The sequence below is a fragment of the Bufo bufo genome, chromosome 2 (assembly GCF_905171765.1).
Source record: "Bufo bufo chromosome 2, aBufBuf1.1, whole genome shotgun sequence".
Lineage (NCBI taxonomy): Eukaryota > Metazoa > Chordata > Amphibia > Anura > Bufonidae > Bufo > Bufo bufo.
In genome coordinates, this window is record NC_053390.1 from 839835126 (window position 1) to 839907214 (window position 72089).

General features: G+C 46.0%; 1 protein-coding gene across 1 annotated transcript; it reads left to right on the forward strand.

The window, feature by feature from the left end:
- Window positions 1-35369: 35369 nt before the first annotated feature.
- On the forward strand, window positions 35370-47628 carry LOC120991111 (kazal-type serine protease inhibitor domain-containing protein 1-like). The gene is made up of 4 exons (XM_040420000.1): window positions 35370-35829; window positions 45739-45899; window positions 46892-47039; window positions 47182-47628. Exons 1-4 carry the CDS (start codon window positions 35370-35372, stop codon window positions 47286-47288), a joined length of 876 nt encoding a protein of 291 aa, XP_040275934.1. The 3' UTR covers window positions 47289-47628.
- Window positions 47629-72089: the final 24461 nt, after the last annotated feature.

Below are 72089 nucleotides of genomic sequence, written 5' to 3' on the forward strand. Positions count from 1 at the left end.
GGTGGTCAGGGAGGAAGACGTGTCAGGAGGGTCTATGCATACAGATAAGGTGGATAAGTGTGTCATCAAGGGTCTGGGGTGGTCAGGGACAGATGTGTCAGGAGGGTCTACCTGTATATATAGAGCAGATAAGCGTGTCATCAAAGACCTGGTGGGGGGGGGGGGGGGGGGGGCAGAGACGGACGTGTCAGAAGGGTCTACCTGTACATTTGTTCTGCCTGTGCTCAGTTCTGCTGACACCTATCTCTCCTGACTCCCTCATACACATACATGCTCAGTTCTGCTGACACCTATCTCTCCTGACTCCCCCATACACATACATGCTCAGTTCTGCTGACACCTATCTCTCCTGACTCCCCCATACACATACATGCTCGGTTCTGCTGACTGGTATCTCTCCTGACTCCCCCATACACATACATGCTTGGTTCTGCTGACACCTATCTCTCCTGACTCCCCCATACACATACATGCTCGGTTCTGCTGACAGCGATCTCTCCTGACTCCCTCATACACATACATGCTCAGTTCTGCTGACACCTATCTCTCCTGACTCCCCCATACACATACATGCTTGGTTCTGCTGACACCTATCTCTCCTGACTCCCCCATACACATACATGCTCGGTTCTGCTGACAGCTATCTCTCCTGACTCCCCCATACACATACATGCTCGGTTCTGCTGACACCTATCTCTCCTGACACCCCCATACACATACATGCTCGGTTCTGCTGACAGCTATCTCTCCTGACTCCCCCATACACATACATGCTCGGTTCTGCTGACAGCGATCTCTCCTGACTCCCCCATACACATACATGCTCAGTTCTGCTGACAGCTATCTCTCCTGACTCCCCCATACACATACATGCTCGGTTCTGCTGACACCTATCTCTCCTGACTCCCCCATACACATACATGCTCGGTTCTGCTGACATGTATCTCTCCTGACACCCCCATACACATACATGCTCGGTTCTGCTGACTGTTATCTCTCCTGACTCCCTCATACACATACATGCTCGGTTCTGCTGACACCTATCTCCCCTGACACCCTCATACACATACATGCTCGGTTCTGCTGACTGGTATCTCTCCTGACTCCCCCATACACATACATGCTCGGTTCTGCTGACAGCTATCTCTCCTGACACCCTCATACACATACATGCTCGGTTCTGCTGACTGGTATCTCTCCTGACTCCCTCATACACATACATGCTTGGTTCTGCTGACACCTATCTCTCCTGACTCCCCCATACACATACATGCTCGGTTCTGCTGACTGGTATCTCTCCTGACTCCCCCATACACATACATGCTCGGTTCTGCTGACAGCTATCTCTCCTGACACCCTCATACACATACATGCTCGGTTCTGCTGACTGGTATCTCTCCTGACACCCTCATACACATACATGCTCAGTTCTGCTGACAGCTATCTCTCCTGACTCCCCCATACACATACATGCTTGGTTCTGCTGACACCTATCTCTCCTGACACCCTCATACACATACATGCTCGGTTCTGCTGACAGCTATCTCTCCTGACTCCCCCATACACATACATGCTCGGTTCTGCTGACAGCTATCTCTCCTGACTCCCCCATACACATACATGCTCGGTTCTGCTGACAGTGATCTCTCCTGACTCCCCCATACACATACATGCTCGGTTCTGCTGACAGCTATCTCTCCTGACTCCCCCATACACATACATGCTCGGTTCTGCTGACACCTATCTCTCCTGACTCCCCCATACACATACATGCTCGGTTCTGCTGACACCTATCTCTCCTGACTCCCCCATACACATACATGCTCGGTTCTGCTGACACCTATCTCTCCTGACTCCCCCATACACATACATGCTCGGTTCTGCTGACAGGTATCTCTCCTGACTCCCCCATACACATACATGCTCGGTTCTGCTGACAGTGATCTCTCCTGACTCCCCCATACACATACATGCTCGGTTCTGCTGACAGCTATCTCTCCTGACACCCCCATACACATACATGCTCGGTTCTGCTGACAGCTATCTCTCCTGACTCCCCCATACACATACATGCTCGGTTCTGCTGATAGGTATCTCTCCTGACTCCCCCATACACATACATGCTCGGTTCTGCTGACAGGTATCTCTCCTGACACCCTAATACACATACATGCTCGGTTCTGCTGACACCTATCTCTCCTGACTCCCCCATACACATACATGCTCGGTTCTGCTGACACCTATCTCTCCTGACTCCCTCATACACATACATGCTCGGTTCCGCTGACACCTATCTCTCCTGACTCCCCCATACACATACAGTCATGTGAAAAAATTAGGACACCCTTTGAAAGCATGTGGTTTTTTGTAACATTTTTAATAAATGATTATTTCATCTCCGTTTCAACAATACAGAGAGATTAAAGTAATCCAACTAAACAAAGAAAACTGAAGAAAAGTCTTTTCAAGATCTTCTGTAAATGTCATTCTACAAAAATGCCTATTCTAACTGAGGAAAAAGATAGGACACCCTCACATGTATTCCCTCTTAAATTGGCTCAGATCTCACACAGGTATATTACACCAGGTGCACATAATTAGTAGATCGTTACTCTGCATGTTGAATGAGGCTTGCCCTATTTAAACCTCAGACATTTAGTTTGGTGTGCTCCTGACTGTTGAAGTGAGAGTGAGCACCATGGTGAGAGCAAAAGAGCTGTCAGAGGACTTCAGAAAAAAGATTGTAGCAGCCTATGAGTCTGGGAAGGGATTTAAAAAGATCTCAAAAGACTTTGAAATCAGCCATTCCACTGTCCGGAAGATAGTCTACAAGTGGAGGGCTTTCAAAACAACTGCCAACATGCCCAGGACTGGTCGCCCCAGCAAGTTCACCCCAAGAGCAGACCGCAAGATGCTAAAAGAGGTATCCAAAAACCCTAAAGTGTCATCTCGAGAACTACAGCAGGCTCTGGCTACTGTTGATGTAGAAGTACATGCCTCTACAATCAGAAAGAGACTGTACAAGTTTAACTTGCATGGGAGGTGTGCAAGGAGGAAACCTTTGCTTTCCAAGAGAAACATCGAGGCCAGACTGACATTTGCCAGCGATAAAGTTGACAAAGACCAGGACTTCTGGAATAATGTTCTTTGGACAGATGAGTCCAAAATTGAATTATTTGGACACAACAGCAGAGGACATGTTTGGCGTAAACCAAACACAGCATTCCAAGAAAAGAACCTCATACCAACTGTGAAGCATGGAGGTGGAAGTGTCATGGTTTGGGGCTGCTTTGCTGCAGCAGGACCTGGTCAGCTCACCATCATAGAATCCACGATGAATTCTACTGTGTATCAGAAGGTGCTTGAAGAACATGTGAGACCATCAGTTAGAAAATTAAAGCTGAAGCGGAACTGGACCATGCAACATGACAATGACCCAAAACATACTAGTAAATCAACCAAAGATTGGCTGAAAAAGAAGAAATGGAGAGTCCTGGAATGGCCAAGTCAAAGTCCAGATTTGAATCCCATTGAGATGCTGTGGGGTGACTTGAAAAGGGCTGTACGTGCAAGAAACCCCTCAAACATCTCACAGCTGAAAAAGTTCTGCATTGAGGAGTGGGGTAAAATTTCCTCAGACCGATGTCGAAGACTGGTAGATGGCTACAAGAACCGTCTCACTGCAGTTATTTCAGCCAAAGGAGGTAACACTCGCTATTAGGGGCAAGGGTGTCCTATCTTTTTCCTCAGTTAGAATAGGCATTTTTGTAGAATGACATTTACAGAAGATCTTGAAAAGACTTTTCTTCAGTTTTCTTTGTTTAGTCGGATTACTTTAATCTCTCTGTATTGTTGAAACGGAGATGAAATAACCATTTATTAAAAATGTTACAAAAAACCACATGCTTTCAAAGGGTGTCCTAATTTTTTCACATGACTGTACATGCTCGGTTCTGCTGACAGTGATCTCTCCTGACTCCCCCATACACATACATGCTCGGTTCTGCTGACAGCTATCTCTCCTGACTCCCCCATACACATACATGCTCGGTTCTGCTGACACCTATCTCTCCTGACTCCCCCATACACATACATTCTCGGTTCTGCTGACATGTATCTCTCCTGACTCCCCCATACACATACAAGCTCGGTTCTGCTGACACCTATCTCTCCTGACACCCTCATACACATACAAGCTCAGTTCTGCTGACAGCTATCTCTCCTGACTCCCCCATACACATACATGCTCGGTTCTGCTGACACCTATCTCTCCTGACTCCCCCATACACATACATGCTCAGTTCTGCTGACACCTATCTCTCCTGACTCCCCCATACACATACATGCTCGGTTCTGCTGACAGTGATCTCTCCTGACTCCCCCATACACATACATGCTCGGTTCTGCTGATAGGTATCTCTCCTGACTCCTCCATACACATACATGCTCGGTTCTGCTGACAGGTATCTCTCCTGACACCCTAATACACATACATGCTCGGTTCTGCTGACACCTATCCCTCCTGACTCCCCCATACACATACATGCTCGGTTCTGCTGACAGGTATCTCTCCTGACTCCCCCATACACATACATGCTCGGTTCTGCTGACAGTGATCTCTCCTGACTCCCCCATACACATACATGCTCGGTTCTGCTGACAGCTATCTCTCCTGACTCCCCCATACACATACATGCTTGGTTCTGCTGACACCTATCTCTCCTGACTCCCCCATACACATACAAGCTCGGTTCTGCTGACTGGAATCTCTCCTGACACCCTCATACACATACATGCTCAGTTCTGCTGACACCTATCTCTCCTGACACCCTCATACACATACAAGCTCGGTTCTGCTGACTGGTATCTCTCCTGACACCCTCATACACATAGAAGCTCGGTTCTGCTGACTGGTATCTCCTGACACCCTCATACACATACAAGCTCGGTTCTGCTGACTGGTATCTCTCCTGACACCCTCATACACATAGAAGCTCGGTTCTGCTGACTGGTATCTCCTGACACCCTCATACACATACATGCTCAGTTCTGCTCACACCTATCTCTCCTGACACCCTCATACACATACATGCTCGGTTCTGCTGACAGCGATCTCTCCTGACTCCCCCATACACATACATGCTCGGTTCTGCTGACAGCTATCTCTCCTGACTCCCCCATACACATACATGCTCGGTTCTGCTGACACCTATCTCTCCTGACTCCCTCATACACATACATGCTCAGTTCTGCTGACACCTATCTCTCCTGACTCCCTCATACACATACATGCTCGGTTCTGCTGACAGCTATCTCTCCTGACTCCCCCATACACATACATGCTCGGTTCTGCTGACAGCTATCTCTCCTGACTCCCCCATACACATACATGCTCGGTTCTGCTGACTGGTATCTCTCCTGACTCCCCCATACACATACAAGCTCGGTTCTGCTGACAGCTATCTCTCCTGACTCCCCCATACACATACATGCTCGGTTCTGCTGACACCTATCTCTCCTGACTCCCCCATACACATACATGCTCGGTTCTGCTGACAGCTATCTCTCCTGACTCCCCCATACACATACATGCTTGGTTCTGCTGACACCTATCTCTCCTGACTCCCCCATACACATACATGCTCGGTTCTGCTGACTGGTATCTCTCCTGACTCCCCCATACACATACATGCTCGGTTCTGCTGACAGCTATCTCTCCTGACACCCTCATACACATACATGCTCGGTTCTGCTGACTGGTATCTCTCCTGACACCCTCATACACATACATGCTCAGTTCTGCTGACAGCTATCTCTCCTGACTCCCCCATACACATACATGCTTGGTTCTGCTGACACCTATCTCTCCTGACACCCTCATACACATACATGCTCGGTTCTGCTGACAGCTATCTCTCCTGACTCCCCCATACACATACATGCTCGGTTCTGCTGACAGCTATCTCTCCTGACTCCCCCATACACATACATGCTCGGTTCTGCTGACTGGTATCTCTCCTGACTCCCTCATACACATACATGCTCGGTTCTACTGACAGTGATCTCTCCTGACTCCCCCATACACATACATGCTCGGTTCTGCTGACACCTATCTCTCCTGACTCCCCCATACACATACATGCTCGGTTCTGCTGACACCTATCTCTCCTGACACCCCCATACACATACATGCTCGGTTCTGCTGACAGCTATCTCTCCTGACTCCCCCATACACATACATGCTCGGTTCTGCTGATAGGTATCTCTCCTGACTCCTCCATACACATACATGCTCGGTTCTGCTGACAGGTATCTCTCCTGACACCCTAATACACATACATGCTCGGTTCTGCTGACACCTATCTCTCCTGACTCCCCCATACACATACATGCTCGGTTCTGCTGACACCTATCTCTCCTGACTCCCTCATACACATACATGCTCGGTTCCGCTGACACCTATCTCTCCTGACTCCCCCATACACATACATGCTCGGTTCTGCTGACAGTGATCTCTCCTGACTCCCCCATACACATACATGCTCGGTTCTGCTGACAGCTATCTCTCCTGACTCCCCCATACACATACATGCTCGGTTCTGCTGACACCTATCTCTCCTGACTCCCCCATACACATACATTCTCGGTTCTGCTGACATGTATCTCTCCTGACTCCCCCATACACATACAAGCTCGGTTCTGCTGACACCTATCTCTCCTGACACCCTCATACACATACAAGCTCAGTTCTGCTGACAGCTATCTCTCCTGACTCCCCCATACACATACATGCTCGGTTCTGCTGACACCTATCTCTCCTGACTCCCCCATACACATACATGCTCAGTTCTGCTGACACCTATCTCTCCTGACTCCCCCATACACATACATGCTCGGTTCTGCTGACAGTGATCTCTCCTGACTCCCCCATACACATACATGCTCGGTTCTGCTGATAGGTATCTCTCCTGACTCCTCCATACACATACATGCTCGGTTCTGCTGACAGGTATCTCTCCTGACACCCTAATACACATACATGCTCGGTTCTGCTGACACCTATCCCTCCTGACTCCCCCATACACATACATGCTCGGTTCTGCTGACAGGTATCTCTCCTGACTCCCCCATACACATACATGCTCGGTTCTGCTGACAGTGATCTCTCCTGACTCCCCCATACACATACATGCTCGGTTCTGCTGACAGCTATCTCTCCTGACTCCCCCATACACATACATGCTTGGTTCTGCTGACACCTATCTCTCCTGACTCCCCCATACACATACAAGCTCGGTTCTGCTGACACCTATCTCTCCTGACTCCCTCATACACATACATGCTCGGTTCTGCTGACACCTATCTCTCCGGACACCCTTATACACATACAAGCTCGGTTCTGCTGACTGGAATCTCTCCTGACACCCTCATACACATACATGCTCAGTTCTGCTGACACCTATCTCTCCTGACACCCTCATACACATACAAGCTCGGTTCTGCTGACTGGTATCTCTCCTGACACCCTCATACACATAGAAGCTCGGTTCTGCTGACTGGTATCTCCTGACACCCTCATACACATACAAGCTCGGTTCTGCTGACTGGTATCTCTCCTGACACCCTCATACACATAGAAGCTCGGTTCTGCTGACTGGTATCTCCTGACACCCTCATACACATACATGCTCAGTTCTGCTCACACCTATCTCTCCTGACACCCTCATACACATACAAGCTCGGTTCTGCTGACTGGAATCTCTCCTGACACCCTCATACACATACATGCTCAGTTCTGCTGACACCTATCTCTCCTGACACCCTCATATACATACAAGCTCGGTTCTGCTGACTGGTATGTCTCCTGACTCCCTCATACACATACAAGCTCGGTTCTGCTGACTGGAATCTCTCCTGACACCCTCATACACATACATGCTCAGTTCTGCTGACACCTATCTCTCCTGACACCCTCATATACATACAAGCTCGGTTCTGCTGACTGGTATCTCTCCTGACTCCCCCATACACATAGAAGCTCGGTTCTGCTGACTGGTATCTCTCCTGACTCCCACATACAAGCTCGGTTCTGCTGACTGGTATCTCCTGACACCCTCATACACATACATGCTCGGTTCTGCTCACACCTATCTCTCCTGACACCCTCATACACATACATGCTCAGTTCTGCTCACACCTATCTCTCCTGACACCCTCATACACATACAAGCTCGGTTCTGCTGACTGGAATCTCTCCTGACACCCTCATACACATACATGCTCAGTTCTGCTGACACCTATCTCTCCTGACACCCTCATATACATACAAGCTCGGTTCTGCTGACTGGTATCTCTCCTGACTCCCCCATACACATAGAAGCTCGGTTCTGCTGACTGGTATCTCTCCTGACTCCCACATACAAGCTCGGTTCTGCTGACTGGTATCTCCTGACACCCTCATACACATACATGCTCGGTTCTGCTCACACCTATCTCTCCTGACACCCTCATACACATACATGCTCAGTTCTGCTCACACCTATCTCTCCTGACACCCTCATACACATACAAGCTCGGTTCTGCTGACTGGAATCTCTCCTGACACCCTCATACACATACATGCTCAGTTCTGCTGACACCTATCTCTCCTGACACCCTCATATACATACAAGCTCGGTTCTGCTGACTGGTATCTCTCCTGACTCCCACATACAAGCTCGGTTCTGCTGACAGCTATCTCTCCTGACTCCCCCATACACATACATGCTCGGTTCTGCTGACTGGTATCTCCTGACACCCTCATACACATACATGCTCGGTTCTGCTGACACCTATCTCTCCTGACACCCTCATACAAATACATGCTCGGTTCTGCTGACAGGTATCTCTCCTGACACCCTCATACACATACAAGCTCGGTTCTGCTGACACCTATCTCTCCTGACACCCTCATACACATACATGCTCGGTTCTGCTGACTGGTATCTCTCCTGACACCCTCATACACATACAAGCTCGGTTCTGCTGACACCTATCTCTCCTGACACCCTCATACACATACATGCTCGGTTCTGCTGACTGGTATCTCTCCTGACACCCTCATACACATACATGCTCAGTTCTACTGACTGGAATCTCTCCTGACACCCTCATACACATACATGCTCGGTTCTGCTGACTGGTATCTCTCCTGACACCCTCATACACATACATGCTCAGTTCTACTGACTGGAATCTCTCCTGACACCCTCATACACATACATGCTCGGTTCTGCTAACAGTTGACAGTTATCTCTCCTGACTCCTCCAGACTTATACATGCTTTGTTCATGCAAGTCGCACTGACAGTCCTGTTACCCTGGGACATTTGGGAGCGTGACACATGTTGTGCCCAAAATTGCGGTGTAGTCATACACTAGGAAGAGATGCAAATGAGCTCTCAACAAGTCATTTGCATCCCTTTTTTCCAAGAAATCAAGAGGAGCATGGTTGTAAGTCTCCTCACACCTACTAAGGCGCTCTCTCCCCAAGGAAAGATAGTACACCCCAAGTCATTCCCTCTGACATCGACTGAACGTTATCATACAGCTGAGGTGGATCTGCTGTAGGAGGATAGGTGTGATAGGTCTCAGGGGGATTAAAGGTTGAATACGGGGAAGTTATATCTGGTGGTATCAAGGCTTGAGGACAGGGCAGTTAAAGTGGTGAAATATTGCAGGTCTGGAGAAGATCTGGCTTGATCTATCAGTCATCTCAAGGTTGGCGATAAGACTTTAGGACACTAGAGCTAAAGCTACGGAGATGCAGGCTTGAGATTGGAGAAGTTAACCCAGGTCTGATATAGACTAGGAGTTCAGTATGACAAGTATGGACTGTAGGAGGACATGATAAGGTATCACAGGAACGGGACATGGTAAAAGGCTGCTGACTTGGTTTAATCAGAGAATAAGGCCGGAGGTCTCTGGAGGTGGAGAGGAGGATGTTGCTTTCTGCTCCGGCTGTAGAGCTGGTCTCCGTCAGGTTGGAGCCTGCATAATGGCTCTCAATGTCATTACGAAGGAAAGGGAGACTGTGCAGAGAGATCATTAGAAGCAACATCTCATTACTGCCCTAATTACAGTCTAATAGCTCGTTATACTCCACAAGTGATGCCTGGGGAGTTTGATAGCACTTAATGCAGTCTGTTAACCTCTTCCTAACCACACAAACTGAGAAATATCTGGATTGCACGTGTTAAGGGATTGTTGCTAAATAGACCTCTGATCCCCCACTGATCCGTCCAGTGACCTGTACTAGATTTCATGCAGAAGCAGTCACATCATGGAATGAGTACTGGCACTGACCTCTTCATGTGATGGCCCAAAATAGAGAGGATTCAAAGTTGGGGGACCCAAGCTGGGAGATACCTTTAGAGAGCTAAACAACTGGTCTGGTTCAAGGGCAGGTTTTGCTTCAGCGGCTTTAGATCAGAATTTCTTCAGCCCTGTTGTGTTGTGGCTTTTATGTAATGGTCCATTATTGAGTTTCATGATCCAATGCCTGACATTCTGCTGCAGATGGAAGTTGTCCGATCACCATTAATTCAAGAGGTCATTATTCTGTAGGGTCACATATTTTCAGTAATGACTTCAGACTACTTTTGGTGAATGAGGAGGTAGCGCTGAAGAGATGGCCATAAAGTAGAACTGTTACATCCAGATTTACCTCAAGAGATGAGAGATACTATCAGTGTGACCAACCTGATATGTTACCTCTAGAAATTAGGTCCATCACCATGCCCAGACTGTAGAGATGAGGGCCATCACTGTACCTAGCCTGATATCTTACCTCTAGAGATGAGGTGCCATCACATTGCCTAGTCTGATATCTTACCTCTAGAGATGAGGTGCCATCACATTGCCTAGTCTGATATCTTACCTTTAGAGATGAGGGGCCTTCACCATGCCTAGTCTGACATCTTACCTCTAGAGATGAGGTGCCATCACCATGCCCAGTCTGATATCTTACCTTTAGAGATGAGGTGCCTTCACCATGCCTAGTCCGACATCTTACCTCTAGAGATGAGGTGCCATCACCATGCCTAGTCTAATATCTTACCTTTAGAGATGAGGTGCCATCACCATGCCCAGTCTGATATCTTACCTCTGGACATGAGAGGTGCCATCACTATGTCCAGTCTGATATCTTACCTATAGAGATGAAAGGTGCCATCACCATGCCCAGTCTGATATCTTACCTCTAGAGATGAGGTGTCATCACCATGCCCAGTCTGATATCTTACCTCTAGAGATGAGGTGTCATCACCATGCCCAGTCTAATATCTTACCTCTAGAGATGAAAGGTGCCATCACCATGCCCAGTCTGATATCTTACCTCTAGAGATGAAAGGTGCCATCACCATGCCCAGTCTGATATCTTACCTCTAGAGATGAGAGGTGCTATCTGATGAGGTGATGAGGTGTCATCACCATGCCCAGTCTGATATCTTACCTCTAGAGATGAAAGGTGCCATCACCATGCCCAGTCTGATATCTTACCTCTAGAGATGAGGTGTCATGCCCATGCCCAGTCTGATATCTTACCTTTAGAGATGAGAGGTGCCATCACCTTGCCTAGTCTGATATCTTACCTCTAGAGATGAGGTGCCATCACCTTGCCTAGTCTGATATCTTACCTCTAGAGATGAGAGGTGCTATAACTATGCCCAGTCTGATATCTTACCTCTGGACATGAGGTGCCATCACTATGCCCAGTCTGATATCTTACCTCTAGAGATGAGGTGCCATCACCATGCCCAGTCTGATATCTTACCTCCGGACATGAGAGGTGCCATCACCATGCCCAGTCTGATATCTTACCTCTAGAGATAAGGTGTCATCACCTTGCCCAGTCTGATGGTGATGTCAATGGCATCATTTCTAGTATCAGAATGTATATACGGTGATCTCAGATAACTCTCCTCATCTTTAATGTCATAGTCTTATATACAGTCATCTGTAGTGACCCTCATCGTCTGCTGCCGATTGTCCGATGAATCGTGCTCGATCCTTGTGCAATACAAATCCTTTGACATATTAAAAAATGATTGTTTGCGTGAAACCACTATACAGCGTGGGGACATGCGGTGGCAAAGCAGTGGTCTCCTCCGCTGGTCAGCAGGAACATTGAGCTGTGTAATTCAGCCTTCAGGTGAGGAGTTGATGGTGGCATTGTTGTGTGCACTGCGCTCTAATTGTGTATTCATGAGATAATTGTAATCTCATCATGGAGGTGGCGAGATGATCCCAGCGGGGGTCCCATTACCATATTCCACACCTCACACTCCTCTGAATGAGCCTCATTTGTGTCTCAATGTAGTCAGATGTACCCCCCACCTCCACCATGCTTACCTTCAGACAATGTGATTGAGGAGGAATAGGATTTTTCTGAGCAGTGTCTGGACACAGAAGGGCCTGAGCTGAGGAGCGGGAGAATTATCGAGGTTGTCCTAGGTGCCGCTGACCACCCGATGAATGAGCGGCTTTTCACGGAGGACCTAAAATCATTATTTGTGGACATCACATCGCCCTGTGTAAACATGGGTGAGCTGCCCCCAAAATGATCTGTACTGGGATGAATGATCTCAGTAGTGATCATTCATCCCCATATAGAGAGGATGATTGCTTCATGTAAATACAGGGATGGCAGGTTATGATTGGGCAGTGACCGGCCCATGTAAAAGGGTCCTAAGGCTACATTCACACCACTGTTTGGGGTGGGGTTTTCACGTGGCCGTAACAGCCAGGGAATAGCGGCCGCCAGAAAATAAAACCTGTTCTATTTTGAGCGTTTTCATGGCAGACGAACCCCATCGAAATCCATAAAACCATTTTTAATGAACATTAGCCAGGAGTGCATGCACCCGAACAATGGTTACAAATGGGTACGCCAGTGCAAAACAGCCTTTTAGGGGTTAACAATACATTACCATCCTCATCCACTTGCACACGCAGAGGCAGTCGCTCCTCTCTTGATGCTGAAGGACCTGCGCTCAAGCGTGATGACATCATCATGTTGGGGGTGCATCTTAACATCATCACGCTGGGGGTGCATGGTGACATCATCATGTTGGGGGTGCATCTTGACATCATCACGCTGGGGGTGCATGGTGACATCACGCCATCATGCTGGGGGTGCATGGTGACATCATCATGCTGGAGGTGCATGGTGACATCATCACACCATCATGCTGGGGGTGCATCGTGACATCATTACACCATCATGCTGTGGGTGCATGGTGACACCATCATGCTGGGGGTGCATGGTGACATCATCATGCTGGGGGTGCATGGTGACATCATCATGCTGGTGACATCATCATGCTGGGAGTGCATGGTGACATCATCACGCCATCATGCTGGGGGTGCATGGTGACATCATCACGCCATCATGCTGGGAGTGCATGGTGACATCATCACGCCATCATGCTGGGGGTGCATGGTGACATCATCACGCCATCATGCTGGGAGTGCATGGTGACATCATCACGCCATCATGCTGGGGGTGCATGGTGACATCATCACGCCATCATGCTGGGGGGTGCATGGTGACATCACGCCATCATCCTGGGAGTGCATGGTGACATCATCACGCTTGAGCACAAGTCCTTCAGTATGAAGAGAGGAGCAACTGCCTCTGTGCATGCAACTGGAGGAGGTCGTTTTTTTAGGGCTTTAAAAAAAAAAGATTATTACTGCTGGGGGGCACTATGGGGGACATTAGAGGCCAGTATGGGGGACATTAGAGGCCAGTATGGGGGACATTATTAATGCTGAGAATTACTATGGGTACATTAGAGGCCACTATGGGGGACACTATTACTTCTGGGGGGCTACTATGGAGACATTAGAGGCTAGTATAGGGGACATTATTACAGCTGGGGGGCTAATATGGAGACATTAGAGGTCAGTATGGACATTATTACTGCTGATGATCACTATGGGGGACATTAGAGGCCAATATGGCAGACATTAGAGGCCAGTAAGGGGGACATTAGAGGCCAGTATAGGGGACATTATTACTGCTGAGGATCACTATGGGGGACATTAGAGGCCAGTATGGGGGACATTAGAGGCTAGTATGGGGAACATTATTACTGCTGAGGATCACTATGGGGGACATTAGAGGCCAATATGGCAGACATTAGAGGCCAGTAAGGGGGACATTAGAGGCCAGTATAGGGGACATTAGAGGTCAGTATGGGGGACATTATTACTGCTGGGGGGCCACTATTGGGGACATTAGAGGCCAGTATGGGGGACAATATTACAGCTGAGGATGACTATGGGGGACATTAGAGGCCAGTATAGGGGACATTATTACTGCTGAGTATCACTATGGGGGACATTAGAGGATAGTATGGGGGACATTAGAGGATAGTATGGGGGACATTATTACTGCTGGGGGGCTACTATGGAGACATTAGAGACCATTATGGGAGACATTAGAGGCCACTATGGGGGACATTAGAGGCTAGTATAGGGGACATTATTACAGCTGGGGGGCTAATATGGAGACATTAGAGGTCAGTATGGAGGACATTATTACTGCTCAGGATCACTATGGGGACATTAGAGGCCAGTATGGCGGACATTAGAGGTCAGTAAGGGAGACATTAGTGGCCAGTATGGGGACATTATTACTGCTCAGGATCACTATGGGGACATTAGAGGCCAGTATGGCGGACATTAGAGGTCAGTAAGGGAGACATTAGAGGCCAGTATGAGGACATTAGAGGTCAGTAAGGGAGACATTAGAGGCCAGTATGGGGACATTAGAGGCCAGTATGGGGGACATTATTACTGCTGGGGTGGCCACTATTGGGGACATTTGAGGCCATTAAGGGGACAATATTACAGTTGAGGATGACTATGGGGGAATTAGAGGCCAGTATGGGGGACATTATTACTGCTGAGGATCACTATGACATTAGAGGCCACAATTGTGGACATTAGATGCCAGTATGGGGGACATTATTACAGCTGGGGGCCAGTATTGGGGACATTAGAGATCAGTATGGGGGACATTATTACTGCTGGGGGGCCACTATGGGGGACATTAGAGATCAGTATGGGGGACATTATTACTGCTGGGGGGCCACTATGGGGGACATTAGATGCCAGTATGGGGGACATTATTACTGCTGGGGGGCCACTATGGGTGACATTAGAAGCCAGTATGGGGGACATTATTACTGTTGAGGATCATTATGGGGGACAATAGAGGCCACTAAGGGGGCATTATTACTTTGGGGGCCACTATGGAAGATGTTACTGCTGGGGCCGCTATGGGGGCCATTATGGGAGACATTACTGCTGGGGCCACTATGGGGGCATTATTACTGCTTGGGAGTCACTATGGGAGACATTACTGCTGGGGCCACAATGGGGGCATTATTACTGCTGGGGCCACTATGGGGGCATTATTACTTTGAGGGCCACTATGGGAGACATTACTGCTGGGGCCACTATGTATATTGCAGGAGTTGGGACCCAGTTAATAACACGTATGATCCATGGCAATGGCCGTTTTTAACTGATGTAAAACTGGTTGACAAATGGCAATGAAAACCTGAAAGTGTGAGCGACTGTGCGATGGGGAGGAACGTGGCCGCCTGACAGTGTGAGCGACTGTGTGATGGGAGGAACGTGGCCGCCTGACAGTGTGAGCGACTGTGTGATGGGAGGAACGTGACAGCCTGACAGTGTGAGTGACTGTGTGATGGGGGAACGTTACCTCCTGACAATGTGAGGGACTGTGTGATGGGGTGAACGTGACCGCCTGACAGTGTGAGCGACTGTGTTATGGGGGGACGGGGACGTGGCCGCCTGACAGTGTGAGCGACTGTGTGATGGGGAGGAACGTGACCACCTGACAGTGTGAGCGACTGTGTGATGGGAGGAACGTGACAGCCTGACAGTGGGAGCGACTGTGTGATGGGGGGAACGTGACCGCCTGACATTGTGAGCGACTGTGTTATTGGGGGGGGGGGGGGGGGACGTGGCCGCCTGACAGTGTGAGCGACTGTGTAATGGGAGGAACGTGACAGCCTGACAGTGGGAGCGACTGTGTGATGGGGGGAACGTGACCGCCTGACATTGTGAGCGACTGTGTTATTGGGGGGGGGGGGGGGCGTGGCCGCCTGACAGTGTGAGCGACTGTGTGATGGGGGGAACGTTACCACCTGACAGTGTGAGCGACTGTGTGATGGGGGGGGAAATATGACCGCTTGACAGTGTGATCGGGGGGAACGTGACCGCCTGACAGTGTGAGCGACTGTGTGATGGGGGAGAACGTGACCGCCTGACAGTGTGATCGGGGGGAACGTGACCGCCTGACAGTGTGAGCGACTGTGTGATGGGGGGAATGTGAGTGACTGTGTGATGGGGGGAACGTGACCGCCTGACAGTGTGAGCGACTGTGTGATCGGGGGAAAAGTGACCGCCTGACAGTGTGAGCTACTGTGATGGGGGAAACATGACCGCCTGACAGTGTGAGCGACTGTGGGATGTGGGGAACGTGACTGCCTGACAGTGTGAGCGACTGTGTGATGGGGAGGAATGTGACCGCCTGACAGTGTGAGCGACTGTGTGATGGGGGGGAACGTGACCGCCTGACGGTGTGAGTGACTGTGTGATGGGGGGGATGTGACCGCCTGACAGTGTGAGCGACTGTGTGATGGGGGGGAACGTGACCGCCTGACATTGTGAGCGACTGTGTTATTGGGGGGGGGACGGGACGTGGCCGCCTGACAGTGTGAGCGACTGTGTGATGAGGGGAACGTTACCACCTGACAGTGTGAGCGACTGTGTGATGGGGGGGAAATATGACCGCTTGACAGTGTGATCGGGGGGAACGTGACCGCCTGACAGTGTGAGCGACTGTGTGATGGGGGAGAACGTGACCGCCTGACAGTGTGATCGGGGGGAACGTGACTGCCTGACAGTGTGAGCGACTGTGTGATGGGGGAGAACGTGACCGCCTGACAGTGTGATGGGGGGGAACGTGACCGCCTGACAGTGTGAGCGACTGTGTGATGGGGGAGAACGTGACCGCCTGACAGTGTGATCGGGGGGAACGTGACCGCCTGACAGTGTGAGCGACTGTGATGGGGGAATGTGAGTGACTGTGTGATGGGGGGAACGTGACCGCCTGACAGTGTGAGCGACTGTGTGATCGGGGGAAACGTGACCGCCTGACAGTGTGAGCTACTGTGATGGGGGAAACATGACCGCCTGACAGTGTGAGCGACTGTGGGATGTGGGGAACGTGACTGCCTGACAGTGTGAGCGACTGTGTGATGGGGAGGAATGTGACCGCCTGACAGTGTGAGCGACTGTGTGATGGGGGGGAACGTGACCGCCTGACGGTGTGAGTGACTGTGTGATGGGGGGGATGTGACCGCCTGACAGTGTGAGCGACTGTGTGATGGGGGGAACGTGACCGCCTGACATTGTGAGCGACTGTGTTATTGGGGGGGGGGGGGACGTGGCCGCCTGACAGTGTGAGCGACTGTGTGATGGGGGGAACGTTACCACCTGACAGTGTGAGCGACTGTGTGATGGGGGGGGAATATGACCGCTTGACAGTGTGATCGGGGGGAACGTGACCGCCTGACAGTGTGAGCGACTGTGTGATGGGGGAGAACGTGACCACCTGACAGTGTGATCGGGGGGAACGTGACCGCCTGACAGTGTGAGCGACTGTGTGATGGGGGAGAACGTGACCGCCTGACAGTGTGATCGGGGGGAACGTGACCGCCTGACAGTGTGAGCGACTGTGTGATGGGGGGAATGTGAGTGACTGTGTGATGGGGGGAACGTGACCGCCTGACAGTGTGAGCGACTGTGTGATCGGGGGAAACGTGACCGCCTGACAGTGTGAGCTACTGTGATGGGGGAAACATGACCGCCTGACAGTGTGAGCGACTGTGGGATGTGGGGAACGTGACTGCCTGACAGTGTGAGCGACTGTGTGATGGGGAGGAATGTGACCGCCTGACAGTGTGAGCGACTGTGTGATGGGGAACGTGACCGCCTGACGGTGTGAGTGACTGTGTGATGGGGGGGATGTGACCGCCTGACAGTGTGAGCGACTGTGTGATGGGGGGGAACGTGACCACCTGACAGTGTGAGCGACTGTGTGATGGGGGGGGGGGCCGTGATGAGTGCAGTAGATCCTAGGAGACCTGGTACCAGCTCAGACTTGAGTACAGTAGATCCTAGAAGATCTTGGCAGATCCCAGGAGACCTGGTTCACAGCCTGGACATGAGTACAGTAGATCCCAGGAGACCTTGCACCAGCTCAGACTTGAGTACAGTAGATCCTAGAAGATCTTGGCCGATTCCAGGAGACCAGGTTCACAGCCTGGGCATGAGTACAGTAGATCCCAGGAGACCTGGCACCAGCTTAGACTTGAGTACAGTAGAACCCAGAAGATCTTGGCAGATAACAGGAGACCTGGTTCATGGCCCAGTCATGATGAGTAGGTAAGACCTGGTACCTGCATTGGGTCTGACTATCTAACTGGACTTCTCTATTAGTTCTAAGTAGTGAAATGTCTCCAAGTTTTTAATCCAGTCTGACAGCCCCTAAGTCAACGTGTCCACTCCACACGGACATGATCTCACAGCACCTGCAGGGATCGGTTGGTACATGTCGGCACCACAGAGCATTACTTGCGGATCATACTGTTGGGGTGACCGAGAGGCATGGACAGGACTTGTTTGGAGCACAATTTTTAGACCGGGCATGAGATGCATGGCGTGATAATGAGCCACTGTCTGTGGAGTAGCAGTCCCGGCATGGTACACCACGCCATCATCACATGGCTGTCCATGTGTAGAGTGCACAGGCCCAGCAATCTGTATGACCTATGAGTCACAATAGAGGAGCGGCCCCCAGGGTTATGACTGCAGTGTCATGGCTCCCGGGCATTGTTCGGGTCCCCTCGTTATACAGATAACGGTATTCATTGCCCTCATTACACTGACCCATTGTAGCACAGTTTACCCTTATAACAGAAGGAGCTCCTCTGGGATTGTAAAAACATCACGTCCTTTCCACAGCAATGGCCTCTGTGTGCGGAATGCAAATATCTTCCTTTATTATGGAGGCCGGGGCTCGTGAAGGGTCATCCAGGCCTCTTTGTCCCTTCTCCCCCACCCCCCATGGAGCGTTTATTACCATTGTGTTCAATGTACAGAACTTCACTGTAAACACAAAGGTGTCCACAAACACAATACAGGTCCGGACAGGCTCCACCAGGCAGTGGCACAATGCCCTGGGATGTGTGGACACATCAGACCTCGCTCCATGATGTACACATGTAGGCTCTCCAGCCAGGTCTACCATATCAGACCCAATCCCTCTGACATATACCACCACCTAGTGCCAAGGGCATCACTCACATCACAAGGCCTAGTCAAGGAGACAACATGAAGACTCCTAGGTGAACAACGGTCATTGTAGTACAAGATGATCACTCATCATCATCATCATACAGAGCCAGATACCCACCATTATGCCATAAGTGGTCAGTTTTTCCTCCATTATGTCCCCCATATAGGTCCTCATACCCACCATTATGGCTGAAGTGGTCATTATGTCCCCCATATAGGTCCTCATACCCACCATTATGCCATAAGTGGTCAGTTTATTCTCCATATAGGTCCCCATACCCACCATTATGTCCCCCATATAGGTCCTCATACCCACCATTATGTCCCCCATATAGGTCCTCATACCCACCATTATGTCCCCCATATAGGTCCTCATACCCACCATTATGTCCCCCATATAGGTCCTCATACCCACCATTATGTCCCCCATATAGGTCCTCATACCCACCATTATGTCCCCCATATAGGTCCTCATACCCACCATTATGCCAGATGTAGTCAATTTGCCCCCATACCCACCATTATGTCAGAATAATAATAATGAAATGTATTTATCTAGCGCCACCATATTCCGCAGCGCTTTACAAGTTCTTAGGGTTCATGTACGAAACAAAACTAACTGGCTAATATGCAACTGAAACACTAGGAGTCAGGGCCCTGCTCGCAAGAGCTTACAATCTATGAGGAATTGGGGGTGACACATCAGGTAGTTGATTGTGATAAGTAGGATTTGAGCCATTATTGAACTGAGAGGAGCGGTGCCGGCCGATCTGCTTCGGGTTTGGGACTACTAGAGGATCGAGTTCAGGCCGGAGGAGTTGGTGGGGGAGAGGTTTAGTCGGGGAATAGTCAGTTTAGGAAGCTTGATAAGCCTGTCTGAAATGATGTGTTTATAAGGCACATTTGAAGGTGGAGAAGTTGTGCATTGACCTAGTATTCCGGGGCAGAGTATTCCAGAGAGTAGGTGCAGCTCGAGAAAAGCCTTGAAGACGGGAGTGAGAGGTACAAATTATGGAGGTTATTTTTTTCTTAAAACTGTTTTTATTAAGTTTTCAATCAAAGAAAATTTAACATACAGACAAAAAAGAAGGCAGAAAATAGTTCACATAGGATATTACTCCATTACTCGACCTATGCCAGCTAAGTAAGTCCCTTGATATGCAGCGATGGTGGACCATAAAGAGTTTCGGATGTTCTGTTGTACAGATAGTGACTAATAGAAGGCACTGTAGTGCTTAGAATTGTCCAATGCCTGACATCTGTTTAATGAATCACGGTTTTACCTGCAAAACCAACTGAGCTAACTCCACAGAGTAGACTAATAGCAATCCTGTGAAGAGCTGTTACACCGAGGACTCGTGTGATCCACCAAGAATAATTTTCATGGTTGTCCTATTATATTGCCTCTGTGGAAGCTTGCATCACAATTTAAGAAAGAACAACAGAAAATCAATGTAAAACAAACGAAACAAAAATCCAAAAGTGCTCGGCAATATCTGGGCGTTACCCCCCCCCCCCCCGCTCCGGCTCAAGACAATAGAACTGGTGCTTCACCGCCTGTTCCAGGAACCAAGTTGTCCCCGAAAAGCATTCGTGTTTGGCCTTGCCGGTTTGTAACGGCAGTATGTTAATAAAACTTTCCCACACCCGAAAGAAGTGCTCCACCTTTTTATCTTTGATGTGAAGCCTCCACCCAGTCCATACGCATAATGTAGGATAATTTTCCCAGGAATAATTTAAAAGGGGGGGGGGGGGCCGAAGGTTGTGACCAAACTTGTAAGATTGCCTTGGTGCCCGCTGCAGTTTCCTACACTCCAGAGTACAGTTGTATGTGTCTTTGTCCAGGTAACCGAACTAGGCCCAGAGCGGGTCACATGGGGTAAAATTGGTTAGGTGTGAGTTAGTGAAAGCAATGATTTTGCTCCAGAACTCTCTTATCCTTTGACAATCCCATAAACAATGATAAAGTCCCACGTCCGGGGCCCCGCATTTGAAACAGCTAGTAGAATCGTAAATACCCATCCAAAACCCCCTCCTTGGAGTCGGATATGACCTATGACAAATTTGTAAGACCATCTCTACATATCTGGCCACCGGTAAGTGTTTGTAGGCGAACTCCAATGCCCTGAGTATCACAGATGGGGTGGCTTGTGGCACCTCTGCTGTCCACTTAGTCATAGGGGCGTTTGATACGGTATAATCGATAGGGATGTGTAGGAAGTACGGACTCCACTCCGCATCCGGCAAAGTGGCAGTCACTCTGTCATGTAGCTTTTTGGCTGCAGATATGGAAAAAATAGGAAGGTTATGTCCAGGTATTCCTTCTGCAAGTCTTGGAGCTTTTTGACCGACCGCGTTTGCACATTGATGAGTTTACCTACAGTACAGACCAAAAGTTTGGACGCACCTTCTCATTCAAAGAGTTTTCTTTATTTTCATGACTATGAAGGCATCAAAACTATGAATTAACAGATGTGGAATTATATACATAACAAACAAGTGTGAAACAACTGAAAATATGTCATATTCTAGGTTCTTCACAGTAGCCACCTTTTGCTTTGATTACTGCTTTGCACACTCTTGGCATTCTCTTGATGAGCTTCAAGAGGTAGTCCCCTGAAATGGTCTTCCAACAGTCTTGAAGGAGTTCCCAGAGATGCTTAGCACTTGTTGGCCCTTTTGCCTTCACTCTGCGGTCCAGCTCACCCCAAACTATCTCGATTGGGTTCAGGTCCAGTGACTGTGGAGGTCAGGTCATCTGGCACAGCACCCCATCACTCTCCTTCATGGTCAAATAGCCCTTACTTTCAAAGTTTTCCCAATTTTCTGGCTGACTGACTGACCTTCATTTCTTAAAGTAATGATGGCCACTCGGTTTTTCTTTACTTAGCTGCTTTTTTCTTGCCATAATACAAATTCTAACAGTCTATTCCAGTGGTGGCGAACCTATGGCACGGGTGCCAGAGGTGGCACTCAGAGCCCTCTCTGTGGGCACCCGCACCCTGGAAAAAGTCTATGGTGTACCAATATGCCTTAGACTTTTCCTGCCATTCATCAGTGCAGGGCGCAGTATATATGGCACAGGCAGTGCATTGAATGCAGGCAGGCTATTATAGCTAAATGATAAAGTACATGGAAGATATACTGTATTGGACTGTAGTATTCAGGATAAATTGCAGTGTTGGCACTTTGCGACAAATAAGTGGGTTTTTGGTTGCAGTTTGGGCACTCGGTCTGTAAAAGGTTCACCATCCCTGGTCTATTCAGTAGGACTATCAGCTGTGTATCCACCTGACTTCTTCTCAACGCCACTAATGGTCCCAACCCCATTTATAAGGCAAGAAATCCCCCTTATTAAACCTGACAGGGCACACCTGTGAAGTGAAGACCATTTCAGGGGACTACCTCTTGAAGCTCATCAAGAGAATGCCAAGAATGCTGCTCCTGATGAAGGGGACTCACTCTGTGCCCCGAAACGCGTAGAGCTCTTTGTTCCTGCTGTTTTATAAATAAAAGGAATTTGCAAGACGTACCGAGTTTGGAACTGCTGCCTCTTCCTAAGACCATTGAAGCGATCCAGGATTGGGAGGAAACTTTTTTGGGTGTCTTGAGCTTTATCCCTCAAAATTTCCTCCCCGTGAAGTGAGTGGAGTATACTATCATTTTTATTGATTTTAATGAGTATATGCAATTTTATTAATTATATACTGCTCTATCCACCTATATGTATAGGACCCTACCGGTCCAAAACCTGGTAGCACCAGTTTATACCTGCACTTCCTGTTTTCAGTGCAAGATATTCACTCAGGATCTGAGTGTTTAGGGTGTTATTCCACTATATACCCTATTTACTGTTATTACCACGATCCAGTAAACAAAAAACTGGTCCTGATACCTCTAGACTTCAAGTGCAACTTCTATTTTATACTGATCCGCAAGGGTTGAATATATTTATCTCACAAATATAGCTATTGTCTTCTTTTCCTTTTGACTGGCGCCGAATATTGTGGTTCTTTCAGTCTTTTTTTCTTCTATATTTCAAGAGTGTGCAAAGCAGTAATCAAAGCAAAAGGTGGCTACTTTGAAGAACCTAGAATATGACATATTTACATATACATCAGTTGTTTCACACTTGTTTGTTATGTATATAATTCCACATGTGTTAATTCATAGTTTTGATGCCTTCATAGTCATGAAAATAAAGAAAACTCTTTGAATGAGAAGGTGTGTCCAAACTTTTGGTCTGTACTGTATATTGGTTATACCCAGAGATTGCCAGCGTGTAAAAAATGGGTGTGAACGGCCATTTTGAAAGGAGGGGTTCCTCACCAGGGTCCGTTGTGTCGAGTATGATGGGTGCATTTTGCACAACCTCCGTGACCTACACCATGCGGTCATGAGGAGAGGGTTCGCTCTCACTAGTTGGGGGAGACTCCCGTATGGGACATGAAGTAGGTTTGGTAATGCTATATATGGTATGAAGGCCTGGTCCAGGGAGATTGAGGTATATCGAGATGAGGAGTGTAGCCAGTCCCTCACCACCCTCATCAGGGCCGCAATGTTATACAGCTTAACATCGGGAAAGTCCCCATTTAATTTTTGTTTTTGTAGTATATGCCAAGCTATTCTGGGGCATTTCCCATTCCAGATAAACGTCCGATATAAATAGTTAATTCTCTTTTCGTCCTTAGGTTTAAGGTATATGGGTAACATTTGAAGTATATATAATAATTTGGGAAACTCAGTCATTTTAAGAAGGTTCACCCTTCCTACGTAGAATAGTGTGAAATGTTTCCAACTCTGGAGGGTAGATTCTAGAGGCGATAAGTAAGGGCCTACATTGCCATTATATAATTGGGATGGTCGTTTAGGGATTGAGACCCCCAGATAAGTTATGGACCTATCTTTCCACAAAAAAGGGAATGCCCTTGTCCGAGTCGGTCTCCAGGTCCCGCTAAGTAACGCCTCTGTTTTGTCCAAGTTAATGGTGTATCTTGATAAGGAGCCCACATCCTGGAGTTCAGTTAGCAGTTTATCTAGAGAATTTTTGGGGCCAGAAACCATCAGCAGCACGTTGTCCGCAAACGCAGCTGTTCTGATTTCTACATTGCCCACCTTCACCCCACAGAAACCTTGTGTGTATTGAAGGTGATACAAGAGCGGGTGCAGGGACAGATTGAACAAGATTGGGGATAAAGGACATCCCTGTCTCGTCCCCCTAAAGAGGTCAATTACCCCAGAGTTCTTCCCATTTATGGTAATTTTAGTTGTCACATCCGTGTATATATTAATGATGAATTGCTTGAATCCGTCCCCAAAACCGCGAGTGGCTAGGAGGGTGTGTAGGAAAGGCCAGGACACTGCGTCGAAGGCCTTCTCGGCATCTAGGCATCTTGGGCTGCGACTGTGGAAGCTATCGCCCGCCGGACATTGGTGACCACATGTCTTCCCTGTGTGAAGCCCATTTGAGTGAGGTGAATTAAGGCCGGGAGAAAGGTTTGCAGTCTGTTAGCAAGGAATTTAGAATCCTGGTTCATATGGTTATGGGCCTATAAGACTGCGGTAAAACAGGGTATTTGTTTGGCTTAGGGAGAACAATCACCCGTCCACTGCCACGCCGTCCCTATATATTTGTGTGTACAAGGTTGCCAGAGTGGGGATGATCTCTGGGGCCAATAATTTATAATATTCTGCCGTAAGACCCGTCCGGTCCTGGGGTTTGGCGGTTATATGACCTAAAAATAGCCTGTTTTACCTCCATCTCAGTAATATCAGCGTCGAGGTACGCTCTCTGTTCCTCGGAAAGGGAGGGCATGGACAGGGAGTCCAAACAAGACTGAATCCTTCCCTGATCTATGGGGGGAGGCCCGATAAAGATCTTTGTAATAGTTAGAGAAAACCTCTGTTATTTCATCAGTCGTGGAGAAGCGGTCAGTGTCTGGACATTTAATGTGCGGTATTGGCTTCAGATTTTTATAGGGTTTAGTGAGAGAGGCAAGAAAAGTACCTGCTCTGTTGCCCCACCGAAAGTATTTGTTCTGTATGCACCGGGTAAACCAATGAGCTTGTCCCTGGACAAACGTGTCCAATAACAATTTAGCATCCAAGAATGCTTGTTTTGTGTGGGGCGTGGGGGTCTCTGAGTGAGATTTTTGGGCGGTTAGGAGGTTAGAAGGTAATATTTAAAAATGTTCACTAGTCCGCCCCGCATGACCGCCTTGGAGGTTGCCCACAAAAGCGGGGTATCCTCCAGGTGAACATCATTGTCGTCCAGATAGTTAGTCCAGTGGACCTTAAGATATATCCCAAAGTCCTCCGACTCTGCAAGATATGTGGGTAACCTCCTAATGATTCGCTTAAAATGAAGTCAGGCATTAATGCTGCCCAAACCCCTGATGACGCCAGATTAGCTGGTGAAACATGTCGGGGGCAGTCTTAGGTTTTAGTTTGCTGACCTCTTATGTTTGTGTGCCTTCAAGTGTTGATTAATGCACAGATAGGTGCTATGCTATAAGCCATCAGTGTGTGCCAGTGCACACTTCTATCAGAGTGGTGGTGTGGGGAAGTGCACTCCCAGCCACCGTCTAAAAACCAAGCCATTCAATAACATAGTGATCTGGCGCTAATAATGAGCATCAGCCAGTTTTAACCCACCACAGTGTTTAGAGCTCACGTATAATAGTTAATAGATAACCACAAGAAGTCTGAACTCTTATTATGTAACTCCCCACCATCCCTTCAATCCTCACTTTCACAAAACTTTCCTTTTTCTCAGTTAGCCACCCATATCCAGTACTTGGGTACCTCAATACCTGCGAAATTGTCCATGACATACAAACTCAATTACCTTCCACTTTACCGCAGGATTAGGGAAGATTACAAAATTTGGAGCTCACTACCAGTCTCATGGATTGGGAGAATACATATAGTCAGGATGGTGGTTTTACCCCGCATCCTTTATTTATTTCGGACCCTCCCGGTTCAAGTCCCTATCAAAGATCTTCGAATCTTACAGGCAGATACTATGAAATTTATATGGGCCGGCAAACGGGCCAGAATCTCCAGGTCCACAATGTGTAAACACAAATCTCAGGGAGGTCTATCTGTACCAGATTTCACCAAGTACTATAAGGCAGCAGGTTTGGCTCAATTATTCTTTACCCACTTAAAACCAGAGGCCTCCCCCTTGTGGGTATCCCTGGAACAAACTCTTTGTGCGCCCTGGACCTGGAGATCCTTGCTCTGGAACACCACTTCCTTACCATCAACCATTCGAGCAACTTCACCATTGTCACATCACTCTCTGATTCTGTGGCGGTCTGTTAGATTTAAAGCGGGTTTCCAATCCAAATATTCCCCACTCTTTCACTTATTTGGCAACCCAGTGTTCCCCCCTGGTCTACAGATGGGGTCATTTAGGTGGTGGACTTCCAATAACTTTACCACCCTTTATAGGTTTCTGACTAGAGGGAAACTTATGTCCCTAGCTGACTTTAAGGATAAATACGATCTCCCAGATAGTGAGTCTTTTAATGCTTTGCGAATCTTCTCATGTCTCCACTCCCTGAAGATAAGTAATATGACATTGGATTTTACACCCTTTGAGAGATTTATCGCTTATTCATTGTATAAACAGGGGTTACTTTCCAGGATCTATGGTTTGTTAAATACTATGCCGGAGGGAACTAAATTGCCCTATATGTTAGAGTGGGAGAAGGACATCCAGGAAGATCTCTCTATAGCTAAATGGCATCAATGTTCACAGACCTTGACTAAGACCTCTTGGCAAATTACTCTAGCTGAGACTTCAATCAAGGTTCTTCATAGGACATATTTAGTCCCATATAGATTGCACCGCATTTATCCGGAGGTTTCTCCTTTATGTTTCAGGGGGTGCGGGGTGGATGGCACGGTCTACCACATTTGGTGGTCCTGTTCAATAGTACAAAGATTTTGGAGTGGGATTCGTGACTTGATCTCCTCTGTGCTGGATTGTGCCTTCCCACTATCACCTATCTTATGCCTTCTTGGTGACAAATCTACAAAACTATCATATTCCAAGTTTAAATTGTCCCAACACATGTTATTAGCTGCCAGGATTCATATAGCTTATAAATGGAGAACGGCGGAACTTAGTTTTCAAGCAGTAGTGGATAGAATTAACAAAATATATCTTTATGAGAGACTTACTGCTATCCGCCAGGATACCTATGAAGCCTTTGAGAAGCTGTGGGAGCCTTGGGTGTCCTCCTCATATTCAGTGAATGTGCAGTGTGGAAAGACCTATTAGAAATTACGATTTTTAGATTACGCTCTTTGGAAATTCTTATTTAAGGGTACTTGTGTGCTTATTAAGTAATTGTAGGTACTAAACATGCTAACCTTTACTTTTTGACAAGATCTCCGCATGTTAATTTTATTTTATTTTATTTTTTGCTTTATTCGTTATTTATGTTCTATTGTATTTCTTATGGAAATAATGATACTCACCCTACATGTACGAACTGATTTGTATGAAGCATAATACTTTTGTACCATGTATATGATCTTTATCATTATAAATAAATAAAACACTTTGAAACATAATAGTTAATAGATGTGCTGACTCCATTATATCTGGGACAAGAAAGGAAATTAGCCTGTAGCTATGTGATTGTGAGCCTCCATAGGCGGGATCTTATTTGTGGATGTAATAGGTGCATGATCCGATATTGATATGGGGTGAATGGTGGTATCCCTCAGATTGTCCACCAAGGCAATGGAGGTCAGTATTAAGTTTCAGCCCTTGATTGGCACCAGAATCCATTGAATTGAGTGCGGTTCTCCACTTCATCACATAATACTTGAGTTTTGGAATAACAACTGTACTTCCGGGTGTCATCATGGAGCGTTCGCCAAATATCACATAAGTGGAACCTGTCCACTAGCTGCAGTAGCTCACGGGAAGCCGGCGAGGGCTGCGATCTATGATAAGATCTGTCCAGTTGTGGATCCAGAGTGGTATTAAAGTCTCCTGCCACTATTAATTTGCACGACGATCGACCGGAGAGAATCTCCGATATTTTAACAAAAAATGCCGGGTTTGTAGAGTTAGGGGCGTATATATTTAATAGGGTGTATGGTACTTGCTCTATCAAAACATCCAGTAGGATATAACGTCCCCCTGGGTCTACCAAAGAGTCTTGTATCTCATATGCCAGACTGCACCTAAACAATGGTGCACTCCCCTGGATTTAGTGGTGTGCGCGGCCCTGAGTGAGGACTGGGAGGACGCCTTCCAATGTGTTTCTTGAAGAAACATAATGTCTGGCTTAAATCTCTTGAGGTGTGTTATTGCTTTTCTTCTCTTAGTCAGGGTATTTAACCCTTCCACATTCCATGTGAGCAGTTTTAAAAGCGGTGAGGTGTGGTATGTAGGCACAATGCCCTCAGGTGTGGTACTCATCTGGCCAGGGTTGAGTACGGTAGCCATCAGACAGGTCAATCACTTGAAGATCCACTCCCACTCGTCCCAGCGGGCAAGTAAGAGTGGTTCTGCACCATGGAGAGGGAGTCCCAGATCTCGAGCTTTGTAGTTAACAGCCTGAAACATAAAACATAGTTTCAAATAGACAAAATGGAACATCAGTGAACATCAAGTGGCAGCCCCGTCCCAGGGCAATCGAATTTGAATCTAGAACAAAGAGGTTATATTTCAACTTCGGGGCGAGGGTTCACTCCCCCAACTCTAACGTCCAGTCACCCCGCATCTTGTTGGCCAAAGAATCTCCTAGCATCTCCTGGGTCATCAAATAGGTGAGTACGGCCCTCATGTTGCACCCGCCGACTAGCCGGGTACAGTAGTTGGAAGCGGATATTTTGCGATCATGGAGAAAGCAGCAAATGCCCACGAAGGCCTTTCTTTTCTGTGTCACCATTGCGGAAAAGTCCTGAAATAGAAGTCTTTTCTGACCGTCCACTACCAGCTGTCGTTGATTGCGGTATGCTTACAGGATTTTCTCCTTGGTGGCCCAGTGGACATATTTAGCAATAGTGGGCCTGGGGCTGTCCCCCCCCCCTGTCCCTGGGTGGACCTATCCTATGTGCCCTATGATTATAGGGTCTACTGGCAAATCAAGATGTAGGGCTTGTGGGATTTTAGTCGCCAGATACGTCGTCAGCGCCTCTCTTGTCACTGATTCTGGAATTCCCACAAATCGAAGGTTATTCCTCCTATCTCTGTTTTCTAGATCCTCCAGTTTTTCTCTAAGCAACGCTTCCGCAGGTTGGCACTGCCTCAGTGCGGCCAGCACCGTTTACATTTGTGTTTCTTCAGTTACCAGCCTGCTCTCTAGATCCGCAATTTTTTGCGCATTAGTGGTGATCTGTGCCATTGCTGAGTTGATGGAGTCTTGTAAAGTATCAAGCCTTTTGTCAAAGAGTGGCAATAGTAAACAAGTGACTTCCTGCGCCACAGCCGCGGCCTGGGTGCTGTCAGCAGGCGAGTGATGAGACGGGCTGTGTGGAGGCGAGAGGTTTGGGGGTGTGATATCCTCTGAAATCGTCTCTTGTGAGGAGAGTGACGACTCCGGAGCCCAGTCATCCATCCGCGTCGACGAGGGTATCTGCTTGTTCCTCAGCACAGGTTTGTTAAGAGTTTTGGACGACTGAGATTTGGAAGCCATGTGGCTCTGTTGCGGTTTACGTTGCTGCCTTTGTGGTTGAGGTCCCATAAGGAACTTGTCCATTCCTAAGCCCTTGTCAGAGAGAAATAAGGCTATTAGTTGAGGGGGGCCTGAAAAGAGTCTGTTTTTGCTTACATTGGGAAGTGGAACCAAGCCGGACAGAGCTACTTCAGCATGTGCTTACAGGATAAGCTCAGACAGAGGGAATTCACTCCAATATCAGTCGTGTTACATCCGTCAGGAGCTGGCACGGCCGCAAGAACATTACAGAAATAATGTCCCTGGAAGGTGGCGTGCAGAGCTCTCACAGGCAGGGTAGTTATATTGCGGGCTCTGCTGTCCTCTGTCCCCAAGTTGGAAGACAACTGTGGCTAGTCAGGCCGCTGAGGTTTAGAAATGGGGGGGGGGGGGGGGGGGGGCACAGACTTACTTTGCAGAAAATGGCAGCAGGTCCAATCTATGTCCCTTCCCCAGCTTATAAGTGCCAAGGCTTTGGGATATATCTGTGCAGGGCCCCCTTTAGCAGGAGTATGATGAATCCTCTTGTGTCTGGGCGTTGGACCCTGAGGCCGACACTTGTCCGATGCGGGCCCAACTCTGGTGAGTCTGGGGGGAGGGTGAGACCACAGCCGCAGGCACCCTTACCCTGTCTGCGGAGTCATCAGGCAACTGACAAGAGGCGCGCTTCTCCAGTTGGGTCTCTTCACGGGACGGACGGTCCTCCAAGAAATACCTGGGCGCCCGGGGTCTATGTGCGATCTTTCTGGCGGCACAGAGCGGGCCCTGACTCCGCTAGTAAGTTCCGCGGTCGGCGAGTGAGGGGTCTGGGGTCCCGGCGAGCAGGCCCTGCTCAGCCGCACAGCATGGCCAGTCACCCCCGCTTTCACAAAGGGGGCTGCTTGTTGCAGGCACGGACTCCGGGGCTTCAAGTTGGGGCGCTCCCCAAGCTGTCAGGGAGGGATGAGTACCCCGATAAAGGCAGATTCCCCGAGTCACAGGGAGAGCGCTACTAAAACGCGGCCATGCTGGATGCCCCGCCCCCGGAAGTCAAATTATGGAGGTTATTAATCTTAGGTCGCTAACAGAACAGTAGCAGGAGTAGGGTGGTAGAGAGAGCAGGAGTAGGGTGGTAGACGGAGATGAGGGAGGAGATGTATGGAGGTGCAGCGCTGTGGAGAGCAGGAGTAGGGTGGTAGATGGAGATGAGGGAGGAGATGTAGGGGGTGCAGCACTGTGGAGAGCAGGAGTAGGGTGGTAGATGGAGATGAGGGAGGAGATGTATGGAGGTGCAGCACTGTGGAGAGCAGGAGTAGGGTGGTAGATGGAGATGAGGAGGAGATGTATGGAGGTGCAGCACTATGGAGAGCAGGAGTAGGGTGGTAGATGGAGATAAGGGAGGAGATGTATGGAGGTGCAGCACTGTGGAGAGCAGGAGTAGGGTGGTAGATGGAGATGAGGGAGGAGATGTATGGAGGTGCAGCACTGTGGAGAGCAGGAGTAGGGTGGTAGATGGAGATGAGGGAGGAGATGTATGGAGGTGCAGCACTGTGGAGAGCAGGAGTAGGGTGGTAGATGGAGATGTATGGAGGTGCAGCACTGTGGAGAGCAGGAGTAGGGTGGTAGATGGAGATGTATGGAGGTGCAGCACTGTGGAGAGCAGGAGTAGGGTGGTAGATGGAGGTGCAGCACTGTGGAGAGCAGGAGTAGGGTGGTAGATGGAGATGAGGGTTTGTGGGTGAGAAGTTTGAACTGTATTCTGTGGTGGATGGGCAACCAGTCAAGTGACTGGCACAGGCTAGTAGCATCAGTGTAGCGGTTGGATGGATAGATTATCCTGGCTGCAGCATTTAGAACAGACTGAAGGGGGGAGAGTTTAGTGAGAGGGAGACAAGAGTTTTTGTAGTTTCCACCGTAAGAAAAGTGCGGATTCTGTTGATATTCTTGAGGTGCAGACGACAAGAGCGTGTAACTGATTGAATATGGGAAACAAAAGAAAGATCAGAGTCAAATGTGGCCCGAAGACAGCGAGCATGTTGCACAGGAGTTATGATAGTGCTGCAGACCGAAATTGAAATATCAAGTTTAGGTGAGTTAGTAAATGGGGAAAGACTAGAAGTTCAGTTTTTGAGAGGTTCAGTTTTAGATACAGAGAGGACATGATGTTCGAGACAGCTGCCAGATAATTACTGGTGTTTTGGAGTAAAGCAGGGGTGATGTCAGGGGATGAAGTGTATAGTTGGGTGTCGTCAGCATAGAGATGGTATCGAAAGCCAAATCTACTGATAGTCTGTCCAATGGGGGCTGTATAGAGGGAGAAGAGTAGAGGACCTAGTACTGAGGAACGCCGACATCAAGAGGAAGAGGAGAAGAAGAGCCAGCGAATGATACACTAAAGAAGCGGCCAGAGAGATGGGAAGAGAATCAAGAGAGAGCAGTGTCCTTAAGGCCAATTGAGTGGAGCATGGTGAAGAGGAGTTTATGGTCTACTACGGTATCAAACGCTGCAGAGAGATCCAGCAGAATCAGTAGAGAATAGTCACCATTTCTTTTTGCTGTTGTGGTCATTATGTCCCCCATATAGGTCCTCATACCCACTATTATGCCTGAAGTGGTCATTTTGTCCCCCATATAGGTCTCCATACCCACTATTATGCCCAAAGTGGTCATTTTGTCCCCCATATAGGTCTCCATACCCACTATTATGCCCAAAGTGGTCATTTTGTCTCCCATATAGGTCTCCATAGCCACTATTATGCCAAAAGTTGTTCCCCATATAGGTCTCCATACCCACTATTATGCCCGAAGTGGTCATTATGTCTCAATATAGGTCTCCATACACACCATTATGCCCGAAGTGGTCATTATGTCCCCCATATAGATCTCCATACCCACTATTATGCCCGAAGTGGTCATTATGTTCCTCATAGAGCCCCATACCCACCATTATGTCAGAAGTGGTCATTATGTCCCCCATATAGGTCTCCATACACACCATTATGCCCAAAGCAGTCATTGTGTTCCTCATATAGAGCCCCATACCCACCATTATGTCAGGAGTGGACATTATGTCCCCCATATAGGTCCTCATGCCCACCATTATGCCCGAAGTAGTCCTTTTGTCCCCCATATAGGTCCCCATACCCACCATTATGCCCAAAGTCTTCATTATTTCACCAATATAGGTCCCCATCCCCACCATTATGCCAGAAGTGGTCATTATGTTCCCCATACCAACCAATCTGTCACATGTAGCCTTTATCTCTACCATACTTAGCCCCATACCCACCTTTAATGTAGAAGTGGTCATATGTCCCCCATACATAGCCACATTCCCTTATTTTAGAAGTGATTATTGTGTCCACCACCCATACATAGCCCCATACTGCTGTCAAAAGTGGTAATTTTGTCCCCGTACATAGCTCCAAACCCAACCTTATGTCAGAAGTGGTCATTAGGTCCCCCATACATAGCCCCAAACCTACCAGCTGTCAGATGTGGTCATTGTGTCCCTCATACATACCCCCCCCCCCCCCCCCCCCCATTTTTTCATCAGCTGGGGGTGGGGCACTGTAATATCGTGTGCATATCTCCCAACTTTTTAAGCAATTAAAGAGGAACATTTATGGTTCATTGTGTGAGAGATCCATTTTCCTATTTAAAGATCTATACACTTTCATAGTCTTCTCTTACAAAATGGCGCAAAAATAATCTGAATATAGACATTTCTAAAATCCCAACTGCATCAAATAATGGAAAAATATACAAAATGGGGTCAAATATACAGAGAGGAGCCAGAGAAACACTCTGTGGGTCAATATTGTGAATGTAATAATGCAAATCTATACCTCAGATCAAAAAGAGGGACATTTAAGTCTGGGCGTGATGAGAAATAGCTGGAGCCACTTATCTCTCAGGAGTAAACAAGTAATAGGAGGAGAAGCCAAGTATAGAAAGCCGCCCTGCAGAGCTAAGGTGACATCACTGTGACGCTGCTGACATCACTGCTGTGTATGACCAGGATCACACAGCCTTACAGAATTGGAGGGTGGACCTCAGTGATTTCAGGGCGTCTGTGTCTCCTCACAACTGTGGTTGTGATAAAGCAGTGTAGATAAGTTCTTGTTTGGTGGAGGAGTCCTGTCTAGTTGTGACCTGTCATCCCCCAACATTCCCATCATGTGGAAATCTCATCAGCCATTGTGCTCATCTCTATGCAGTGATTCAATTAACAGACTGATAAGACTGTCCTCCACGGATTTGTGTCATCTCCTGGTGGCTTCACGTGAGGATAATTACTGAGTCTGGTCACCGTCTGTTCACACCAAAACATGGACATTCCTGAGGAGAGTGGCAGCCATGTCTAATACTGAGAAGTGGTCACCCTCTTCCATTTACAGTACATGAAGTGGCCAGCCTCTCACCATAAACCATCATCTTCCCACCCTCCCATCATCTCCTCGCCTTGGCTGTTCCACCGTCATCCACATGAAGTGATTGTCGTGAAGGTCACTAGTTCATGTTTTTATTTTCACCATTAATCTCGTGAGTGGTCATGTGGGGCAGGATGGGAGATAAATCCATGGAATTAGCAGAAGGACAAATGTCGGACTAACCAAGAATGTGACATCTACTAAAAACCCTCCAAACCCTGGGCCAGAGGTGACCTTGCAGGATGTGGACAGTGGGCTGATTGAACTAGTTCAGACATGATCCAGCAGTAACCCAGTTCCCCCATTCTTCAGCGCACCCACTTGGTGACAAAAGAACCTAGGCCTGGACTGCTGTTCTTGAGTCTCGTTAGAGTTCTTCATTTGCATGAAAAGGACAAGTGGCCATAATGAAGAGATCAGCGTCACCTGATACACCAGTCCATGGAGTAGAACAGGTAAATCTCAACCTCAAATCTATCTGATTACCAGTATATTCCACTGGTGCAAACTGGGAAAACTCAAATCAGGCGAAACAGTTCTGGTTCCATCTTATGTAGTGGTTATTAGGACATGTTTCTTTGTGGAGCAGTGTGAGGTATTTGGGTGTCACCTCTTCTTTGTGCATCCCTCCTCCACCATAAACCTTGTGCAAATGAGCAGTCCACACATAACAAGCCTGAGGGGGCACAATAGAGGGTGGGGGGCAGGGAAGGTCACATGAAAGCCTACATGCCCTATAATGCTCAGACCCAGGTGGGATAGAGCTCTTGTTACGCCCCTGACCTCTATAAAACCCCCTGTAGATGACCAGCCTCTCTCACACCTCACTGACCACCATGTCCTCCATCCAGTCCATGTTACTAGCCTCATGTCTCCTATGCTTCCCCTCTCCAGCCTTGCTTTGGGTTTTGCCCCACACAGGTTGGTCCAATGAGGTGGAGGGTAAGGAGAACTGCCCACCGTGCCAGGAGTACAGCTGCCCCTCAGTGCCCCAGCGCTGCCCGGCTGGCAAGGTAAAGGATCCTTGTGGCTGCTGCTGGGAGTGTGCCAATGTGGAGGGGCAGCTGTGTGACCTGCCATGGCAGTGGCACCGTTATGGCACCTGTGGAGAGGAGCTGCAATGCCAGGTGATGTCCGGCGGACACAGTGCTGAGCCCCAGTGCGTCTGCTCAACTCAGGAGAGCGTGTGCGGAACAGACCGCAGGACCTACAAAAACATCTGCCGTCTACAGGAGGCCGCACGCACCCGCAGGAGGATAGTCCTCAGCCTGGCACATACTGGCCCATGCCAAGAAGGTGAGTCCATACCAAATCCATGTCACACAGGTGAAGCTGAGATATGGGGAGATGTTTGTAGAGTCTCACATTATACAGTGGCTGTAGCTGCCATGATGTCTGTGTATTAGGAGAGGTCAGTGTCCTGATGTCTGTGTATTAGGAGAGGTCAGTGTCCTGATGTCTGTGTATTAGGAGGAGAGGTCGGCGTCCTGATGTCTGTGTATTAGGAGAGGTCAGTGTCCTGATGTCTGTGTATTAGGAGGAGAGGTCAGTGTCCTGATGTCTGTGTATTAGGAGAGGTCAGTGTCCTGATGTCTGTGTATTAGGAGAGGTCGGCGTCCTGTCGTCTGTGTATTAGGAGGAGAGGTCGGCGTCCTGACGTCTGTGTATTAGGAGAGGTCGGCGTCCTGATGTCTGTGTATTAGGAGGAGAGGTCGGCGTCCTTATGTCTGTGTATTAGGAGAGGTCGGCGTCCTGATGTCTGTGTATTAGGAGGAGAGGTCAGTGTCCTGATGTCTGTGTATTAGGAGGAGAGGTCAGTGTCCTGATGTCTGTGTATTAGGAGAGGTCAGTGTCCTGATGTCTGTGTATTAGGAGAGGTCGGCGTCCTGATGTCTGTGTATTAGGAGAGGTCGGCGTCCTGATGTCTGTGTATTAGGAGAGGTCAGTGTCCTGATGTCTGTGTATTAGGAGGAGAGGTCAGTGTCCTGATGTCTGTGTATTAGGAGGAGAGGTCAGTGTCCTGATGTCTGTGTATTAGGAGAGGTCGGCGTCCTGTCGTCTGTGTATTAGGAGGAGAGGTCGGCGTCCTGACGTCTGTGTATTAGGAGAGGTCGGCGTCCTGATGTCTGTGTATTAGGAGGAGAGGTCGGCGTCCTTATGTCTGTGTATTAGGAGAGGTCGGCGTCCTGATGTCTGTGTATTAGGAGAGGTCGGTGTCCTGATGTCTGTGTATTAGGAGAGGTCAGTGTCCTGATGTCTGTGTATTAGGAGAGGTCGGCGTCCTGATGTCTGTGTATTAGGAGGAGAGGTCAGTGTCCTGATGTCTGTGTATTAGGAGAGGTCGGCGTCCTGATGTCTGTGTATTAGGAGAGGTCGGTGTCCTGATGTCTGTGTATTAGGAGAGGTCAGTGTCCTGATGTCTGTGTATTAGGAGGAGAGGTCGGTGTCCTGATGTCTGTGTATTAGGAGAGGTCAGTGTCCTGATGTCTGTATTAGGAGGAGAGGTCAGTGTCCTGATGTCTGTGTATTAGGAGAGGTCAGTGTCCTGATGTCTGTGTATTAGGAGGAGAGGTCAGTGTCCTGATGTCTGTGTATTAGGAGAGGTCAGTGTCCTGATGTCTGTGTATTAGGAGGAGAGGTCAGTGTCCTGATGTCTGTGTATTAGGGGGAGAGGTCAGTGTCCTGATGTCTGTGTATTAGGAGAGGTCAGTGTCCTGATGTCTGTATTAGGAGGAGAGGTCAGTGTCCTGATGTCTGTGTATTAGGAGAGGTCAGTGTCCTGATGTCTGTGTATTAGGAGGAGCGGTCAGTGTCCTGATGTCTGTGTATTAGGAGAGGTCAGTGTCCTGATGTCTGTGTATTAGGAGGAGAGGTCAGTGTCCTGATGTCTGTGTATTAGGAGGAGAGGTCAGTGTCCTGATGTCTGTGTATTAGGAGGAGAGGTCGGTGTCCTGATGTCTGTGTATTAGGAGAGGTCAGTGTCCTGATGTCTGTATTAGGAGGAGAGGTCAGTGTCCTGATGTCTGTGTATTAGGAGAGGTCAGTGTCCTGATGTCTGTGTATTAGGAGGAGAGGTCAGTGTCCTGATGTCTGTGTATTAGGAGAGGTCAGTGTCCTGATGTCTGTGTATTAGGAGGAGAGGTCAGTGTCCTGATGTCTGTGTATTAGGGGGAGAGGTCAGTGTCCTGATGTCTGTGTATTAGGAGAGGTCAGTGTCCTGATGTCTGTGTATTAGGAGAGGTCAGTGTCCTGATGTCTGTATTAGGAGGAGAGGTCAGTGTCCTGATGTCTGTGTATTAGGAGAGGTCAGTGTCCTGATGTCTGTGTATTAGGAGGAGAGGTCAGTGTCCTGATGTCTGTGTATTAGGAGAGGTCAGTGTCCTGATGTCTGTGTATTAGGAGAAGAGGTCAGTGTCCTGATGTCTGTGTATTAGGAGAGGTCAGTGTCCTGATGTCTGTGTATTAGGAGAGGTCAGTGTCCTGATGTCTGTGTATTAGGAGGAGAGGTCAGTGTCCTGATGTCTGTGTATTAGGAGGAGAGGTCAGTGTCCTGATGTCTGTGTATTAGGAGAGGTCAGAGTCCTGATGTCTGTGTATTAGGAGAGGTCAGTGTCCTGATGTCTGTGTATTAGGAGGAGAGGTCAGTGTCCTGATGTCTGTGTATTAGGAGGAGAGGTCAGTGTCCTGATGTCTGTGTATTAGGAGAGGTGAGTGTCCTGATGTCTGTGTATTAGGAGAGGTCAGTGTCCTGATGTCTGTGTATTAGGAGAGGTCAGTGTCCTGATGTCTGTGTATTAGGAGGAGAGGTCAGTGTCCTGATGTCTGTGTATTAGGAGGAGAGGTCGGCGTCCTGATGTCTGTGTATTAGGAGGAGAGGTCAGTGTCCTGATGTCTGTGTATTAGGAGAGGTCAGCGTCCTGATGTCTGTGTATTAGGAGAGGTCAGTGTCCTGATGTCTGTGTATTAGGAGGAGAGGTCAGTGTCCTGATGTCTGTGTATTAGGAGAGGTCAGTGTCCTGATGTCTGTGTATTAGGGGGAGAGGTCAGTGTCCTGATGTCTGTGTATTAGGAGGAGAGGTCAGTGTCCTGATGTCTGTGTATTAGGAGAGGTCAGTGTCCTGATGTCTGTGTATTAGGAGGAGAGGTCAGTGTCCTGATGTCTGTGTATTAGGAGGAGAGGTCAGTGTCCTGATGTCTGTGTATTAGGAGAGGTCAGTGTCCTGATGTCTGTGTATTAGGAGAGGTCAGTGTCCTGATGTCTGTGTATTAGGAGGAGAGGTCAGTGTCCTGATGTCTGTGTATTAGGAGAGGTCGGTGTCCTGATGTCTGTGTATTAGGAGGAGAGGTCAGTGTCCTGATGTCTGTGTATTAGGAGAGGTCGGCGTCCTGATGTCTGTGTATTAGGGGGAGAGGTCAGCGTCCTGATGTCTGTGTATTAGGGGGAGAGGTCAGTGTCCTGATGTCTGTGTATTAGGAGGAGAGGTCAGAGTCCTGATGTCTGTGTATTAGGAGAGGTCAGTGTCCTGATGTCTGTGTATTAGGAGGAGAGGTCAGTGTCCTGATGTCTGTGTATTAGGAGGAGAGGTCAGTGTCCTGATGTCTGTGTATTAGGAGAGGTCAGTGTCCTGATGTCTGTGTATTAGGAGAAGAGGTCAGTGTCCTGATGTCTGTGTATTAGGAGAGGTCAGTGTCCTGATGTCTGTGTATTAGGAGAGGTCAGTGTCCTGATGTCTGTGTATTAGGAGAGGTCAGTGTCCTGATGTCTGTGTATTAGGAGAAGAGGTCAGTGTCCTGATGTCTGTGTATTAGGAGAGGTCAGTGTCCTGATGTCTGTGTATTAGGAGGAGAGGTCAGAGTCCTGATGTCTGTGTATTAGGAGAGGTCAGTGTCCTGATGTCTGTGTATTAGGAGAGGTCAGCGTCCTGATGTCTGTGTATTAGGAGAGGTCAGTGTCCTGATGTCTGTGTATTAGGAGGAGAGGTCAGTGTCCTGATGTCTGTGTATTAGGAGGAGAGGTCAGTGTCCTGATGTCTGTGTATTAGGAGAGGTCAGTGTCCTGATGTCTGTGTATTAGGAGAAGAGGTCAGTTTCCTGATGTCTGTGTATTAGGAGGAGAGGTCAGTGTCCTGATGTCTGTGTATTAGGAGAAGAGGTCAGTGTCCTGATGTCTGTGTATTAGGAGGAGAGGTCAGTGTCCTGATGTCTGTGTATTAGGAGAGGTCAGTGTCCTGATGTCTGTGTATTAGGAGAGGTCAGTGTCCTGATGTCTGTGTATTAGGAGAGGTCAGTGTCCTGATGTCTGTGTATTAGGAGGAGAGGTCAGTGTCCTGATGTCTGTGTATTAGGAGAGGTCGGTGTCCTGATGTCTGTGTATTAGGAGGAGAGGTCAGTGTCCTGATGTCTGTGTATTAGGAGGAGAGGTCAGTGTCCTGATGTCTGTGTATTAGGAGAGGTCGGCGTCCTGATGTCTGTGTATTAGGAGGAGAGGTCAGTGTCCTGATGTCTGTGTATTAGGAGAGGTCAGTGTCCTGATGTCTGTGTATTAGGAGAAGAGGTCAGTGTCCTGATGTCTGTGTATTAGGAGGAGAGGTCAGTGTCCTGATGTCTGTGTATTAGGAGAGGTCAGTGTCCTGATGTCTGTGTATTAGGAGAGGTCAGTGTCCTGATGTCTGTGTATTAGGAGGAGAGGTCAGTGTCCTGATGTCTGTGTATTAGGAGGAGAGGTCAGTGTCCTGATGTCTGTGTATTAGGAGAGGTCAGCGTCCTGATGTCTGTGTATTAGGAGGAGAGGTCAGTGTCCTGATGTCTGTGTATTAGGAGAGGTCAGTGTCCTGATGTCTGTGTATTAGGAGGAGAGGTCAGTGTCCTGATGTCTGTGTATTAGGAGAGGTCAGTGTCCTGATGTCTGTGTATTAGGAGGAGAGGTCAGTGTCCTGATGTCTGTGTATTAGGAGAGGTCAGCGTCCTGATGTCTGTGTATTAGGAGGAGAGGTCGGTGTCCTGATGTCTGTGTATTAGGAGAGGTCAGCGTCCTGATGTCTGTGTATTAGGAGAGGTCGGTGTCCTGATGTCTGTGTATTAGGAGAGGTCAGTGTCCTGATGTCTGTGTATTAGGGGGAGAGGTCAGTGTCCTGATGTCTGTGTATTAGGAGAGGTCAGCGTCCTGATGTCTGTGTATTAGGAGGAGAGGTCAGTGTCCTGATGTCTGTGTATTAGGAGGAGAGGTCAGTGTCCTGATGTCTGTGTATTAGGAGGAGAGGTCAGTGTCCTAATGTCTGTGTATTAGGAGAGGTCAGTGTCCTGATGTCTGTGTATTAGGAGAGGTCGGCGTCCTGTCTGTGTATTAGGAGGAGAGGTCAGTGTCCTGATGTCTGTGTATTAGGAGAGGTCAGCGTCCTGATGTCTGTGTATTAGGGGGAGAGGTCAGTGTCCTGATGTCTGTGTATTAGGAGAGGTCGGCGTCCTGTCTGTGTATTAGGAGGAGAGGTCAGTGTCCTGATGTCTGTGTATTAGGAGAGGTCAGTGTCCTGATGTCTGTGTATTAGGAGGAGAGGTCAGCGTCCTGATGTCTGTGTATTAGGAGGAGAGGTCAGTGTCCTGATGTAAAGAGTACAGGTAGGATGGTGGACAGAGATGAGGAGGAGATGTAGGGGGTGCAGCACTGTGGAGAGCACAGGTAGAATGGTAGACAGAGATGAGGAGGAGATGTAGGAGGTGCAGCACTGTGGAGAGCACAGGTAGAATGGTAGACAGAGATGAGGAGGAGATGTAGGGGTGCAGCACTGTGGAGAGTACAGGTAGGATGGTAGACAGAGATGAGGAGGAGATGTAGGAGGTGCAGCACTGTGGAGAGCACAGGTAGGATGGTAGACAGAGATGAGGAGGAGATGTATGAGGTGAAGCACTGTGGAGAGTACAGGTAGGGTGGTAGACAGAGATGAGGAGGAGATGTAGTGGGTGCAGCACTGTGGAGAGCACAGGTAGGATGGTAGACAGAGATAAGGGAAGAGATGTAGGGGGTGCAGCACTGTGGAGAGTATAGGTAGGATGGTAGACAGAGATGAGGAGGAGATGTAGGAGGTGCAGCACTGTGGAGAGTACAGGTAGGATGGTAGACAGAGATGAGGAGGAGATGTAGGGGGTGCAGCACTGTGGAGAGTACAGGTAGGGTGGTAGACAGAGATGAGGAGGAGATGTAGTGGGTGCAGCACTGTGGAGAGCACAGGTAGGATGGTAGACAGAGATGAGGAGGAGATGTAGGGGGTGCAGCACTGTGGAGAGTACAGGTAGGATGGTAGACAGAGATGAGGAGGAGATGTAAGGGGTGCAGCACTGTGGAGAGTACAGGTAGGATGGTGGACAGAGATGAGGAGGAGATGTAGGGGGTGCAGCACTGTGGAGAGCACAGGTAGGATGGTAGACAGAGATGAGGAGGAGATGTAGGAGGTGCAGCACTGTGGAGAGCACAGGTAGGATGGTAGACAGAGATGAGGGGGAGATGTAGGGGTGCAGCACTGTGGAGAGTACAGGTAGGATGGTAGACAGATGAGGAGATGTAGGAGGTGCAGCACTGTGGAGAGTACAGGTAGGATGGTAGACAGAGATGAGGAGGAGATGTAGGAGGTTCAGCACTGTGGAGAGTACAGGTAGGATGGTAGACAGAGATGAGGAGGAGATGTAGGGGGTACAGCACTGTGGAGAGTACAGGTAGGATGGTAGACAGAGATGAGGAGGAGATGTAGGGGTGCAGCACTGTGGAGAGCACAGGTAGGATGGTAGACAGAGATGAGGAGGAGATGTAGGAGGTGCAGCATTGTGCAGAGTACAGGTAGGATGGTAGACAGAGATGAGGAGGAGATGTAGGAGGTGAAGCACTGTGGAGAGAGAGTACAGGTAGGATGGTAGACAGAGATGAGGAGGAGATGTAGGAGGAGCAGCACTGTGGAGAGTACAGGTAGGATGGTAGACAGAGATGAGCAGGAGATGTAGGAGGTGCAGCACTGTGGAGAGCACATGTAGGATGGTAGACCGAGATGAGGAGGAGATGTAGGGGGTGCAGCACTGTGGAGAGTACAGGTAGGATGGTAGACAGATGAGGAGGAGATGTAGGAGGTGCAGCACTGTGGAGAGTACAGGTACGATGGTAGACAGAGATGAGGAGGAGATGTAGGGGGTGCAGCACTCTGGAGAGCACAGGTAGGATGGTAGACAGAGATGAGGAGGAGATGTAGGGGGTACAGCACTGTGGAGAGCACAGGTAGGATGGTAGACAGAGATGAGGAGGAGATGCAGGGGGTGCAGCACTGTGGAGAGCACAGGTAGGATGGTAGACAGAGATGAGGAGGAGATGTAGGAGGTGCAGCACTGTGGAGAGTACAGGTAGGATGGTAGACAGAGATGAGGAGGAGATGTAGGGGTGCAGCACTGTGGAGAGTACAGGTAGGATGGTAGACAGAGATGAGGAGGAGATGTATGAGGTGCAGCTCTGTGGAGAGCACAGGTAGGATGGTAGACAGAGATGAGGAGGAGATGTAGGGGTGCAGCACTGTGGAGAGTACAGGTAGGATGGTGGACAGAGATGAGGAGGAGATGTAGGGGGTGCAGCACTGTGGAGAGTACAGGTAGGATGATAGACAGAGATGAGGAGGAGATGTAGGGGGTGCAGCACTGTGGAGAGCACACGTAGGATGGTAGACAGAGATGAGGGAGGAGATGTAGGGGGTGCAGCACTCTGGAGAGCACAGGTAGGATGGTAGACAGAGATGAGGGAAGAGATGTAGGGGGTGCAGCACTGTGGAGAGTACAGGTAGGATGGTAGACAGAGATGAGGAGGAGATGTATGAGGTGCAGCACTGTGGAGAGCACAGGTAGGATGGTAGACAGAGATGAGGGGGAGATGTAGGGGTGCAGCACTGTGGAGAGTACAGGTAGGATGGTAGACAGATGAGGAGATGTAGGAGGTGCAGCACTGTGGAGAGTACAGGTAGGATGGTAGACAGAGATGAGGAGGAGATGTAGGAGGTTCAGCACTGTGGAGAGTACAGGTAGGATGGTAGACAGAGATGAGGAGGAGATGTAGGGGTGCAGCACTGTGGAGAGCACAGGTAGGATGGTAGACAGAGATGAGGAGGAGATGTAGGAGGTGCAGCATTGTGCAGAGTACAGGTAGGATGGTAGACAGAGATGAGGAGGAGATGTAGGAGGTGAAGCACTGTGGAGAGAGAGTACAGGTAGGATGGTAGACAGAGATGAGGAGGAGATGTAGGAGGAGCAGCACTGTGGAGAGTACAGGTAGGATGCTAGACAGAGATGAGCAGGAGATGTAGGAGGTGCAGCACTGTGGAGAGCACATGTAGGATGGTAGACCGAGATGAGGAGGAGATGTAGGGGGTGCAGCACTGTGGAGAGTACAGGTAGGATGGTAGACAGATGAGGAGGAGATGTAGGAGGTGCAGCACTGTGGAGAGTACAGGTACGATGGTAGACAGAGATGAGGAGGAGATGTAGGGGGTGCAGCACTCTGGAGAGCACAGGTAGGATGGTAGACAGAGATGAGGAGGAGATGTAGGGGGTACAGCACTGTGGAGAGCACAGGTAGGATGGTAGACAGAGATGAGGAGGAGATGCAGGGGGTGCAGCACTGTGGAGAGCACAGGTAGGATGGTAGACAGAGATGAGGAGGAGATGTAGGAGGTGCAGCACTGTGGAGAGTACAGGTAGGATGGTAGACAGAGATGAGGAGGAGATGTAGGGGTGCAGCACTGTGGAGAGTACAGGTAGGATGGTAGACAGAGATGAGGAGGAGATGTATGAGGTGCAGCTCTGTGGAGAGCACAGGTAGGATGGTAGACAGAGATGAGGAGGAGATGTAGGGGTGCAGCACTGTGGAGAGTACAGGTAGGATGGTGGACAGAGATGAGGAGGAGATGTAGGGGGTGCAGCACTGTGGAGAGTACAGGTAGGATGATAGACAGAGATGAGGAGGAGATGTAGGGGGTGCAGCACTGTGGAGAGCACACGTAGGATGGTAGACAGAGATGAGGAGGAGATGTAGGGGGTGCAGCACTGTGGAGAGTACAGGTAGGATGGTAGACAGAGATGAGGAGGAGATGTAGGGGGTGCAGCACTCTGGAGAGCACAGGTAGGATGGTAGACAGAGATGAGGGAAGAGATGTAGGGGGTGCAGCACTGTGGAGAGTACAGGTAGGATGGTAGACAGAGATGAGGAGGAGATGTATGAGGTGCAGCTCTGTGGAGAGCACAGGTAGGATGGTAGACAGAGATGAGGAGGAGATGTAGGGGGTGCAGCACTCTGGAGAGCACAGGTAGGATGGTAGACAGAGATGAGGGAAGAGATGTAGGGAGTGCAGCACTGTGGAGAGTACAGGTAGGATGGTAGACAGAGATGAGGAGGAGATGTAGGGGGGTGCAGCACTGTGGAGAGTACAGGTAGGGTGGTAGACAGAGATGAGGAGGAGATGTAGGGGGTGCAGCACTGTGGAGAGCACGGGTAGGATGGTAGACAGAGATGAGGAGGAGATGTAGGAGGTGCAGCACTGTGGAGAGTACAGGTAGGATGGTAGACAGAGATGAGGAGGAGATGTAGGGGGTGCAGCATTGTGGAGAGCACAGGTAGGATGGTAGACAGAGATGAGGAGGAGATGTAGGGGGTACAGCACTGTGGAGAGCACAGGTAGGATGGTAGACAGAGATGAGGAGGAGATGTAGGAGGTGCAGCACTGTGGAGAGTACAGGTAGGATGGTAGACAGAGATGAGGAGGAGATGTAGGAGGTGCAGCACTGTGGAGAGCACGGGTAGGATGGTAGACAGAGATGAGGAGGAGATGTAGGGGGTGCAGCACTGTGAAGAGCACGGGTAGGATGGTAGACAGAGATAAGGGAAGAGATGTAGGGGGTGCAGCACTGTGGAGAGCTTTGTGGGTGAGAACGAGCAGTTTAAATTGGATTCTATACTGTATGGGTTCATAGCTGATGCCGTGTGTAATCAGGTAATGATGTGGGGGCGCTGATCCAGCATGGCAGAGAGTGGAAAACTAACTGAATGATTCCCATGACTGACCTTCTCCTCCTCTAAGTCCCACTTCCCATACTTCCTCTGTGCTCTTCCTGACTACCAGGATGCGGCCTGTCTGCATATTAGGTTGTAGTTCTCTCTATAATAGAGGATGTTTCTGGTCTCCACAGCTCCGGTTCTGCTCAGTTCTCCTCATGACACAGTGGCTGTGATTGGTCAGAGCATCATTCTGGGCTGTGAAGTGTCTGCCCAACCAGTAGCCGAGATGGAATGGAGGAAGGAAGAGATGGAAAGACCACTTCCAGGGGAGCACAGCCATATCATAATACAGGTACCGTCTAGCCCATTGCCATGAATTCTAGACCCCCACCCATCCTAACCATCACATGTAAGGTATAGACCTCAATGTATATAATGTATCCTCCTCCAGACACCTGTCCTCTCCACACTCTTCTTTCCATCCCCAGGCTCATGTGTCCACCTAGAGACCCCTCTGTCTCCCCACCAGACTATTCTGTACCCTCGACTCCATTGTTCCATTCAGACTCCTCTGCCCCCTCCAGATACATTGCTTCCCCTCCAGACCCCTCTATCCCATTCCAGAGAACTTTGTGTCCTCCTCCAGACTCCTCTTACTCCTCTATACACTTATCTTTCCGTACTCCTTTTTCCCTCTCCAGCTTACTATGTCCACCTCCAGTTTCCTCTGTCACTTTCAGTTTTCTCTGATCCCTCCAGGCTCCTCTGCCCCACACCATATTTTTCTGTCCCTTCTAGTGTCAACTGTCTTTTCCAGATTTGTCTGTCTCTTCTAGACTCCTCTGTCCCCTCCAGACATCTCTGTTCCTCCTCTGTATTCTAAGACGTGTCTCATCAGACTCCTTTGTACTGTCCAGACTCCTATATCCCCCACCAGTCCCCTCTTTCCTCCTCCAGACTGGTCATCTCCAGACTCCTCTATCCCTCTCCAGACTTGCCTGATTCTTCCAGTCACCTTTGTCTTCTCCAGACACCTCTGTCTCCTTCAGATTCCTCTGTCGTCTCCCGTCCGATCCTCATCTCTCCCAACATCTGCCTTTGGGGGTGACACAAGAGGCCACATACTGTACGCCAGTGTTGCAGAAATCGTCAGGTTTGACTTCATCTATTGTGAATGGCAGGCTCAACTCATCATGTATAAGATCTAGACCATCCAATCCTGACCCTAGCCATCCAAACCCTGGATAAAATGTATACAGTTATGGCATATAGTCTGCTCCTACACACAGTTTCATATGACCCATGACTTCTTTTCTGATGCGCCATGTTTCTTTTTGGACACAGTCTCGTGGAGGGCCTCAACGACATCAGGTGACTGGTTGGCTGCAGATTCATAAGGTCAAGCAGAGGGATGCTGGCTTATACATCTGCCGGGCTTGGAACATGTTTGGAGAGGTGTCCAGCTCAGCAAGACTACGTGTCATTTCACCAGGTGAGACGCTCACAGTGGAGGACAGTTGGCCATTGTCGATTACCTCACTTTGATGATGGTCGTCATGAAAAGTGTCTTTAGATTTATTATACAGTGGTCATTCCTGTAGACTTGGTGATAATGTTTTTTCTTGTGCCTTCAGATTCTCCACTAGCCTCTGAAATCTCCCATCATCTGGTTGGGGTGTTCGATGTATCAGATGATGAAGATGACCCTTCCAGAGAAGGGCCTTCAGGATCTCATGAGTGAAGATGGGCAGAGGACTAAGCAATTTGTGTGGTCAGGCACAGAATCAATAGCCATTATGTTATCTGGGAGAAGATGCTGAGATAGGTCGTGATGCCACCAGTAATGGACAGAATGGAGCTGCTCCAAGGTTGGGTGAACAGCACATGCTGATGGGTCAGGTGGGACCTTCCCCAGTTCATACAGAGTGCAGACCCATGGGTCTCCATGACCTTTAATGCTGGACATAAGAGGAGGATGTATGTTCCCCGTATTGTAGTGTAAATAATGTGACATACGGGGGCCACTGATGATGTCACATGACCTTGCGCCATGCACTGGTCCATCAGGTCATTGGCGGGTCATGTATCAATATTGTAACAAGAGACAAAGGGAACACGCGTGTGATGAAACGTGCTGCCTTACTATGTACAACCAAAAAGGGCGTGGCTACCAGTCACACGTATTACCCTACAGTGCGGGAGTATGTAACAGACCATGGACGACATCCCGACAACCGCTGACTACTATCCCCAGTCCATTCTCCGGTGTTGTCACAGGGCTTACTGCGTTTCTCCTGGGTGGGGGGGGGGGGGGGCGATGTATATAAAAGATATTTACTTTCCTATCAACCAAATAAATACTGTAAATACCAACAGAACAATAATTGAGTCACATGATGTCTATATTGTGGGTGTGGCTTGACTGTACTAGGGCGGAGTGTAAGTCATATACCGCTCTGTCACTGCTGAGGCCTGTGATTGGCCACAGTGGTCACGGGACCCAGTCACATCCTGGTCCTGAGGGGAATGGAAGCGACCATGAACAGAGCAGCAGCGGAAGCGCGGACAGGGGAGTTTACTATTATAGGTTCTGGCGCAGCGGTCAGTAACGTAGGGGTTGTCAGCTCCAGGGCTGGACATTACCGTTAATCCTATCACTTACGTGGAGTTTGTTTCTTGTCACTGCATTGATTTCCTCCAGGTACTCTATAGTAATAAAGCACCAACAACATGACTAATAAGACTACTATTACTACTACTACTAATACTATAGTAATAAAGCACCAACAACATTACTAATAAGACTACTATTACTACTACTATAGTAATAAAGCACCAACAACATGACTAATAAGACAACTATTACTACCACTAATACTATAGTAATAAAACACCAACAACATGACTAATAAGACTACTATTACTACTACTACTATAGTAATAAAGCACCAACAACATGACTAATAAGACAACTATTACTACTACTATAGTAATAAAGCACCAACAACATGACTAATAAGACAACTATTACTACCACTAATACTATAGTAATAAAACGTCAACCTGACTAATAAGACTACTATTACTGCCACTAATACTATAGTAATAAAACGCCAACAACATGACTAATAAGACTACTATTACTACCACTGATACTATAGTAATAAAATGCCAACATGACTAATAAGACTACTATTACTACTACTACTATAGTAATAAAGCACCAACAACATGACTAATAAGACAACTATTACTACCACTAATACTATAGTAATAAAACACCAACAACATGACTAATAAGACTACTATTACTACCACTGATACTATAGTAATAAAACGCCAACATGACTAATAAGACTACTATTACTACCACTAATACTATAGTGGTAACCCTAACACAACAACATTACAATTAAGACTACTATTACTACCACTAATACTACCAACAACATGACTAAGGACTACTATTGCTACCACTAATACTACCAACAACATGACTAATAGGACTACTATTACTACCACTAATACTATAGCAATAAAACACCAACAACATGACTAATAAGACTACTATTACTACCACTAATACTATAGTGCTAACCCTAACCCTAACACAACAACATTACAATTAAGACTACTATTACTACCAACAACATGACTAATAGGACTACTATTACTACCACTAATACTATAATAATAAAAAACCAACAACATGACTAATAAGACTTCTATTACTACCACTAATACTACCAACAACATGACTACTAGGACTACTATTACTACCACTAATACTATAATAATAAAACGCCAACAACATGACTAATAAGACTACTATTACTGCCAATAATACTATAGTAATAAAACGCCAACATGACTAATAAGACTACTATTACTACCACTAATACTATAGTGGTAACCCTAACACAACAACATTACAATTAAGACTACTATTACTACCACTAATACTACCAACAACATGACTAATAAGACTTCTATTACTACCACTAATACTACCAACAATATGACTAATAGGACTACTATTACTACCACTAATACTATAGCAATAAAACACCAACAACATGACTAATAAAACTACTATTACTACCACTGATACTATAGTAATAAAACGCCAACATGACTAATAAGACTGCTATTACTACCACTAATACTATAGTGGTAACCCTAACACAACAACATTACAATTAAGACTACTATTACTAATACTACCAACAACATGACTAATAGTACTACTATTACTACCACTAATACTATAATAATAAAACACCAACAACATGACTAATAAGACTTCTATTACTACCACTAATACTACCAACAACATGACTAATAGAACTACTATTACTACCACTAATACTATAGTGGTAACCCTAACAAAACAACATTACAATTAAGACTACTATTACTACCAACAACATGACTAATAGGACTACTATTACTACCACTAATACTATAATAATAAAACACCAACAACATGACTAATAAGACTTCTATTACTACCACTAATACTACCAAACAACATGACTATTAGGACTACTATTACTACCACTAATACTATAGCAATAAAACACCAACAACATGACTAATAAGACTACAATTACTACTACTAATACTACAGTAATAAAACACCCAACAACATGACTATTAAGACTACAATTACTACTACTAATACTATAGTAATAAAACGCCAACAACATGACTAATAAGACTACTATTACAGGCACTAATACTATAGTAATAAAACGCCAACAACTTGACTAATAAGACTACTATTACTACCACTAATACTATAGTAATAAAATTCCAACAACTTGACTAATAAGACTATTGGTACTACCACTAATACTACCAACAACATGACTAAGACTACTATTACTACTACTAATACTATAGTAATAAAACACCAACATGAATAATAAGACTATTCTTACTACCACTAATACTTTAGTAATAAAACTCCAACAACATGACTAATAAGACTACTATTACTGCCAATAATACTATAGTAATAAAACGCCAACATGACTAATAAGACTACTATTACTACCACTAATACTATAGTGGTAACCCTAACACAACAACATTACAATTAAGACTACTATTACTACCACTAATACTACCAACAACATGACTAATAAGACTTCTATTACTACCACTAATACTACCAACAATATGACTAATAGGACTACTATTACTACCACTAATACTATAGCAATAAAACACCAACAACATGACTAATAAAACTACTATTACTACCACTGATACTATAGTAATAAAACGCCAACATGACTAATAAGACTGCTATTACTACCACTAATACTATAGTGGTAACCCTAACACAACAACATTACAATTAGGACTACTATTACTAATACTACCAACAACATGACTAATAGTACTACTATTACTACCACTAATACTATAATAATAAAACACCAACAACATGACTAATAAGACTTCTATTACTACCACTAATACTACCAACAACATGACTAATAGGACTACTATTACTACCACTAATACTATAGTGGTAACCCTAACAAAACATCATTACAATTAAGACTACTATTACTACCAACAACATGACTAATAGGACTACTATTACTACCACTAATACTATAATAATAAAACACCAACAACATGACTAATAAGACTTCTATTACTACCACTAATACTACCAAACAACATGACTATTAGGACTACTATTACTACCACTAATACTATAGCAATAAAACACCAACAACATGACTAATAAGACTACAATTACTACTACTAATACTACAGTAATAAAACACCCAACAACATGACTATTAAGACTACAATTACTACCACTAATACTATAGTAATAAAACGCCAACAACATGACTAATAAGACTACTATTACAGCCACTAATACTATAGTAATAAAACGCCAACAACTTGACTAATAAGACTACTATTACTACCACTAATACTATAGTAATAAAATTCCAACAACTTGACTAATAAGACTATTGGTACTACCACTAATACTACCAACAACATGACTAATAAGACTTCTATTACTACCACTAATACTACCAACAATATGACTAATAGGACTACTATTACTACCACTAATACTATAGCAATAAAACACCAACAACATGACTAATAAAACTACTATTACTACCACTGATACTATAGTAATAAAACGCCAACATGACTAATAAGACTGCTATTACTACCACTAATACTATAGTGGTAACCCTAACACAACAACATTACAATTAGGACTACTATTACTAATACTACCAACAACATGACTAATAGTACTACTATTACTACCACTAATACTATAATAATAAAACACCAACAACATGACTAATAAGACTTCTATTACTACCACTAATACTACCAACAACATGACTAATAGGACTACTATTACTACCACTAATACTATAGTGGTAACCCTAACAAAACAACATTACAATTAAGACTACTATTACTACCAACAACATGACTAATAGGACTACTATTACTACCACTAATACTATAATAATAAAACACCAACAACATGACTAATAAGACTTCTATTACTACCACTAATACTACCAAACAACATGACTATTAGGACTACTATTACTACCACTAATACTATAGCAATAAAACACCAACAACATGACTAATAAGACTACAATTACTACTACTAATACTACAGTAATAAAACACCCAACAACATGACTATTAAGACTACAATTACTACCACTAATACTATAGTAATAAAACGCCAACAACATGACTAATAAGACTACTATTACAGCCACTAATACTATAGTAATAAAACGCCAACAACTTGACTAATAAGACTACTATTACTACCACTAATACTATAGTAATAAAATTCCAACAACTTGACTAATAAGACTATTGGTACTACCACTAATACTACCAACAACATGACTAAGACTACTATTACTACTACTAATACTATAGTGATAAAACACCAACATGAATAATAAGACTATTCTTACTACCACTAATACTTTAGTAATAAAACTCCAACAACATGACTAATAAGACTACTATTACTACCACTAATACTATAGTAATAAAATGCCAACAACTTGACTAATAAGACTAATACTACCACTAATACTATAGTAATAAAATGCCAACAACTTGACTAATAAGACTATTGTTACTACCACTAGTAGTTTGCCAAGGAATTTTCATTCCCTACAAATTAATTTGTTACTAATCGGGATAAATCGGGCAGCCCGCCCCTCCCCCTAATCATATTCTTCCCACTTGGTGACCTAATCTCAGTGTGATGGCTTGGACGTTAACCCTAAGAACACCAGCATTATGACTAAAACCACTACTATTACCATAGTAATAACCACACCAGCAATATGATTAATTCCTCTACTAATACTACCACTACTACTCATGCTAGGGTAATAACCACACCTGCAAATTTACTAATACCAGGGGCATTGCTAGGGTCTCAAAAGATCCAGGTCCCCCCCCCCTCCTCCACCCCCACTAGCACTGAAGACATTTTGCTGTACTCGCTGTACCGCAGCAGGTACCGCTCACATCCTGGGCCTCCAGGTAACGTCTCCTCTGATGTAGATCTTCTCATCATTTTCTCCACTCGGTCCGGACACTTCTCTCACCCGCTCCTCGTCTCTGCAGAGTGTGACACACCGACATCTCAGCTTCTATCATCATCCCCCAACCTCCAGTCCCCACAGTGTTCTCCTGGGCCCCCAAATACTACCCTGAAGAAATAATAGTGCCCCCATAGTAATAGTGCTCCTCATAGTCCAACCAATAGTAACTCCCTTCTAGAGTACCCCCATTTGTAATACTACCCCCTACAGTGCCCCCAACAGTAATAATGCTCCCTAAGAGTGCCTCCATCAGTAGAAGAGCCCTCCAGTATTAATAATGTCCCTACAGTGCCCCCCGTAGAAATAATGCCCCCTTTATTGTCGCCCCAGTGGTAATCACGCTCTCTACAGACCCCTCAGTAGTAATAAGGTCCTCTATAGTGCTCTTAGTATAAATAATACTGATCTAGAAGTCCCCAGTAGTAAGCCACCAGTAGTAAGAAGAACGCCTATAATGTCCCTGTATTTATAATACCCCTACAGTGCCCCCAGTATTTATACTGCCCCCTACTGTTATAATGCTCCCTGCTGTGCCCCAGTATGTATAATGCCCCTGCAGCGCCCCCCCCCGTAGTTATAATCCTCCCTTTAGTGTCCTCAGAAATTATGATTCCTCAGTCCCTCCATCATACAGTCCCATGTAAATAACACTATTTCCCTCCCTCACACCATCTCTCCAGCCCCCTCCAATATACAGCCCCATGTAAATAACATCACTCTCCATCTCCAGCCCCTCCAATATACAGCCCCATGTAAATAACATCACTCTCCATCTCCAGCCCCTCCAATATACAGTCCCATGTAAATAACATCCCTCTCCATCTCCAGCCCCTCCAATATACAGCCCCATGTAAATAACATCACTCTCCAGCCCCTCCAATATACAGTCCCATGTAAATAACATCCCTCTCCATCTCCAGCCCCTCCAATATACAGTCCCATGTAAATAACATTCCTCTCCATCTCCAGCCCCTCCAATATACAGTCCCATGTAAATAACATTCCTCTCCATCTCCAGCCCCTCCAATATACAGTCCCATGTAAATAACATCCATCTCCAGCCCCTCAAATATACAGTCCCATGTAAATGACATCCCTCTCCATCTCCAGCCCCTCCAATATACAGTCCCATGTAAATAACATTCCTCTCCATCTCCAGCCCCTCCAATATACAGTCCCATGTAAATAACATCCATCTCCAGCCCCTCCAATATACAGTCCCATGTAAATAACATCCATCTCCAGCCCCTCAAATATACAGTCCCATGTAAATGACATCCCTCTCCATCTCCAGCCCCTCCAATATACAGTCCCATATAAATAACATCCAGATCCATCTCCAGCACCTCCGATATACAGTCCCATGTAAAAAAAAACATCCCTCTCCATCTCCAGTCCCTCCAATATACAGTCCCATGTAAATAACATCCCTCTCCATCTCTTGCCCATCCAATATACAGTCCTATGTAAATAACATCCCTCTCCATCTCTTGCCCCTCCAATATACAGTCCCATGTAAATAACATCCCTCTCCATCTCCAGACCCTCCCATATACAGTCCTATGTAAATAACATCCCTCTCCATCTCTTGCCCCTCCAATATACAGTCCCATGTAAATAACATCCATCTCCACCCCCTCCAATATAGAGTCCCATGTAAATACCATCCATCTCCACCCCCTCCGATATACAGTCCCATGTAAATATCATCCCTCTCCAACTCCAGCCCCTCCAATATACAGTCCCATGTAAATAACATCCATCTCCAGCCCCTCCAATATACAGTCCCATGTAAATAACATCCCTCTCCATCTCCAGCCCCTCCAATATCCAGTCCCATGTAAATACCATCCATCTCCATCCCCTCTGATATACAGTCCCATGTAAAAAAAACATCCCTCTCCAACTCCAGCCCCTCCAATATACAGTCCCATGTAAATAACATACACCTCCAACCCCTCCAATATATAGTTCCATGTAAAAAAAAATCCCCCTCCATCTCTAGCCCCTCCAATATACAGTCCCATGTAAATAACACCCCTCTCCATCTCTAGCCCCTCCAATATATAGTCCCATGTAAATAACATCCTTCTCCATCTCCAGTCTCTCCAATATACAGTCCCATGTAAATAACATCCCTCTCCAGCCCCTCCAATATACAGTCCCATGTAAATACCATCCATCTCCAGCCCCTCAAATATACAGTCTCATGTAAATAACATCCCTCTCCATCTCCAGACCCTCCAATATACAGTCCCATGTAAATAACATCCCTCTCCATCTCTTGCCCCTCCAATATACAGTCCCATGTAAATACCATCCATCTCCAGCCCCTCCAAAATACAGTCCCATGTAAATAACATACCTTGCCATCTCCAGCCCCTCCAATATACAGTCCCATGTAAATAACACCCCTCTCCATCTCATGCCCCTCCAATATACAGTCCCATGTAAATAACATCCATCTCCAGCCCCTACAATATACAGTCCCATGTAAATAACATCCCTCTCCATCTCAAGCCCCTATAATATACAGTCCCATGTAAATAACATCCATCTCCAGCCCCTCCAATATCCAGTCCCATGTAAATACCATCCCTCTCCATCCCCAGCCCCTCCAATATACAGTCCTATGTAAATAGTAAATACCATCCCTCTCCACCTCCAGCCCCTCCAATATACAGTCCCATGTAAATAACACCCCTCTTATTCTCCAGCCCCTCCAATATACAGACCCATGTAAATACCATCCCTCTCTATCTTCAGCCCCTCCAATATACAGACCCATGTAAATACCATCCCTCTCCATCCCCAGCCCCTACAATATACAGTCCCATGTAAATACCACCCCTCTCTATCCCCAGCCCCTCCAATATACAGTCCCATGTAAATACCATCCCTCTCCAGCCCCTCCAATATACAGTCCCATGTAAATAACGCCCCTCTCCATCTCCAGCCCCTCCAGTATACAGTCCCATGTAAATACCACCCCTCTCCATCTTCAGCCCCTCCAATATACAGTCCCATGTAAATACCATCCCCAGCCCCTCCAATATACAGTCCCATGTAAATAGCACTCCTCTCCATCTCCAGCCCCTCCAATATCATCCCTCTCCATCCCCAGCCCCTCCAATATAAAGTCCCATGTAAATACCATCCCTCTCCATCCCCAGCCCCTCCAATATACAGTCCCATGTAAATACCATCCATCTCCAGCACCTCCAATATACAGTCCCATGTAAATACCATCCCTCTCCATCTCCAGCCCCTCCGATATACAGTCCCATGTAAATACCATCCCTCTCCATCCACAGCCTCTCTAATATACAGTCCCATGTAAATACCATCCCTCTCCATCTCCAGCCCCTCCAATATAAAGTCCCATGTAAATACCATCCCTCTCTATCCCCAGCCCCTCCAATATACAGTCCCATGTAAATACCATCCATCTCCAGCACCTCCAATATACAGTCCCATGTAAATACCATCCCTCTCCATCTCCAGCCCCTCCAATTTACAGTCCCATGTAAATACCATCCCTCTCCATCCCCAGCCCCTCCAATATACAGTCCCATGTAAATAACACTCCTCTCCATCTCCAGCCCCTCCAATATACAGTCCCATGTAAATACCATCCATCTCCAGCCCCTCCAAAATACAGTCCCATGTAAATACCATCCCTCTCCATCCCCAGCCCCTCCAATATACAGTCCCATGTAAATACCATCCCTCACCATCCCCAGCCCCTCCAATATACAGTCCCATGTAAATACCATCCCTCTCCAGCCCCTCCAATATACAGTCCCATGTAAATACCACCCCTCTCCATCCCCAGCCCCTCCAATATGCAGTCCCATGTAAATAACACTCCTCTCCATCCCCAGCCCCTCCAATATACAGTCCCATGTAAATACCATCCCTCTCCATCCCCAGCCCCTCCAATATACAGTCCCATTTAAATACCATCCCTCTCCAGCCACTCCAATATACAGTCCCATGTAAATACCATCCCTCTCCATCTCCAGCCCCTCCAATATGCAGTCTCATGTAAATACCATCCCTCTCTATCTTCAGCCCCTCCAATATACAGTCCCATGTAAATACCACCCCTCTCCATCCCCAGCCCCTCCAATATACAGTCCCATGTAAATAACACTCCTCTCCATCCCCAGCCCCTCCAATATACAGTCCCATATAAATACCATCCCTCTCCATCCCCAGCCCCTTCAATATACAGTCCCATGTAAATACCATCCCTCTCCAGCCCCTCCAATATACAGTCCCATGTAAATACCATCCCTCTCCATCTCCAAACCCTCAATATGCAGTCCCATGTAAATACCATCCCTCTCTATCTTCAGCCCCTCCAATATACAGTCCCATGTAAATACCACCCCTCTCCATCCCCAGCCCCTCCAATATACAGTCCCATGTAAATAACACTCCTCTCCATCCCCAGCCCCTCCAATATACAGTCCCATGTAAATACCATCCCTCTCCATCCCCAGCCCCTCCAATATACAGTCCCATGTAAATACCATCCCTCTCCATCCCCAGCCCCTCCAATATACAGTCCCATGTAAATACCATCCCTCTCCATCCCCAGCCCCTCCAATATACAGTCCCATGTAAATACCATCCCTCTCCATCCCCAGCCCCTCCAATATACAGTCCCATGTAAATACCATCCCTCTCCATCCCCAGCCCCTCCAATATACAGTCCCATGTAAATACCATCCCTCTCCATCCCCAGCCCCTCCAATATACAGTCCCATGTAAATACCATCCCTCTCCATCCCCAGCCCCTCCAATATACAGTCCCATGTAAATACCATCCCTCTCCATCCCCAGCCCCTCCAATATACAGTCCCATGTAAATACCATCCCTCTCCATCCCCAGCCCCTCCAATATACAGTCCCATGTAAATACCATCCCTCTCCATCCCCAGCCCCTCCAATATACAGTCCCATGTAAATACCATCCCTCTCCATCCCCAGCCCCTCCAATATACAGTCCCATGTAAATACCATCCCTCTCCATCTTCAGCCCCTCCAATATACAGTCCCATGTAAATACCACCCCTCTCCATCCCCAGCCCCTCCAATATACAGTCCCATGTAAATACCACCCCTCTCCATCCCCAGCCCCTCCAATATACAGTCCCATGTAAATACCACCCCTCTCCATCTTCAGCCCCTCCAATATACAGTCCCATGTAAATACCACCCCTCTCCATCCACAGCCCCTCCAATATACAGTCCTATGTAAATACCACCCCTCTCCATCCCCAGCCCCTCCAATATACAGTCCCATGTAAATACCATCCCTCTCCAAGCTTCTGCTTACAGGCCTGCATTCACACAGCACTGATTTGGTAAAATCCATTTAGTTTCATTCCTCAGATGGTGGGAGCAGGTCTTACAGCTGACGCCTTTCAGGTGCGTCTTTTTAGCACCCTTAGGGCTCATGCACAAAACACGGATCCACAAAACAAATGGATGTCATCTGTGTGACGTCCGTGTTCCATCCAATGTTTTTGCGGATCCAAAAGCGGACTGACTTGCGGACATACGGAAACGGAATGCAGGCGGAATCATTTCCATTTTATTGTGGACCTAATAAAGTGAATGGTTCCACATACGGGCTCCAAAAAACCCGGAACGGATACGGAAAGATGACTAGATAACTACATCAGCCCGGGCCCCATAGAAGTGAATGGCGCATTGTATCCGGATATAACCTGGATGTGAACCAGATGTGACCTGGATGCAGTCCCGATGCGAAGCGGTTTTTATTGATGGTTGCTAGGAGATTTTGTTTGTACGCTTTAAAACGCATTGCACCCCCGCGGCAAAAACTGAACCACTGAACGCAATTGCAGACAATACTGACTGAACGTGCTTGTAAAATGGTGCGATTTCCACTAAACGCATCCTGAGCCAATCCGTATCGCCTGTGTGAAAGAGGCCTAAATCTCCACCCCCTCAGGAAATCTTACTTTTTCAATGCCCTGTACCGTAATGGGACTCGCATCATGATGGTGCAAAACATTATTGCAAACTGCCGAGATATGGTGCAGTGTGTTTTTGTTTTAATTCTCTTTGATTGCATCTGACAAATGGCGCCTGATCCTAATATTTAAAGGGCCGGTCGTCCCCCTCACATATTGGAGTCGGCAAGTTTTTTAGGTAATCAGATGTGTACACCGTGTGTATTACTAGTGATATAATCAGGTAGACTACACCGTGTGTGTTACCATTGGTATAATCAGGTAGACTACACCGTGTGTGTTACCATAGATATAATCAGGTAGACTACACCGTGTGTATTACCAGTGATATAATCAGGTAGACTACACCGTGTGTGTTACCATTGGTATAATCAGGTAGACTACACCGTGTGTGTTACCATTGGTATAATCAGGTAGACTACACCGTGTGTGTTACCATTGATATAATCAGGTAGACTACACCGTGTGTGTTACCAGTGATATAATCAGGTAGACTACACCGTGTGTATTACCAGTGATATAATCAGGTAGACTACACCGTGTGTGTTACCATTGATATAATCAGGTAGACTACACCGTGTGTATTACTAGTGATATAATCAGGTAGACTACACCGTGTGTGTTACCAGTGATATAATCAGGTAGACTACACCGTGTGTACTACCAGTGATATAATCAGGTAGACTACACCGTGTGTGTTACCATTGGTATAATCAGGTAGACTACACCGTGTGTGTTACCATAGATATAATCAGGTAGACTACACCGTGTGTATTACCAGTGATATAATCAGGTAGACTACACCGTGTGTGTTACCATTGGTATAATCAGGTAGACTACACCGTGTGTGTTACCATTGGTATAATCAGGTAGACTACACCGTGTGTGTTACCATTGATATAATCAGGTAGACTACACCGTGTGTGTTACCAGTGATATAATCAGGTAGACTACACCGTGTGTATTACCAGTGATATAATCAGGTAGACTACACCGTGTGTGTTACCATTGATATAATCAGGTAGACTACACCGTGTGTATTACTAGTGATATAATCAGGTAGACTACACCGTGTGTGTTACCATTGGTATAATCAGGTAGACTACACCGTGTGTGTTACCATAGATATAATCAGGTAGACTACACCGTGTGTATTACCAGTGATATAATCAGGTAGACTACACCGTGTGTGTTACCATTGGTATAATCAGGTAGACTACACCGTGTGTGTTACCATTGGTATAATCAGGTAGACTACACCGTGTGTGTTACCATTGATATAATCAGGTAGACTACACCGTGTGTGTTACCAGTGATATAATCAGGTAGACTACACCGTGTGTATTACCAGTGATATAATCAGGTAGACTACACCGTGTGTGTTACCATTGATATAATCAGGTAGACTACACCGTGTGTATTACTAGTGATATAATCAGGTAGACTACACCGTGTGTGTTACCAGTGATATAATCAGGTAGACTACACCGTGTGTACTACCAGTGATATAATCAGGTAGACTACACCATGTGTGTTACCATTGATATAATCAGGTAGACTACACCGTGTGTATTACCAGTGATATAATCCGGTAGACTACACCGTGTGTGTTACCATTGATATAATCAGGTAGACTACACCGTGTGTGTTACCAGTGATATAATCAGGTAGACTACACCGTGTGTGTTACCATTGGTATAATCAGGTAGACTACACCGTGTGTATTACCAGTGATATAATCCGGTAGACTACACCGTGTGTGTTACCAGTGATATAATCCGGTAGACTACACCGTGTGTGTTACCAGTGATATAATCAGGTAGACTACACCGTGTGTGTTACCATTGGTATAATCAGGTAGACTACACCGTGTGTGTTACCATTGGTATAATCAGGTAGACTACACCGTGTGTATTACCAGTGATATAATCAGGTAGACTACACCATGTGTGTTACCAGTGATATAATCAGGTAGACTACACCGTGTGTGTTACCATTGGTATAATCAGGTAGACTACACCGTGTGTGTTACCATTGATATAATCAGGTAGACTACACTGTGTGTGTTACCAGTTATATAATCAGGTAGACTACACCGTGTGTGTTACCAGTGATATAATCAGGTAGACTACACCGTGTGTGTTACCATTGGTATAATCAGGTAGACTACACCGTGTGTGTTACCAGTGATATAATCAGGTAGACTACACCGTGTGTGTTACCATTGATATAATCAGGTAGACTACACCGTGTGTGTTACCATTGGTATAATCAGGTAGACTACACCGTGTGTATTACCAGTGATATAATCAGGTAGACTATACCATGTGTGTTACCATTGATATAATCAGGTAGACTACACCGTGTGTATTACTAGTGATATAATCAGGTAGACTACACCATGTGTGTTACCATTGGTATAATCAGGTAGACTACACTGTGTGTGTTACCATTGGTATAATCAGGTAGACTACACCGTGTGTATTACCATTGATATAATCAGGTAGACTACACCGTGTGTGTTACCATTGGTATAATCAGGTAGACTACACCGTGTGTGTTACCATTGATATAATCAGGTAGACTACACCGTGTGTATTACCAGTGATATAATCAGGTAGACTACACCGTGTGTGTTACCATTGATATAATCAGGTAGACTACACTGTGTGTGTTACCATTGGTATAATCAGGTAGACTACACCGTGTGTATTACCATTGGTATAATCAGGTAGACTACACCGTGTGTATTACCAGTGATATAATCAGGTAGACTATACCATGTGTGTTACCAGTGATATAATCAGGTAGACTACACAGTGTGTGTTACCATTGATATAATCAGGTAGACTACACCATGTGTGTTACCATTGATATAATCAGGTAGACTACACCGTGTGTATTACTAGTGATATAATCAGGTAGACTACACCGTGTGTTACCATTGATATAATCAGGTAGACTACACCGTGTGTGTTACCAGTGATATAATCAGGTAGACTACACCGTGTGTATTACTAGTGATATAATCCGGTAGACTACACCGTGTGTGTTACCAGTGATATAATCAGGTAGACTATACCATGTGTGTTACCATTGGTATAATCAGGTAGACCACACCGTGTGTATTACCAGTGATATAATCAGGTAGACTATACCATGTGTGTTACCATTGATATAATCAGGTAGACTACACTGTGTGTGTTACCATTGGTATAATCAGGTAGACTACACCGTGTGTATTACCATTGATATAATCAGGTAGACTACACCGTGTGTGTTACCATTGGTATAATCAGGTAGACTACACCGTGTGTGTTACCATAGATATAATCAGGTAGACTACACCGTCTGTATTACCAGTGATATAATCAGGTAGACTACACCGTGTGTGTTACCAGTGATATAATCAGGTAGACTACACCGTGTGTGTTACCATTGGTATAATCAGGTAGACCACACCGTGTGTATTACCAGTGATATAATCAGGTAGACTATACCATGTGTGTTACCATTGATATAATCAGGTAGACTACACTGTGTGTGTTACCATTGGTATAATCAGGTAGACTACACCGTGTGTGTTACCATAGATATAATCAGGTAGACTACACCGTGTGTTACCAGTGATATAATCAGGTAGACCACACCGTGTGTATTACCATTGGTATAATCAGGTAGACTACACTGTGTGTGTTACTATAGATATAATCAGGTAGACTACACCGTGTGTATTACCAGTGATATAATCAGGTAGACTACACCGTGTGTGTTACCATTGGTATAATCAGGTAGACTACACCGTGTGTGTTACCATTGGTATAATCAGGTAGACTACACCGTGTGTGTTACCATTGGTATAATCAGGTAGACCACACCGTGTGTATTACCATTGGTATAATCAGGTAGACTACACCGTGTGTGTTACCATTGATATAATCAGGTAGACTACACCGTGTGTGTTACCATTGGTATAATCAGGTAGACTACACTGTGTGTGTTACTATAGATATAAACAGGTAGACTACACCGTGTGTGTTACCATTGGTATAATCAGGTAGACTACACTGTGTGTGTTACTATAGATATAATCAGGTAGACTACACCGTGTGTGTTACCATTGGTATAATCAGGTAGACTACACCGTGTGTGTTACCATAGATATAATCAGGTAGACTACACCGTGTGTTACCAGTGATATAATCAGGTAGACCACACCGTGTGTATTACCATTGGTATAATCAGGTAGACTACACTGTGTGTGTTACTATAGATATAATCAGGTAGACTACATCGTGTGTGTTACCATAGATATAATCAGGTAGACTACACCGTGTGTGTTACCAGTGATATAATCAGGTAGACTACACCGTGTGTGTTACCATTGGTATAATCAGGTAGACTACACCGTGTGTATTACCATTGGTATAATCAGGTAGACTACACCGTGTGTATTACCATTGGTATAATCAGGTAGACTACACCGTGTGTGTTACCATTGATATAATCCGGTAGACTACACCGTGTGTATTACCATTGGTATAATCAGGTAGACTACACCGTGTGTGTTACCATTGGTATAATCAGGTAGACTACACCGTGTGTGTTACCATTGGTATAATCAGGTAGACTACACCGTGTGTGTTACCATTGGTATAATCAGGTAGACCACACCGTGTGTATTACCATTGGTATAATCAGGTAGACTACACCGTGTGTGTTACCATTGATATAATCAGGTAGACTACACCGTGTGTGTTACCATTGATATAATCAGGTAGACTACACCGTGTGTGTTACTATAGATATAATCAGGTAGACTACACTGTGTGTGTTACCATTGGTATAATCAGGTAGACCACACCGTGTGTATTACCATTGGTATAATCAGGTAGACTACACCGTGTGTATTACTAGTGATATAATCCGGTAGACTACACCGTGTGTGTTACCAGTGATATAATCAGGTAGACTATACCATGTGTGTTACCATTGGTATAATCAGGTAGACCACACCGTGTGTATTACCAGTGATATAATCAGGTAGACTATACCATGTGTGTTACCATTGATATAATCAGGTAGACTACACTGTGTGTGTTACCATTGGTATAATCAGGTAGACTACACCGTGTGTATTACCATTGATATAATCAGGTAGACTACACCGTGTGTGCTACCATTGGTATAATCAGGTAGACTATACCATGTGTGTTACCATTGATATAATCAGGTAGACTACACTGTGTGTGTTACCATTGGTATAATCAGGTAGACTACACCGTGTGTGTTACCATAGATATAATCAGGTAGACTACACCGTGTGTTACCAGTGATATAATCAGGTAGACCACACCGTGTGTATTACCATTGGTATAATCAGGTAGACTACACTGTGTGTGTTACTATAGATATAATCAGGTAGACTACACCGTGTGTATTACCAGTGATATAATCAGGTAGACTACACCATGTGTGTTACCATTGGTATAATCAGGTAGACTACACCGTGTGTGTTACCATTGGTATAATCAGGTAGACCACACCGTGTGTATTACCATTGGTATAATCAGGTAGACTACACCGTGTGTGTTACCATTGGTATAATCAGGTAGACTACACCGTGTGTGTTACCATTGGTATAATCAGGTAGACTACACCGTGTGTGTTACCATTGATATAATCAGGTAGACTACACCGTGTGTGTTACTATTGGTATAATCAGGTAGACTACACTGTGTGTGTTACTATAGATATAAACAGGTAGACTACACCGTGTGTGTTACCAGTGATATAATCCGGTAGACTACACCGTGTGTGTTACCAGTGATATAATCAGGTAGACTACACCGTGTGTGTTACCATTGGTATAATCAGGTAGACTACACCGTGTGTGTTACCATTGGTATAATCAGGTAGACTACACCGTGTGTATTACCAGTGATATAATCAGGTAGACTATACCATGTGTGTTACCATTGGTATAATCAGGTAGACTACACCGTGTGTGTTACCATTGATATAATCAGGTAGACTACACTGTGTGTGTTACCAGTTATATAATCAGGTAGACTACACCGTGTGTGTTACCAGTGATATAATCAGGTAGACTACACCGTGTGTGTTACCATTGGTATAATCAGGTAGACTACACCGTGTGTGTTACCATTGGTATAATCAGGTAGACTACACCGTGTGTATTACCAGTGATATAATCAGGTAGACTATACCATGTGTGTTACCATTGATATAATCAGGTAGACTACACCGTGTGTATTAATAGTGATATAATCAGGTAGACTACACCATGTGTGTTACCATTGGTATAATCAGGTAGACTACACTGTGTGTGTTACCATTGGTATAATCAGGTAGACTACACCGTGTGTATTACCATTGATATAATCAGGTAGACTACACCGTGTGTGTTACCATTGGTATAATCAGGTAGACTACACCGTGTGTGTTACCATTGATATAATCAGGTAGACTACACCGTGTGTATTACCAGTGATATAATCAGGTAGACTACACCGTGTGTGTTACCATTGATATAATCAGGTAGACTACACTGTGTGTGTTACCATTGGTATAATCAGGTAGACTACACCGTGTGTATTACCATTGGTATAATCAGGTAGACTACACCGTGTGTATTACCAGTGATATAATCAGGTAGACTATACCATGTGTGTTACCAGTGATATAATCAGGTAGACTACACCGTGTGTGTTACCATTGATATAATCAGGTAGACTACACCATGTGTGTTACCATTGATATAATCAGGTAGACTACACTGTGTGTATTACTATTAATATAATCAGGTAGACTACACCGTGTGTGTTACCATTGATATAATCAGGTAGACTACACCGTGTGTGTTACCAGTGATATAATCAGGTAGACTACACCGTGTGTATTACTAGTGATATAATCCGGTAGACTACACCGTGTGTGTTACCAGTGATATAATCAGGTAGACTATACCATGTGTGTTACCATTGGTATAATCAGGTAGACCACACCGTGTGTATTACCAGTGATATAATCAGGTAGACTACACTGTGTGTGTTACCATTGGTATAATCAGGTAGACTACACCGTGTGTATTACCATTGATATAATCAGGTAGACTACACCGTGTGTGTTACCATTGGTATAATCAGGTAGACTACACCGTGTGTGTTACCATAGATATAATCAGGTAGACTACACCGTCTGTATTACCAGTGATATAATCAGGTAGACTACACCGTGTGTGTTACCAGTGATATAATCAGGTAGACTACACCGTGTGTGTTACCATTGGTATAATCAGGTAGACCACACCGTGTGTATTACCAGTGATATAATCAGGTAGACTATACCATGTGTGTTACCATTGATATAATCAGGTAGACTACACTGTGTGTGTTACCATTGGTATAATCAGGTAGACTACACCGTGTGTGTTACCATAGATATAATCAGGTAGACTACACCGTGTGTTACCAGTGATATAATCAGGTAGACCACACCGTGTGTATTACCATTGGTATAATCATGTAGACTACACTGTGTGTGTTACTATAGATATAATCAGGTAGACTACACCGTGTGTATTACCAGTGATATAATCAGGTAGACTACACCGTGTCTGTTACCATTGGTATAATCAGGTAGACTACACCGTGTGTGTTACCATTGGTATAATCAGGTAGACCACACCGTGTGTATTACCATTGGTATAATCAGGTAGACTACACCGTGTGTGTTACCATTGGTATAATCAGGTAGACTACACCGTGTGTGTTACCATTGGTATAATCAGGTAGACTACACCGTGTGTGTTACCATTGATATAATCAGGTAGACTACACCGTGTGTGTTACCATTAGTATAATCAGGTAGACTACACTGTGTGTGTTACTATAGATATAAACAGGTAGACTACACCGTGTGTGTTACCATTGGTATAATCAGGTAGACTACACTGTGTGTGTTACTATAGATATAATCAGGTAGACTACACCGTGTGTGTTACCATTGGTATAATCAGGTAGACTACACCGTGTGTGTTACCATAGATATAATCAGGTAGACTACACCGTGTGTTACCAGTGATATAATCAGGTAGACCACACCGTGTGTATTACCATTGGTATAATCAGGTAGACTACACTGTGTGTGTTACTATAGATATAATCAGGTAGACTACACCGTGTGTGTTACTATAGATATAATCAGGTAGACTACACTGTGTGTGTTACCATTGGTATAATCAGGTAGACTACACCGTGTGTGTTACCATTGGTATAATCAGGTAGACTACACCGTGTGTGTTACCATAGATATAATCAGGTAGACTACACCGTGTGTGTTACCAGTGATATAATCAGGTAGACTACACCGTGTGTGTTACCATTGGTATAATCAGGTAGACTACACCGTGTGTATTACCATTGGTATAATCAGGTAGACTACACCGTGTGTATTACCATTGGTATAATCAGGTAGACTACACCGTGTGTGTTACCATTGATATAATCCGGTAGACTACACCGTGTGTATTACCATTGGTATAATCAGGTAGACTACACCGTGTGTGTTACCATTGGTATAATCAGGTAGACTACACCGTGTGTGTTACCATTGGTATAATCAGGTAGACTACACCGTGTGTGTTACCATTGGTATAATCAGGTAGACCACACCGTGTGTATTACCATTGGTATAATCAGGTAGACTACACCGTGTGTGTTACCATTGATATAATCAGGTAGACTACACCGTGTGTGTTACCATTGATATAATCAGGTAGACTACACCGTGTGTGTTACTATAGATATAATCAGGTAGACTACACTGTGTGTGTTACCATTGATATAATCAGGTAGACTACACCGTGTGTGTTACCATTGGTATAATCAGGTAGACTACACCGTGTGTATTACTAGTGATATAATCCGGTAGACTACACCGTGTGTGTTACCAGTGATATAATCAGGTAGACTATACCATGTGTGTTACCATTGGTATAATCAGGTAGACCACACCGTGTGTATTACCAGTGATATAATCAGGTAGACTATACCATGTGTGTTACCATTGATATAATCAGGTAGACTACACTGTGTGTGTTACCATTGGTATAATCAGGTAGACTACACCGTGTGTATTACCATTGATATAATCAGGTAGACTACACCGTGTGTGTTACCATTGGTATAATCAGGTAGACTACACCGTGTGTGTTACCATAGATATAATCAGGTAGACTACACCGTCTGTATTACCAGTGATATAATCAGGTAGACTACACCGTGTGTGTTACCAGTGATATAATCAGGTAGACTACACCGTGTGTGTTACCATTGGTATAATCAGGTAGACCACACCGTGTGTATTACCAGTGATATAATCAGGTAGACTATACCATGTGTGTTACCATTGATATAATCAGGTAGACTACACTGTGTGTGTTACCATTGGTATAAACAGGTAGACTACACCGTGTGTGTTACCATAGATATAATCAGGTAGACTACACCGTGTGTTACCAGTGATATAATCAGGTAGACCACACCGTGTGTATTACCATTGGTATAATCAGGTAGACTACACTGTGTGTGTTACTATAGATATAATCAGGTAGACTACACCGTGTGTATTACCAGTGATATAATCAGGTAGACTACACCGTGTGTGTTACCATTGGTATAATCAGGTAGACTACACCGTGTGTGTTACCATTGGTATAATCAGGTAGACCACACCGTGTGTATTACCATTGGTATAATCAGGTAGACTACACCGTGTGTGTTACCATTGGTATAATCAGGTAGACTACACCGTGTGTGTTACCATTGGTATAATCAGGTAGACTACACCGTGTGTGTTACCATTGATATAATCAGGTAGACTACACCGTGTGTGTTACCATTGGTATAATCAGGTAGACTACACTGTGTGTGTTACTATAGATATAAACAGGTAGACTACACCGTGTGTGTTACCATTGGTATAATCAGGTAGACTACACTGTGTGTGTTACTATAGATATAATCAGGTAGACTACACCGTGTGTGTTACCATTGGTATAATCAGGTAGACTACACCGTGTGTGTTACCATAGATATAATCAGGTAGACTACACCGTGTGTTACCAGTGATATAATCAGGTAGACCACACCGTGTGTATTACCATTGGTATAATCAGGTAGACTACACTGTGTGTGTTACTATAGATATAATCAGGTAGACTACACCGTGTGTGTTACTATAGATATAATCAGGTAGACTACACCGTGTGTGTTACCATAGATATAATCAGGTAGACTACACCGTGTGTGTTACCAGTGATATAATCAGGTAGACTACACCGTGTGTTACCATTGGTATAATCAGGTAGACTACACCGTGTGTGTTACCATTGGTATAATCAGGTAGACTACACCGTGTGTGTTACCATAGATATAATCAGGTAGACTACACCGTGTGTGTTACCAGTGATATAATCAGGTAGACTACACCGTGTGTGTTACCATTGGTATAATCAGGTAGACTACACCGTGTGTATTACCATTGGTATAATCAGGTAGACTACACCGTGTGTGTTACCATTGGTATAATCAGGTAGACTACACCGTGTGTGTTACCATTGGTATAATCAGGTAGACTACACCGTGTGTGTTACCATTGGTATAATCAGGTAGACCACACCGTGTGTATTACCATTGGTATAATCAGGTAGACTACACCGTGTGTGTTACCATTGATATAATCAGGTAGACTACACCGTGTGTGTTACCATTGATATAATCAGGTAGACTACACCGTGTGTGTTACTATAGATATAATCAGGTAGACTACACTGTGTGTGTTACCATTGATATAATCAGGTAGACTACACCGTGTGTGTTACCATTGGTATAATCAGGTAGACTACACCGTGTGTGTTACCATTGGCATAATCAGGTAGACTACACCGTGTGTGTTACCATTGGTATAATCAGGTAGACTACACCGTGTGTGTTACCATAAATATAATCAGGTAGACTACACCGTGTGCTACTCTTGATATAATCAGGTAGACTACACTGTGTGTGTTACCATTGGTATAATTAGGTAGACTACACTGTGTGTGTTACTATAGATATAATCAGGTAGACTACACTGTGTGTGTTACCATTGGTATAATCAGGTAGACTACACCGTGTGTGTTACCATTGGTATAATCACGTAGACCACACCGTGTGTGTTACTCTTGATATAATCAGGTAGACTACACCGTGTGTGTTACCATTGGTATAATCAGGTAGACTACACCGTGTGTGTTACTATAGATATAATCAGGTAGACTACACCGTGTGTGTTACCATTGGTATAATCAGGTAGACTACACCGTGTGTGTTACTATAGATATAATCAGGTAGACTACACCGTGTGTGTTACTATAGATATAATCAGGTAGACTACACCGTGTGTGTTACTATAGATATAATCAGGTAGACCACACAGTGTGTGTTACCAGTGATATAATCAGGTAGACTACACCGTGTGTATTACCAGTGATATAATCAGGTAGACTACACCGTGTGTGTTACCATTGGTATAATCAGGTAGACTACACCGTGTGTGTTACCATTGGTATAATCAGGTAGACTACACCGTGTGTGTTACCAGTGATATAATCAGGTAGACTACACCGTGTGTGTTACCATTGATATAATCAGGTAGACTACACCGTGTGTGTTACCATTGGTATAATCAGGTAGACTACACCGTGTGTATTACCATTGGTATAATCAGGTAGACTACACCATGTGTGTTACCATTGATATAATCAGGTAGACTACACCGTGTGTGTTACCATAGATATAATCAGGTAGACTACACCGTGTGTTACCATTGGTATAATCAGGTAGACTACACCGTGTGTGTTACTCTTGATATAATAAGGTAGACTACACTGAGAGACTACACCGTGTGTGTTACTCTTGATATAATCAGGTAGACTACACCGTGTGTATTACCATTGGTATAATCAGGTAGACTACACCGTGTGTGTTACCAGTGATATAATCAGGTAGACTACACTGTGTGTTACCATTGGTATAATCAGGTAGACTACACCGTGTGTGTTACTCTTGATATAATCAGGTAGACTACACCGTGTGTGTTACTCTTGATATAATCAGGTAGACTACACCGTGTGTGTTACTCTTGATATAATCAGGTAGACTGTTGATTGTCCTTACATAAAGTGAAGTCTCTTGATACGCAGATGCCTGAGCAGCAGGTAGACATTACGGCCAAACATATATGGGTGTAACTACCATAGCGGCAGACCCAGCGACTGCTATGTGGCCCAGGGCAAGAAGGGGCCCAGTCTTTATTGGGATTATCTCCTCTTCTACTGGAGGTGAAAACTTAAACAGGACTCTACCCTCTAAAGAAACAACTTTTAGCAAATGAGGTAGTGGAAAAATGGCCCAAGGGTCATTGAAAAGTGTTTGGGCAGAAACCTACCTGTGTGTTACCCAGTGTCTTCGCACGTCTCGCTACACATTGGATTCCCACGCCAACCTGAGTCAAGTCGAAGGACTGAGAGATGTTTTTTCACAATGTAATAGGTTTTATTGTATTGTTGGGTGTATGGGGCTGAGAATACCACTCTGTTTCCATCCTGAGATGTTCCTTTGGGTTTCTTCACATCCCTTAGTAATTCAGTCCTATCTTTTTGACCAACCAGTTTTAGGGCTCTGTTCACACTCCAGCCAGGGTAACTGCGTGCTATGTCGGGGGATTCTTTTTGGTAATCCTGTTCACATTCCGCTTTGCTCTGACTAGTTCCCCCACAGGTATGCTTGGATGTATGTGCAGGATGGCACGACCTGC

What these genes read in the sequence shown, in the direction of transcription:
- LOC120991111 (XM_040420000.1), top strand. Translation starts at nt 35,370, where the DNA reads ATGTCCTCCATCCAGTCCATGTTACTAGCCTCATGTCTCCTATGCTTC. An exon ending in ACAGCCATATCATAATACAG is followed by an intron (nt 45,900 to 46,891) that starts GTACCGTCTAGC and finishes TTTTGGACACAG; the next exon opens with TCTCGTGGAGGGCCTCAACG. An exon ending in ACTACGTGTCATTTCACCAG is followed by an intron (nt 47,040 to 47,181) that starts GTGAGACGCTCA and finishes TTGTGCCTTCAG; the next exon opens with ATTCTCCACTAGCCTCTGAA.